Source organism: Chanodichthys erythropterus, chromosome 20 (genome assembly GCF_024489055.1).
Source record: "Chanodichthys erythropterus isolate Z2021 chromosome 20, ASM2448905v1, whole genome shotgun sequence".
In the NCBI taxonomy this organism is placed as follows: Eukaryota; Metazoa; Chordata; class Actinopteri; order Cypriniformes; family Xenocyprididae; genus Chanodichthys; species Chanodichthys erythropterus.
This window is the reverse complement of record NC_090240.1, coordinates 28,833,216-28,905,304: the sequence shown is the minus strand read 5'-3', so window position 1 is coordinate 28,905,304 and position 72,089 is coordinate 28,833,216. Positions and strand designations below refer to the sequence as shown.

The 72,089-nt window shown below is 36.7% G+C and overlaps 1 protein-coding gene and 1 long non-coding RNA gene across 2 annotated transcripts; both read left to right on the top strand.

Annotated features, from left to right (window-relative positions):
* Window positions 1-17,663: 17,663 nt before the first annotated feature.
* On the top strand, window positions 17,664-36,833 carry cd34 (CD34 molecule). The gene is made up of 5 exons (XM_067371965.1): window positions 17,664-17,837; window positions 28,534-28,713; window positions 28,804-28,967; window positions 33,931-34,083; window positions 35,145-36,833. Exons 1-5 carry the CDS (start codon window positions 17,762-17,764, stop codon window positions 35,334-35,336), a joined length of 765 nt encoding a protein of 254 aa, XP_067228066.1. The 5' UTR covers window positions 17,664-17,761; the 3' UTR covers window positions 35,337-36,833.
* A 14,127-nt stretch (window positions 36,834-50,960) lies between these two features.
* Window positions 50,961-69,918, top strand: LOC137009197 (uncharacterized). The gene is made up of 3 exons (XR_010892855.1): window positions 50,961-51,096; window positions 53,175-53,211; window positions 69,724-69,918. It is a non-coding gene; the product is annotated as an uncharacterized lncRNA (long non-coding RNA).
* The last annotated feature ends 2,171 nt before the right edge of the window (window positions 69,919-72,089 follow it).

The window sequence follows — 72,089 nt, the reverse complement described above, 5'->3', positions numbered from 1 at the left end:
AGTTCCGGGTCAAAATGACCCAAGGGAAGGAAGGGGGTCATGTATTCCAGCCTTAAATTTTTGCAAGAGTACAGTCCAATGTTGATCAACCAATATTGAACCTATGTAATAGTTCATAATTATTGAAAAACAAATCAGCATATTATAATGATTTTTAAAGGATCACGTGACACTGAAGCATGGAGTAATGACTAATTATAATTATTAGTAATTATACATATATATATATATATATGTATAATTATCCCATGTGGAGCACTTTTGTGGTGCTTTTTGTCATTTTTGGAGCCTGACAGTCCTTGTTCATTATATACGTTCTCTTTATCTGTAAGAGCAGCGTGAACATTCTGCAAAATATCTGCTTTTCTGTTTCACAAAACAAAAAAGGTCAATCTGCTACATGTAAAAGATTTAGAATTTTATTAACTTTGCCAGAGAAGTGTTGAACCCAAAATGAACCTAAAGCTTGTACTGCCTGGAGAGTTTAGTTTAGCTAAAGACATAGTGCTAAAGTTTAGCTAAACAAGGCTTATTCGTCTCTCAGTTCATGTCAGTTCTGGGTTTCCCCCCAATATTAGTTTTATTTTTTTGGTCTGTCCGTCTCTCCTCTGTTCCCTTGAATTCATTGTCCAGGTTGAAGCGTGTCTGGGTTTGTAAGGGCTTGCTTTTGCCGCAGTTCTTTGAGAATTATTTAAGGCATAAGAGTTACTGTGGGATAAATATTTGATGCCTAGAACCTGTGAGTCTGTGCTCAAGCCCGGAGCAAATACATCAGAGGCAAACAATACACACACTCACACACACACACACATGTAAAACAACACTATAAACTCTTTGTACATATATTTTCTACTAAAATAGATTTTTATCATAGAGCTCCGATAGAGAAATTTTAATAGTTGCAGAGGTTTTAGCGTCTCAGTCTAGCTCAACACTTTCAAAAAGTTGTCATGCATATAAAGCACATTTAATGTGACCACCTAATGGGCACAGTGTGAAACAAAGATATAGTTGAATGCAATATTTTTGAGTAGGTTTTTGCATTTTATTATCTCATTGGCCAATGCAGCTTAGTGATACATTTGAAGATGACGAATGTGGGGATCAAAGCAACCTGTTAAATGTTTTCCCAGCAGCTTTTGCTTTTTCTAGACTATGCTGTCTTATGAAATATGAGGTGCATGATAATTAGTATGTTCACAGACGATACTATGTTTGACCATTAGAGGGCATACTTGAACATGGTACAACTTCACTGTCTGCTGTAACGCTACAAAGATTTAACTGGTCTTATGTTGCCATCAAGTGGAGAAAGCTGGATTACTAATATAATAAACATCTAAACTAAATTATAACCAGGTTTGCATTTCCTGAAAGGAAAATAAGGGCTTCGAAGGAAGAAAAAGAAGGTACGCTTAGGTAGTGAAATCCCATCAAATCGTGTCAATTTACTATAGATGGTGAACAGTCACAATTCAGTATACAAATAAATCCAACAAGGAAGACCAGTCATAATTCATAAGTAAATTGTAAATGCTTTAAACTGCGAGTATAAGTCAATGGAAGATTTATTAGATTTTTTTCACCCTCAGAGACCCAAGCACTGATATACATGTTGTATTATTTTTCAACACTTAAACATGTCTTTGGAAGATATTTGTTTTGCATCAAGGTATAATTTGTGAAAACGTTCCAAAATTGCAACACTGGGCCTTCAGGGTTACAAAATTTCAACTCTTTTTTGAAACAGTGCATGAAAGTTTTGAAAAACAACATCTTAATACTTTAATAAATATGGTATATTTAAAATATATATTCATTTTAAAAACTTAGATATCATTTAATTAATTTTAATATATACAGTGGGTACAGAAAGTATTCAGACCCCCTTACATTTTTCACTCTTTGTTATATTGCAGCCATTTGCTAAAATCATTTAAGTTCATTTTTTTCCTCATTAATGTACACACAGCACCCCATATTGACAGAAAAACACAGAATTGTTGACCTTTTTGCAGATTTATTAAAAAAGAAAAACTGAAATATCACATGGTCCTAAGTATTCAGACCCTTTGCTCAGTATTTAGTAGAAGCACCCTTTTGATCTAATACAGCCATGAGTCTTTTTGGGAAAGATGCAATAAGTTTTTCACATCTGGATTTTGGGATCTTCTGCCATTCCTCCTTGCAGATCCTCTCCAGATCTGTCAGGTTGGATGGTAAATGTTGGTGGACAGCCATTTTTAGGTCTCTCCAGAGATGCTCAATTGGGTTTAAGTCAGGGCTCTGGCTGGGCCATTCAAGAACAGTCACGGAGTTGTTGTGAAGCCACTCCTTCGTTATTTTAGCTGTGTGCTCAGGGTCATTGTCTTGTTGGAAGGTAAACCTTTCTGCCCAGTCTGAGGTCCTGAGCACTCTGGAGAAGGTTTTCGTCCAGGATATCCCTGTACTTGGCCGCATTCATCTTTTCCTCGATGGCAACCAGTCGTCCTGTCCCTGCAGCTGAAAAACACCCCCACAGCATGATGCTGCCCCCACCATGCTTCACTGTTGGGACTCTATTGGACAGGGGATGAGCAGTGCCTGGTTTTCTCCACACATACCACTTAGAATTAAGGACAAAAAGTTCTATCTTGGTCTCATCAGACCAGAGAATCTTATTTCTTACCATTTTAGCAAACTCCATGCAGGCTTTCATGTGTCTTGAACTGAGGAGAAGCTTCCGTAGGGCCACTCTGCCATAAAGCCCCGACTGGTGGAGGACAGAGGTCTCCAGGGTGGGTCCAGGCGTTCAGGCCGCCATGGCAGTTCTGAAGCCGTGGGCAGCCATGGTGGGTCTGGAGGATTGAGTCCACAAGGAGTGAAGGGAGTGAGTCCATTATGATCAGGAACAGGTCCAGGTAATCTGTGTTGATGGGGAGATGACGAGGAAGTAAGTGCAGGTGTGGAAACAGGAGGATCTTGGGAAATGGAGTCCGGGAACAGAGGGAACTGTGACACACTAGACATATAGAAATAAAATTATATATATATATATATATATATATATATTAGATGTCAAATACTTGCTTTGTAAATAGAAAAAAAAATGTTCCAAGAATTGTCAGCTGGCTTGTGACTTTAGTGAACTGTCACATTTGTGCTTTGTCCCATATTAACTTATATAAATTCTAAACTATAAAGTATAAACTACTACAAGTATACTTGTAAAAGATTATCAAAATGACATATATATGTTTAAAATGTTCTTTATCTTTACAGCACTGATAATACATCTATAACAAATTCAGTATGCAAACATTCCAGTGACCTTATTGCTGTTGATGGTGAATACCATCAAATATCAAAAAGAAAGGTAACCACAAGTTATTTTCATGAGTTCATATGAGATTCTGAACTCTATTATTTACTGTATTGAATAACCTTAAGGCATATATCACAGGCAAAATGCTTGTGTGAGAAATCTGTCAAATGAAAACATGACAGTCCAACGGTATGATCTCAGTTCAGATATGATTCTGATAGCAGATATAATGAGAACCATGTGCGTGCCCTCCATAATGGATCAATCTCACAAGCCCTTTCTGGCAAAACCGTTTCACTCTGTTCCAGCTTTCTCTCTCTCACACACACACACACATACACACACACACACACTTCTAAAGATTTACAGTAAAAAATAGACTCCATAACCCAGACATGCTTTACAACTGCATGTCATTTCAGGCTTGCACAAAAACGATTGAATTTACAATGCAAAATCCCTGTTTGCTTTTTCTCATTTCTCTTCCAAGTATTGTCTCGCACTCATTTTGCAGTCAGGCCTCAATCTGATTTATTGTAACAGACCATACAGGGAGAGAGAGAATGAGAGAGATCTGAGTGAAAACCACCCAGACGAAGAATAACATCCGTGTGTGCAAGAACGGCATTGTGGGAAGTGGGTTTGGGTGAGAAGTAATATGCTATGAAATGACAGCACTTAAAGGGTTAGGAATTACTCTTTATTTTTCTTGATATCTCCCCTTGGTCTCACTTTAACGGTTGTCTCAAGAAGTTTTCGAGAATTTCACAAGGATTAAACATCCACAATCACTTATAAAAGCTGCCAAGCCGCCCAATCAGCACCAATTAGGGCTGGTCATGTGGTGTGTTCTGTCCTCTTCAATCAGCTAAAGACAGTGAGACACAGTTATAGGAATGAGCTTGGAGAGAGTGAGATGAGAAGATGATGAAAAGAAGGATGTGGTTAAAGCCACATCAGAGGCAGAACATGACAGATAAATGGAGTGCTTGGCTCCCAGAACCACGTCAGTACAGAGAGAATCACAGAGATCAGTGATGAGAGAATTTGTATGTTTGATGAGCAAACTTTGGTGTGTTTGTATTTTTATCTGCAGTTTTATACAATTACAATTCGGATTAAGCACATCTCTCATATGTAAATGTACCTTGAAAGTAGTCCATAGTGCACTATATTCCAAGTCTTCTAATACCTGTTAATTTGACAACAGCTCACCGGATCATTGAGTCAGTGATTTGAACTTGAGAACTGGATCGGTCCAATTTGTGAACAAATTCTTTTGAACCAATTCTTTTTCTTCTTCTTTCTTTCTTTTGAACAGGTTCTCTTTTTTACAAATTCTTTTGAATCAGTTCAGCTTTGAGCAAATTATTCTTTTGTACCTGTTCATATTTTTTAAACAATTTATTTATTTGAACCAGTTCTCTTTTGAACAAAGTATTCTTTTGAATCAGAACTTTTTTTGTACAAATGACTCTTGAATCAGTTCTCTTTTTTTCCATTTTCTTTCTTTTTTTTTCAAATAGTTTTTCTACAAACCTTTCTTTTTAGCTGGTTCTTCTTTCAGGTCTTGTTTTTTTCTTTTCTTACAAATTACTCATTTGAATCAGTTCTTTAAAACAGGACTTTTGAACTGGTTCTTTTTTGTTTCTTCTTTTAAATCAGATCTTTTTTGTACAAATCGCTCTATTGTTTTCTTCTTATTTTTTTTTCAAATGATTTTAATTTTTTTTTTTATCAAATCGTTGTTTTGAATCGCTTTTTTCCCCCCTTTTTTTCAAATAGCTCTTTTGAATTATTTTTGAACTATTTTGAACTGGTTATTTTTGACTAGATGTTTTCTGAACAAATACTCTTTTAAATCAGATCTTTTTTGTGCAAATTGTGCAAATTGAGTAGTTCTTTGGAACTGGATCTTTTTTAAACAAATTATTCTTTTGAATCAAATCTCTATCTCTCTCTTTTTTCTTTTTTCTTTTTTTACAAATTGCATTGAATTTTGTTCCTAACTGGTACTTTTTTGACCAGATCTTCTTTTGAACAAGTTCTTTTCTTTTAAAGGGGACCTATTATGCCCCTTTTCACAAGATGTACTGTAATATAAGTCTCTGGTGTCCCCAGAATGTGTCACTTATTATAGCTTGCCAAATTTGCCCCTATTTGGGTGTGAGCAAAAACACGTTGTTTGTTGTGTGCCTTTAAATGCAAATGAGCTGCTACTCCCGCCCCCCTTTCCTAAAGACAGCGGCGCTTTAACAGCTCGCGCTTCGGTTGCTCAACAACAACAAAGCTGGAGAATCTCATGTAGCCAAAATGACGATTGTCAGTAACAGTGTTCAGCCTTACATTGATCAAACCGGAGTCGGACACTGATAGAGAGACTCAGGAAGAAGTTACAACTTTTAAAATGAAACTGGACATTTCTGAACGGTTAGTGGATAAATTTATGTAGTTGATTCAACTCATCGACTAGCATGTGCCGTCATGTTAATCTTTTGTGCAAACCCAGTGTTGAATTGAATGAAAAATGACGGCATGGTAACAACACTCTACTACAAAAACTCTTCCTCTTCTCTAAAGTAGCCCAACATGGCCTCGCCCCCTTTGTTGTGTTCTTGGGGGTGGGGTTTATGTAATTTTTAGGGTTAGTGATGTCACTAACCCGGGAAGAAGCTTGTTGTAGTCCCTACCAGCCATTTGTTGTAGCTCTTAAACAGAGAATTCTTTAAAAGAAAATATCTCCTTTGCATAAAACTTTGAGCGTTGCTTTGAGCGTGCAGACGTTGTTTATGCTCAAACAGCAACATTACACACTAACTAAAGTAAAAAATGTGAAATCATAATCAAGGACCCCTTTAAATCAGATCTTTTTTAAACAAAAGCTGCTTTTCCACCATCGGGCCGAACGGTTCTCATTGCATAACCGTTCCATTCTGTGCCGATCCGGGCCAGCTGGTACGGTTACAGTTTCATTTTCCACTGTGGGGCTGATAACAGCTGCTTTTTGGAATGCAGGGGCGTCACTAGGCCCTTTTTAGGGGGGCTTCAGCCCCCCTAAACTTCTGCCCAGCCCCCCTAAAAAAATAATTTGATTAATAAATTTTTGATCGCTTCAGTCCCCTTTAAAAAAACTCATTTGAAACAGCGGCAAGCTGCGTCAAGTTTCGGCTCCTCCCCTTATCTGAGTCTGCTTGGATTTAGCGCATTTTTTAATCTGCAGGGGCGCCGAGCAGAGCGAACATCAGAAAGCACAAGGTGTGTGTCGTGTGTGCGTGCATTTATTGATAGATTGCTAATGCTATGATATTACATCTGCATCGGTGCAGTTTTTTGTCATAAATGCATTGCAGTTTACATAATGTAATGTTACTGGAGCATTGGGAGCACACGGGACGGCTCGGTTTCTCATCCAATACAAATACGTTTCGCTGCGTTCACCTTCAGCCCTTATGTGATAATTTTGTAGGAATAAAAAAACAACTAAGTGATTAACACCCATGAAAACATACTTTAGATTCAGAAAACGATCATGATTTATTTTAATTTACTTTTTACAACTACAGACATATTATAATGTATTTTGACATTACATTATGCAGCCATGCACAGAAATGACACATCATTGTCTGAAAGCACTAGATGGCCCACAGAGAGAATGTAGAGTTATTTTGTTTTGTATTATTAAATATAGTTTTGTATTAAGTAATAATGAATCAGGAGGAGTGTCATGATACATAAATTAGAGTAAGCATAGAGTAAAGGGATTTTTGATTTTCTTGATTTATACTATTTATACTGGATTTGTACTTAATTTATAGAAGTGGCAAATTTATAATTCATGTTGTTATTTTTAAAAAATAGAAATAAATATAGAACAGATTAATCATATTGCCAATAGACAATTACATTAATACATGGTTTGTCTATATTCTTAATGAACATTAGCTGGTTAGTTAAAATACTTAAAATGACATCAATTTTCATGGGGTGACTTTATGAATATCCAACCGTATTGTTGATTATAAAGGCTAAAAAGCTAAAAAACTAAAATAATTTATATTTCATTGTAGATGGATACAACATTTTTTCTTGTCGTGCGGGAGTAGGTCTGCAAATGAGCAACAGTCAGTCAAATAATATTTTTGTAATCATACCCTTATTGGGGGCTGAGCCCCCCTAAAATCAAAATCCTAGAATCGCCCCTGTTGGAATGTAATATAAAAGCGTCAGTTGTTGCCTTGGTAACGCAACAGTTTACTTATGATATGCGATGTAATAACAACTGCGTTATGGTGGATGATTAGATATTTCTTTTAATTCTATTTTTAATTTGTGTTTACGTCGCTCAGATAGAGCGCTTAGCCAGCTATGGAGAAACTGGTAGCCAGGCAACAAGTGACCAATCCTGCATGTGTCGACGTCAATTCACGGATTCTACGAGATGGTCTTCACTACAGAACACCAGATCCAGAGGGCCACTTTACATATCCCTAAACCTACCCATCTCCACTCCCTGGATCTGGATCCAACTCCTCCCACTTTACATATCCCTTAACCTACCCGTCTCTGCCCCCTGGATCTCGAGTGTTCTGCAGTGAGGGACTACTGGATTCTGCCAGCACGATTCAGCAGAGTTAGACAACCGTCCGGGCCGAGAACGGTTTGTAATCGTGCCGTGCCGTACCAGGCTTCAGTGGAAACACAACTGGAATTGTTCCTTACCATTCTAAGAACCGTTCGGCCCGACGGTGGAAGAAGCGGCTAATTTGTTCTTTTGAACCGGTTATTTTTTTTGACCAAATAATTATTTTGAACCAGTTCCTTTCTTAACAAATTACTCTTTTAAATCAGCTTTTTTTTTTAAATGAAAAATATTTAAACTAATTGTTCTTTTACAAATTGTGTTAACTTTATTTAAAATAAATACCACTTGATTTAATATTTTGTTTTAATGCAATCAAGTTCCTCTGAACTTGATACAGTATGTAGTATTGACAAACATACAGTATGTAGTATTGTGTGTTTTTTTGCATTCTTGTTTCTGTACTCCATTGAATGTCATTCGTATGCTTTGTTTCCCATACTGCTGAGGTTACGCTTTCTGTTGGGTGTGGTGAGGATGTTTTATTAGCACATGGAGAGTCCTTCCTCCTGAGACAACTGCTAAAGTCAAACATCTGCACATGCTCAGCTTAGACAACAGGCTATAAAGAAAGAAAAGAGCGAAGAAACAAATGGAGGGGATTTTGGACAGAGTGCAAGAAACACAGAGATTTGTGTTCTGAAGTTTTCACTGCATTTCATGAACAATTTAACCCGATTACTTAAAAATGATTAGAGACAAACCAACCGGCTACTCATTACGTCTGTAAGTGGTCTGTGTTTTCTATTGGTTGCTAGTGACAATTTCAGTTTCAACCACAATCACTATAAAAATCAATTCAGGCCGTGTTCTTGTTCTCATGAGAGATTAAAAGGTACGTGTTGTTACTCAAAGCACACGTCTCTCTGATTTCATACAGTTGTCCATTTCCTCATGGAGCAGCACTGGCCTGAAGTGATTTAATTGGCCCAGACAAAATTTTGGAAAGCCAAACTACCTTGAAAATAGTCTCTTATGTTCACCAAAGCTGCATGTATTTATTTAAAAATCCAGTAAAAACGTTACTATTGTGAAGTACTACTTTTATTTTGAGGATCAACCTACGAATAGCTTTAGACCGGGACAGGGATTAAAAAAAAAAACACAACATATTTCAACTTTAAGAATTTGTTTGAGCCAGGCTGTCTTGTTGTAAATGATCTATGAATGAAAAGCCTCATTTTCCCAGAATATATGATACAATCAATTCCGAAGTGGATGGCAGGAAGTAATAATTGATTCCATCTGGATGCCCTCTCAACATCTTAAAAGACTCCAGAAATAAAACCAGTACAGATGCACCATAAACGACTGTATCTTAATCTGCCATGGCACTTTCTACTAGAATTCGTTTTCCTGTTATTCCCAATCGATTTTTCCCCACATGGAAAAGTGCCTTCTGTATGTTGTTTCAGGGTCTGTCTCCTTTTCCGTGTCTTGGAGTGAGCCAGAAGACAATTCCACTATAATAAAACATGGAAATTCAAAGAGGTATGTGGAAATTTCACTTAAAGGGATAGTTCACCTGACAAAAAAAAAAAAAAAAAATGTCTTTATTTATTCATCCTATGTAATTTCAAACCTGTATGACTTTCTTTCTTCTGTTAAACACATACACACACAGAACAAGAAACATGACTTAATATCTTGAGTCATATTTATATACTGGAAAACAAGAAAACATTCTAAGGAAGACAATTATTTTTTGCATTAGTCATCTTCATGTCATTCTGAATGGCTTTCTTTCTTCTGCGGAACACAAAAGGAGATATTTATAACATTGGGGTTCAGACTCCATTGACTTCATTGATATCTTCTTTTGTGTGCGTGTGTGTGTGTGTGTGTGTGTGTGTGTGTGTGTGTGTGTGTGTGTGTATGTTAGCATATTTGGTTTATGAGGACACAAATGTGTATAATGACATGTGTGGTTCAGGTATACCCTATACGTTATGGGGACAAAATGTCCCCACAAAGATGGCAATATCCAAAAACCTTGTCCTTGTGGGGACATTTTTGGGTCCCCATAAGGAAAACAGTTCATAAGTCATATTAAGTGATGTTTTTTGAAAATCTAAAAATGCATATTAGGATTCGGGGATATACAGTTTGTACATTATAAAAATCATTGTCTATGGAAAGTCCCCATAAAACGTGTGTCTTTAACAGAAGTACATTTCATAGGATGAATACATGATGGCAGAATTTTTTTATTTTTTTTTTTACTATCCCTTACACTATCCCTTAAAGTGAAAATAAAATACCTATTTTATTAGTGGAACTGTCTTCTGCTCACTCCACTGGAGTGAGTAAATGATTCAAATTTTCATTTTGGGTGAACTATCCCTTTAATACAGGACAAAAGAATAATGTCATCAGTGCAACAGAATGAGCGTGGGACAGTTTCTCTGACCTGGACCAGGATCCAGAGGGTCATCTCCCAGAGTGATGTCCACATTTAGTCTGATGACAGGGGGTCAAATGATGGGGGTTCACTATCTACACCCTCTCACACTCATAAATATACACATACCAAAGAAAGACAGGAAGCAGGCAATAGTTGGACAGGAAGAAGGGAGTGTTGGCTATCACACTGTGCAGAAAAGGGGCTCCGTGTATTGTTTCCTGCTTTCTCTGGCCAAAGTAACACCAATCTCATTCGTTCTACAGGAATGCAATCCAGATTCCTGTGAGCTTCTCGGCATCTGCCTATTTTCAGACGGGAACTCGATTTGCACCACCTGATTGTGCTTGATAGACACATTTAGCAGCTCGAGTAATCTCCCATAATTCCATGTATTACTCAACAGCTGCCTGTCACTGTGTTTCTTTTGGCTTGGCATTTGTTTGTTTGTTCCTTCTTTTAAGTCCCCATTGATGATATCAGTGTCACATTTGGCATCAGACGTGAACACAGGTCTGGTCTTGGTCATTTCGATCACTGCTTGTTTGAACAGGCCCTTCGTTTTTGTTTGGACAGACAAGGGAGGAATTTTGTGGCCGTTACACATTTGTCGTTTTAGCTTATTTATAGATTTCAGAAGCTTTTGTCATGACAGTTGTCGAGAAGAGGAGCCAATGTAAGTTATGTTGCCATTTAAATACAGTTTGGGAGTTTTGGATTCAGCTGCGCTCATTTATTTGCATTTAGCTTCACAAATTACTTGACAGTTATTTAATAACTCCTTAAAGATTTATATCTTTACAGGTGCTGGTCATATAATTAGAATATCGTGAAAAAGTAAATTTTTTTATTGTGAATTATTTAAAAAAATGAAACTTTCATTTATACTAGATTCCCTACATGTAAAGTAAAACATTTCAAAAGTTTTTTTTTTTTTTTAATTTGTTGATTAGAGCGTACAGCTAATGAAAGTCCAAAATCCAGTATCTCACAATATTAGAATATTTACATTTGAGTTTCATTAAATGACCATCCCTACAGTATAAATTCCAGGTATCTCTTGTTCTTTGAAACCACACTAATGGGGAAGACTGCTGACTTGGCAATGGTCCAGGAGACAATCATTGACACCCTCCATAAAGAGAGTAAGTGACAGAAGGTCATTACTGAATGGGGTGGCTGTTTACAGAGTGATGTATCAAAGCATATTAAATGCAAAAATGACTAGAAGGAAGAAATTGGGTAGGCAAAGGTGCATAAGCAACAGGGATGACCACAAGCTTGAGAATACTGTCAAGTAAAGCTGATTCAGACACTTGGGAGAGCTTCACAATGAGTCAAATGAAGCCGGAGTCAGCGCATCAAGAGTCACCACACTCAGACATCTTCAGGAAAAGGACTACCAAGCCACTTCTGAAATAGAAACAACATCAGAAGCAAGCTGGGCTAAGGAGAAAAAGAACTGGACAGTGAACAGTGGTCGAAAGTCCTCTTTTCAGATAAAAGTAAATTTTGCATTTCATGTTGAAATCATGGTCCCAGAGTCTGAAGGAAGACTGGAGAGGCACAGAATCCAAGCCGCTTGAAGTCTAGTGTGAAGTTTCTGAAGTTAGTAATGATTTGGGGTGCCATGACATCTGCTGCTGTATGCTCTAATCATCAAAATAAAAAAATAAAAAATTGAAACGTTTTACTTTACATGTAGGGAATCTAGAATATATGAAAGTTTAATTTTTAAAAATAATTTACAATTAAAAAAAATGAACCTTTTCACAATATTCTAATTATATGACCAGCACCTGTACATGCATTATTTATTACTGATGCTTCAATATGTAAAAACCTCTAATCCAAAGTATTAAACTTCAGTAAGTAACTCATCCCTCTACATTTGTGCTACAAACATGAATGATCAAATCGTGCTGCTTGTTGTCGAATTGTGGATTTACTTTTTTCTGGTAGACAATAAAACATGCAAAAAACATCCTGTAGAAGAAACCTGAGCCATATCTAGAGACCAGAATAATACTGATTCTTATGGGCCAGTAAGGAACCCTCCTATCAACCATCCAGGACACCTTAGCATCACCACAGCAATGCCCCAGCAACCACCCACTCCACTTATGTAAATCAGAGACTTGATCATATACAGTCACAGTTACGCTGCACCAGATCGCTAACATAATGTCATCGTGAATTATGAACACTGGACAGATGCACAACAGCTTAACAGAAGCTTCACTGCATCAAACCGCAGTCACAGCCACAGGTTTCTCCTCCCTTCCCCACTTCCTTACTGGAGTCAGGGGAAGCTTAATGCTCTCTTCAACTAGAGGTGAAAAACATCCAAAGCTAGAAACATGCACAACTAGTGCAGATGCTACATTAATTGAGTTCACACTTTTTGGCATTTAACATGAGAGAATTTGTTACTATAGGGCTGAGTGATGTATCAAATGCATATCTTGATATAATATTGGCCTATAACAATATATGTGACCCTGGACCACAAAACCTGTCATAAGTGAGTTTTATACGTCATCTAAATAAGCTTTCCATTGATGTATGGTTTGTTAGGATAGGACAATATTTGGCTGAGATACAACTATTTGAAAATCTGGAATCTGAGGGTGCAAAAAAAATATAAATATTGAGAAAATTGCCTTTAAACTTGTCCAAATTAAGTCCTTAGCAATGCATATCAACTCACAAAATAAATTTTTGATATATTTATGGTAGGAAATTTACAAAATATCTTCATGGAACATGATTTTTACTTAATATCCTAATGATTTTTGGAATAAAAGAAAAATCAATAATTTTGACCCATTAAATATATTGTTGGCTATTGCAACAAATATACCTGCGCAACTTATGACAGATTTCCAATCTGGTGATATTTACATGAACCATTCCAAATTTCAACGGTCATTTTCAATGAATCATGTGTTTTACATTCTGCATAAAACCTTTTGAATTTAATCTGTTTGGCCAAATGATGGATCAGCCTTTCCTGTCTTAAGTATAGGCAAATTATTATTAGTATGTTTGTAATATGTTATATGTTTAGGAACAGTTTTTTAACCCTAATTGATGGAGTGTGTAGCTTTTCATTTCTTAAACAGCCACGCATGAAGACACATCATGGCCGTATTCCAGGATGACAATGATAAGATTCATCAGAAAGAATGTTTGCATGGGAATTATTTCCACACAGGAATAGGCACCTCTGAGTCCAGACCTTAAATTCATTGAAAGCCTTTGGGATGTGCTGGAGTAGACTTTACAGAGTGCTCACCTCTTGCATTGACAATATTGCATTGTGCTTTTTGATGGAAATAACATTTAACTCTGAAATGCTTAAAGGGATAGTTCACCCAAAAATGAAAATTCTGTCATCATTTACTCACCCTCAAGTTGTTCTAAACCTGTATGAATTCCTTTCTTCTGTTGAACACAGAAGAAGATATTTTGATGAATATGGGAAGCAAAACAGTTGATGGACCCTACTGACTTCCATAGTATAGGAAAAAAAAATACTATGGAAGTCAACTACCGACATTCTTCAAAATATCTTCTTTTGTGTTCAACAGAAGGAAGGAATTCATACAGGTTTGGAACAACTTGAGGGTGAGTAAATAATTTTCATTTTTTGGATGAACTATCCTTTTAAAGGCCATTCACATTGAAAAAAGTGACATTTATAATCTTATAAAATATTTCCATTTCAAATAAGTGCTGTTCTTTCTCAACTGTTTTTTAAACTTTGACGATTATAAGAAATTAGCATATTAGAAAGATTTCTGAAGAATCATGTGAGACTGAAAACTGGAGTAATGTAAAAAATATATTGAAATGAAAAAAGTTATTTTAAAATAAAAGCAGTCTTGATAAGCATAAGAGACTTTTGAACGGTAGTGTATATATACAATATCACTATATTTAGATAAAATGATTTTAGCTATCAGCCCCATTTATCATTTATATGCATGAACAGAGCTCTTAAGCATTCCATGTGGAAGTCATCCTCCTTCCCAGTGGAATGCTAGTAACATTGTGGCAGTTTGTGTAAACCATCCCCCCGCTTGCCCCCATGGACTGAAAAATAACAAGGTCATGAAAGGTCAAGTGCCTCTGACCATTTACCCGCCACCCCTGAGCCTCATGATGCCGGAACGGTGCCCAAGCCATGGCCCACGGCCACAGAGACAGTCTCTTTGTGCTGAGTGACGGAACATTTTCATGTTCTTTTCTGTGTTCTCACAGGCGTGGCTGTGGAAGGAGGAGGCAGAACATACACGCTATGAGGCAATCCCTTCTCAAAACCCCTGAGATTCTGAAAGAAAGAGAAGAGAAGGAAGAAAAAGATGATTAGCCTTCTTGATGGTAATTTAAAACAGGTGTGTGAAAGTGGTTGCGTGTGCCTCTGTGTGGTGTGAATGTACAAGAATGCTGTATGTTTTAGTGTTCCATGTTATGATAACCAAAACGATAAATTCCACAAACAGGAAATGGCAGGGAGCAGGAAATATCACAAACAGGAAATGAGAGCACTTGTAGTTTATATCTGCCCAACAAGTTCTTTATGTAACGCTGGTGTTTTATAGTGGCTAAAGGGCTGTTGAATAGAAGGTTGCTGGTTCAAGCCCCATGAGGAAAGAGTCATGAAATATGATTATGATTAAGATGCGTAAACTCAGGTTGCTCCAGGATGAAAGAGAGAACAATCTTATTGCTCAGATGTTGCTTTTTCATAGCTCAGTTATATCTCATTAAACAATCAACTTTGTCTTTTCTCAGATGATAAATAAAAATAGCCAAACATGAGGCTATTAACTCTTTCCCCGCCAGCATTTATTTTTTTAAGTTGCCAGTCAGCACCAGAATTTTTGATTATTTTCACAAAACTCTGAATATTTTGTTGTATGAATATCTGAACATACAATATATCAAAAGAAAGAACATCACATAATTATCAACACTCAAATGTGGGTGTTTCATGTCAAAGCAACATTTTGAACAAAAACCTATGAAAATCAAGTTTTTGTCTGGATCGCATTCAGAACGTTGATCGAAACAGATCAAGTAGATTGAGTCCATTAACGCCTCCAAATCCTGCACAGTCCTATACCTCTTCCTGGGTTGACATTTCATTCGGTAACATTCATTCGGTTTCATGTTTGATAATCGCGTTATTTTACATAAGCATTAAGCAGTGCTTCTATTGCTTGTTTCTGCTGCTTCTTTGCTTGTTTTTTGATTCCAGAGATTCTGTGCCTTTTCAGAAAAAGTGTAATAGCGCCCCCTACCGTATAACCGTATTGACGGAAAATTCCATCAATGGTGGGGAAGCGCTTTGTCATATGACAGAAAATTCAGTCAATAGCAGGAAAAGAGTTAAGCATAGAGATATAAAATTAACTTGTCTATATTTTATAGCAAGATCATTTCCGTTTGCACTCATTTAATCTCATAGCAGTCTTGAAAAAACGATTAGGATATTTGATTTGTGTTTTGTCTTTTACTACGGGGATTGCAATGAGTACTTTAGAATGCTTTTGATAAATGCATGTGCTAAATGGCTACTTGCATACTAAACGGCCCTCAAAAGCACACACTTATTGATTCATTTCTCTGTCTGCGTAAGAATATAAAAAAAATCACTCACTCTGAAGTAGAAAACAGATGAGTTTTCCTTTGAGTTATAGTCACGCTAAGTGCCTGGAGTATCTTGTGTTACAAAACCACAGCCACCAGGAATTAATTTACAGATTTGTTCTTTTCATTTGATGCATCAATGCTACATTCAAGAGACGCATTGGCCATTTGTAACTGGAGTGTCTTGTACCGTTCTTAAACAGCTCAGGTTACGTGTGGTTCCATATGTGGAGCCTTGGCCGTGCCGGCGGACTCTCCTCACACCGTAGTGCTAGCAGTCACACTCCTCCCAGCGCTGCTGCTGGCAAAAACTGGACAGCCCAGGTGGATGTTGTGAGCTTAAGCCTATCAATCATTTCACTTCCAAACTCCCCACACCTCAAAAAGGGAGGGAAATGAAAAAAAATCAGGCTTGTGGGAGGGGGACACATGTTCTCTGCTCTCTCCCCCATCTGGCCGAAATGTTTGACAAGTAATTTTGCGAGTAGTCCCCAAGAACACACAAAGCTGCTCACACTGCACTGTTTCCAGATGTTCTCCGCGCGGCGCCAAAACACAGATACATGTGAACGATTCCCGCCCAGTCACACCGAGGGGAAATGAAAGTTTTTTTAGGAGAAATGGGATTGCGTGAGGGTGTGTGCGTGTTTAGATGCACTGGTGCATGTGCGTGTCGGCTTGCTCAGCTTCCCCTTCCATTCTTTCCTTCGATGTGAGTGTGTGTGTTGGTATTTTTGGGTGATTGAGGGTTAAAGATGACTCACTGTATTACTCATTGGTCCAGGGACACACAAATTCAGCGTACATGACGGCATGTGCTTTCACAAGCTGATCAGCGGTGAACACATAGTCTGCAGAGATGAAAGAAGAAAGGACACTGTGATTTATATATCATAGTTAAAATACCAAAATGGAAATGGCAATGGAATGCAAATCAGAGAAGGAAAATGTATTTATTTATTTACCTTTTCAGATCCAGGGAACTCACATACAAACTCTAAGACGGCCCATATTTAATGCAAATTATTAAAAAACAATTAGCTATGGAAACTTGTTTCCACCTCAGCGTAAAAATAAACATGACTGTGAGATTAAAATAAGAAATCGTAACATTGTGAGATATAAGTCATATTATGAGCTGCAATTGTAAGATATAATGTCAAAATGACCGTTTTTATTTGTTTCCTTAGTGGCAGAATGCAACTTGCGTGATAATGTACAACAACAAAATATAAAATATGCATATATTTTTTAAAGGAAATCCTAAATGATTTATATAGAACTCCTGTGAACCAACAGATGAAATGTTTGAAATTATATTATTAATGAATCAATCAATCAATAAAAATTAATTAGATTAATTTCTCTGAATCTATTTGGAGGTTTAGTTGGTGGCCACCTTTGTAGAGTTTGAATTTTCCAGGTGCTAAAAGACTTAGTAATAAATACAAAATCACTATAATAAATATACAGCAACACATACATGTTTCAACTCTTCTCATACTATCAAATGCACACAACATGAAGGAGGTGGTCTTGCCTGCAAGAAGAGAAGGATGACGGTTGAGAGAGAGCGAGAGAGAGAGATGTGGGGGGAGTGTAGTGAGGCCATATAAAACCCCTGGAGCACAAGCCATGCTTTATCTTGTGACCCGCTCATTTCTGTTTCAGGCACAGGAAACCCCTAAACTCTTTCAGCCCTGCCCCAGCGCCTGCATACACACTCTCACACACCTCAGCGTGCTCAGAGACCAGAATGGCTGTACGAAGAATGAATGAACTCTGGAAAACCATGGCTCTGGCTTTAATGTTTGGCTTTCTTCTGCTTCACAGTAAGTTTATTTAAAGTCTTTTTTATAAGTTGTAAGTTAAATACTGCGTACTACATGCAGCATTTTATCATTGTTTAATCGTTTACATCCTTTTCATGTTCTTATTTTACATTTTGTATCATTGTTTGTTTTTTTGTACAGATTTATAGGAACATAACCTTATAATTTGTCAGGATTCATCATATTTGAAGCTGTATAAAAACATTACTGATTTTGAGCTCTAATATTTGGTTTTGCTCAGGGTTTTTTTTTTTTTTTTTTTTAATAGTCTCATCTTGATTGATGTGACAGCCAGCAGTTTGTAGTGTTTACTCATGGGAGACGAAGTTAAAAATCTAGCGGGAAACTAAAACAAAGGGCTCTGGCTTAGAGTGGAAACATGCCGTTGATCGTAATTGTGGGCTATATACTGCTTTCCGTCTGGGTGGAGCTGGCCGAAACATAGGCGTATATGTGTGTTTTAGGGACTGAAGAGTTTGGAAAAGCCTGGAAACTGTCTGAGGAGTCTGTTCAGCATCTTTATCCTGATCTCTGTGACTGCATGTGGTGAAATTGTCCTTTTGAAAAGCAGACGTACGAATGGATTTATTGTAAACTGAAATGTGGCCCGCAGTGTTTGGTTCATGTACTCCTGAAAATAGATGGATGTTTACATTATCAGCCACAGGGATGAAGACTGTCGTGTGTAAACGGCACTCTCTTCTCAGGGAGGATACCAAAGGTCCGTTATTTCAAATAGGAGTAAAAAGAGCTGGTTTGTAAGTGACGCCCATGTGGGCAGGGCAGAGCTCTACGCCCCATTCCCTTTTCCCAAGAGGTGAGTTTAGTTTAATGGTGGGAAGTCTAGTTTAAACACAGTGCAACTTCTCAAAAGCGTGGTGGTTGAACCAAACAGACTTTTACCAGGAAACCAGTTGTTAAAATGTAAAAGAAAACAAATATTAGAAAAGAGAAAACTATGATTTTGGTTAGCTGAACTACAAAAATGCAAACAAACACTCACACAGCACATAATCAGTTTTCAAGCTAAATGAAAAATTGAATTATGCAGCCTGCCCCCCTTTTTAAAGGGAAACCTGTGTAGTTTGCAAAAGCTAGCGTGTAATACGAAATCTGAAGTTAACATACCCTATATTCCTATAGTTCTCCTCAAATGTCCTGCTCAATGAAGGCTTTAATAAAGAGTAATGTGAAACTGTAAACCAGCTGAATTCATTAGGCTGTAACAGCCATGCTGCCGTTAAGACTTTGGAGGTTGCAAGAAGACATTGTTAAAATGAAGCCTCTTCCTCTCCCCACCAAGAGACCGAAAAGCACTACACGTTTCCATTCCCACCAGTCTGTTAAATGCTTGGCACTTTAGTGCAATTGGCACCCTTGTGAGACTTTGCCAATGGACGGTCAGAACATAGCAGCACTTTTCTGCCAACCATGGAAATATGTGTGCATCAGGTCCAGATGTCGGTACGCCATTAAAGTTCATCATATTCAACAGAAAATCTTAAATGCTTGTTATAGCGATTCAAACTGATCTGTGTAGACATTAAACATAATTAGGCCTCTAGGACAATGTTTCTTCTTCTTTGATGCAGAGTCTCTTATAAATATTTGCTACAAGCATCTATGGCTATTTTCGTGACAAGATCTATGTATTTTAACAGAAATAAATAGTGGTACATTTCTAATGAAATTAACAACTGACTCTTATAAAGAAACATCACTCTGGTGACAGAAATGCCACTTTTGTACCGTATTCATTTGATATATTAATGTTGCTCTGCTGCCATATTCAGCTCATTTCACAAGATGCCATGCTTCACTCAAAGCTAAATTTTTAATGCTGAAATTAAGAAATTTCTGTAAGCATTTACTCATACCCTCATGACATTTGAAACCCATTTCCATTTCTCTGTATGCATGAGAATGCATGAACTGACAAACAGCATCTGCTAAATACATAAATGTAAATGTAAATTTACAAAATGGGAAAAACTGATCTGAAAAACTTTCAAATTACGATAACCGAATCAGTGGTTTCAGCATGTGGACACTTAACCACACGCTACAGTTGCTGCAGAATTAAATTAACTGAAGCTAAGTGGCTAAAAAGGGTCAAATTACATGGTATTTGAATAAGGCCTCAGAGGAAAGACTCAGAAGATAGAAGTACTACATTCCAACTGGCCACCCACTGTTCAAATGTGACAGTGACCTCCCATTGCAAGTATAGCTCTTTTTGAGGTGTAACCTTCCTCCTCTGATGGATGGAAAAGAGCAAGGAATGATTCGCTATGACAGCCTGTTGGCAAATGTGTTTAGCTGAGCTCACATTCACCCCATAGTTACGTTAGCCACCCAAATGACATGCTAAATTTCAGTTACCACCTTTTCCCATGTTGTGAGTTCAGCCATTATACAACCTGGCAGCTATGTGGCATTTCAGTGGACAAGTGCCAAGATGATGGTTGGTGCCGCCCAATCACCATGGAATATTATTAAATCGGGCTGCATTTTAAGCTCAGCGGCGAGTGAGAAAACACCTTCACGCGTCTTTAGCTCCCTGGCAGACCTAGCGTCCCTGAAGCAGGTCTTTTCCCAGTCCTAACTGCTACTGTGGTGTATTACAGTTAGATATCTGGTTAAAATCCAAGGCCTATATCAACTGTACCAACAGAAGCCAATTCATCCATCCTGATCTGAACCAACACATGGGAACTTCCAAATTACACAATACAGGATGTTAAAAGGCACTATTATCACTCACATTTTTATTGCGTCGGTCAGTATGAGCAAAGCTATTTAGTGGAGAACAGATGCATATTTTTATGGGTTTAGTCACACAAAGACACATAGTCAAGGCACAGAGGAAGAGGAAGTTAATGCATGCCAGTGCATCATGCATGATAAAATAAAATGGATGGAAGGGGTCACTACAAGGCAAGGAGGGAAATGATAAGCTTATATCTGCATACCTTAGTTCTGTAATATTCTCCTTGGCTGACAATGTGCTGTTTGGCCAACAAAAACATGCAGCTGCCAGTTTCTCATGGCCTTTAGCTATTGCCTGGCATTCCTGCAGTCCCAGGCCACTTCGGTGAGGTTCACGTCATGTACCCAGGGGTGGGGAGCCTACACACAAATCCCATAAGATACCTTACATCATTACGATTTGGGTGTGCTCGGTCTTACTGGGCTTTTCACCGATGCATATTGATTGAAACTGAAAGGGTGGAAAAATAAGCAGTTCATTCTCTGAGTATGTGAAAAGATCATCTGAGCAAACAGTAATTACAGCAAGTTGCATGTTTAGACATTTATGTCCATCACCCCACTTATAATTAGGAAAAAGATACAAAACAACTATTACGTATTATATTATGAACAAATGCATATCAACTAACAGTCATGTTTAATTAGCTAAACATCATCTTAAATGAGAAAAACAAGACAATCCGGATTCATATCAGGGTTTGTTGTTGTTGCTCTTGTGAGTCTGTTACTCTGTGGTTCCCCTGGCACTCCAATGCAGTTTTGCAGTTATTGCGTCTTCACAGCTGGCATGCAGCTTCCAACTGCTCTCACTCTGACATAGTGGTCTGGTAATACGAGAACCCAAAAACCTGGGTCCAAACATTAGTGTGTAATTAGCCTGTGGTTCAACAAAATCTGTAACAAGTGGAAACTCCAAGACACTTGTTTGGACCAGTCTGCTGGTTGGATCATCGTATTAGTCAAATAACAACTTATAAAGTGATGGCACAGTTTCAATTTCACAGAAACTCTAGCTGTAACTTTCAGGATAAAAACTTTGATGAGAAAATTGTGCAACATCCTGTAACTAGCCATACAGTATATTTGTGCTTTTTCCATGATTAAGGTTTTCCTATAGAAAAGTTTTTATAGAGAGAGATTTTTATAGAAAGATTTTTTTATATAAGCATATATACCTATGTATAGAAATATATTTTGTAATGAACATCTAAATTAAACAAACACAATAAATCAAATTAAATAAAATAGTATCTAACATAACTATTAGTTATCGCAAAATACCTATTATTTATCCGAACAACAAACACTGTTTGAGCATTTCATGCACAAAAAATTTCAACCCTATCCATGGACAGTGTCTTTTCATTAAAGGTACAGTTGGTGATCTGGGAAATGCTAACGTTAGCCTGCTAGCATTGAAAGCATACAATCCCACCCTCCGCGCACAAACACAGCTGCTCTCGGCAAAGCGTTAAACCACATCATGTTTCAAGGCACATAATATTACAATAATAATGAACATAAACAACTTAAAAGAGCTTGTACCTGACTGCTGCAGATTCATTTCAGTGTTGATACTGTTGACATGGATATGCATGATTCCAAGTCTGAGGATGTGAAACAGCTCTGGTTAGAATATCACAGGTTGCCATCTCGTAACTACGGTAGTTATGTCATGAACGCAGCATAAGCTCGTTGTTTTGGAGGACCTGTAAAAGGTGGCCGTGCTCATGACTGAGGTCTGTCTGTAATCTGTATAAACTGCAACGCGCTGATAATGTATGATGTGACAGGGTGCGCCAGGGAATGTAAAAACATACGTTGACAGGCAGTTAGGACATTGTATTATTTCATTCAGACCGAATATAATAATTGGATGAACATTATATGGTTCTACACCTTCAACAGATGATATAAAAATACATTTAGACCATTTAACATTGTGATTGCTATCAGGATCTGAGGAGACTTTCAACCAGTATAACAAAACATGTTTCTGTAGAGAATTGCTTATTACGTACAAAGATTTTTTGTAATACTTGTTACATGCATGTAACTTTATGGAGAAGTTTGCAGTTCTATGGTGGTTTTTGCCATTTTGCCTGAGGAATAAACAGAGTTAATGTGGCTTGGCTGAGCCTCTTTAACCAGTGGGGTAATTAATGTTCAGCAAGCAGCACAACACTGGGGCAATTCTACCTAATGTTCCCTAATTGAAAACATAAGATTTTATCCTTTCCCTGCCATCAAAAGCACGAGGACTTTCTCACAGCAGTCTTTCCTCCTTAACCACACTGTTACAGAGCCCATGGGATTTGTTACGGTTAGCCAGAAAGTAAGAGAGGGGGCAAAACCCAACCCCAGTTTTTCTTTTGTGTGATGAAAAGTAAAAAAAAAAGAGAGAGAGAGAGAGAGAGGGAGAGAGATAGACACTTCAATACCCCCACACTCATCTTTCTGTTGTGGCCTTTTCTCCAGCCATTGTATAAGCTGAGCATGGCAGCGGATCAAACATTTAGATATCCAATTACATTGTCTGAATCAATCTGCATGATGTCGTCAAAGAACAAGAGGTTGGAAATGGTCCATGGACATCTGCAGACACGCAATGCTTTTGGTGCTGACAGTGAGCTGCAAAAAGAGGAGGCAGCTGGCAGCTAGAGGGGGGTGACAAGATGATGCCCGTTTTGGAAAGTAGGGGGTGCTCTTTAAAAAAATGAGGTTTGATGTATTAAAAACACCAAAATCTTCAACATTCATTAACCAAACCATCAATTAAAATCTTATAATATCTGTACTGTATAGATCTAGATGGTTCTTATGGAAATTAACACAGCAAAAACAGCAAATGAGACACTATTGTAAAAGAATAGTAGAGGAATCTATTAGTAGGTGGTCTATGTATTAAATATACATCTCGAATTGGGTCCAAAGGGGCCAGCAATGGGATCATTACTGTGTGCATTGTTAAAGCACTGTCTATAGTTTCTATCTGAGATACCTACATCCTGTCTGGCTTGGGGAACATTCCACACTTGACACTAATTTGATTAATTCCTTCACCCCGTTTTTGTTTTGTCAGAAAACAACTGGGCTGCAGGCTCAATGCTAAGTAAACTCTCAGGATCAGCTTGCTCCCTAATAGTTCTGCCGTACTTGGGGTGGATAGAGTGACCACTGGATTTTTTGTGTGTTCGTTAAAAGAGCCCATGACGTTCTTTGACCTTTTGAGAAATAATATTTTGTGATCGCACCAACAGTGCATCACAGGGGCTTCCGCTTTAAGATTTTTTAAATAAGCCGACAAAAAAGACTACTACTTTTTTTTTTTTTTTTTTTAAAAAGGGAAAGTTAAATGTTAAATGAAAAAGTCAAGTTTGTCAGAACAAATTTTAAATGTTGGCTTGACAAAGAAAGTTTTATAACTTAAAACATCTCTCCCAACAGAGAAAATTAATGACACGATAGATGGAAACATAGATAGGGAAGGAATACGGCGGCAGCTGACTGTGATCACCAAGAGATGCTCTCTACAGTTTGGGTGGAGAAGCAATGATTCCCAGGCCGCCGTCCAGCTTAGCCGACTGCAGACGTCAGAGCCTGACGTTTCAGCACAAAGTACACTGGGAGGAGAGTGGTTCCCTTGAGATCTGTGCATCTGGTGATGGAGAAAGATGGACTCCACCCTGCTGGACAACACTTTAGGGATTGTTAGAGTGATTACCAACCCTTTTGAGTCACCTACATCTGTCATTACACTCTTTCCTCTTTCACTGAGCTGTTTATTTAAGTTTCTCCTGTTTCAACCAGACCCAGAGATAGGTGAGAGATAGGAGATCTTGAGATGGCATTCTTTCCCGCAAGATAATCACGTCACAGATCTGAGTGAGGAAGGGAGAAGAGGATGTCTTTGTTAGGAAGCTATAGAGAGTGCCCCAGAGTTCAACAAGCTTGTGATTTAAGCATTAATGTGGGTATTTTAGAGATTAAAGAAGCTCCCTTAAGAGCCGTGAAAAGGCAGATTGCTTATCGCTGCATTCCTCCTGGGGATTGAGTTGAGGATACAAACCAGAAATCTTCTAGTCACAATGAAAGCAGACATGCCTTTAGATTCCCAGAAATAAATGTCTCTGGGAAAATTACAGTGACATCATTTTTAGTCTTATGAGTAGACCCATGGGACATTTAAAGAGACAATGATCAAAACATGACTTAAATGCTTTGAAATCCAAAGAAAAGGGGTTATTTGGAGTTCATCTGCCACCTTTCTAGCTCAGCATAACTCCATATAGATAAAAACAAAATCAATTCTTGAAATCTGAAGCCTACAACCAAGACCTAAAGGAACAGTTCACCCAAAAATGAAAACTCTGTCATCTGCATAACTGTCCATTTAATGAGGTACGTACTTTAAAATAACCTAAGCATTTTGTAGGCATCGCTCATGTTTTTAGGGAATGTGGAAGAAGGAGGCTTTAGCTCGCAGGTTTATATCAGAGCTGTCAAGACGTGTCTGGTTAAGCTTACTGCCATACGTCCATTCAGGCACAACTGGGGATTTGGGGAGTCTTTGCCTGAGATTGTCTCATTACATCAGACCAGACATGCCAGAACACCATGGAATGGATTAGAGTGATTCCAAGATCTGAAGAGCACATTTAGTCCCTGTTGTGTCACTTTCCTTAGGAAAACAATGATTCCGGTCATATTTCTGTTGTATTGGTGGATGAAAAACATGCACTGAAGCGGTTAGGTGGAGCCACAATATCACTCTTCCAGACCTCTGTTTATGCTTGCTGTCGGGGCATCCAGATGTCAGTTTGATGGCCAGATCTCACTGCCACACAAATTGTGAAATATTAAATATGTCAAGAAGAACATCTCATTTGGGATGAAAATTTGATGGGATGAGTTGTATGCTTTTTGGGGTTGAATTAAAACAACTGACCAAATTCACTGAACTGAAATGTGCATTCTCCAATCACTAATTTGTCCACTAATTTTATGTGCATATTTGAGGGTGTGTGCAAGTGTATGTGTGATGAATGTATCTATAAGTTCCCAGTTGAAAAAAAAGTATATTTCTATAATGTACTTAAAGTGTTCTATTTTCATGCACTAATTTTGTACTTAATATACTAAAAATTATTCTTTGGTACTTCTTAAGATAATCTTAAGAACATCTAAGTGTACTCAACTGTGTTATTTTGAGACACCATGAAAAATGAAGTTGAAAATATTTAGTTATCACTTGAACCCATAGTGTACTACAAGTGGTAACTAATATTTTGCATATTATACATAAACAAATGTATATAGAAAATGTATGCCTAAGATCTACATAAAACTTATGGATAAAATATATGTGTTTTATGCATAAATAAATTCATGCATAAAATTTAAGCATACGTTCAGACAGCATGCTCCCTGACCGCCCACTTAAAAACTGGAAAGTACTTTCCCAATCTGGCGAACTCAGATTTGACTGGCTGACTTTGCGCAACACAAGGTTTTCATCAGTCCCACTGGAAACAAAGTTGTGTGTTCACAAGGTTTAATCAGAGGTCTGGCTATGAGAAACAATATTTACATGGAAATTCACGGGTTAGCCAAGACTAACTCCCAAATTGTCTAGGATGACCTCATTCACCTCAAAGATCAGTGTTCCCTGCTATATGGATCATGATGATGATGTACCACAACACAATCATGTCTGTGCACAGTAACATACCAAGGAAGCACACCTTTTGGATACTATTTGCATTTGCGTTTTTACATCTAGCTATAAAACCCCAAAGTTATGATTTTTGGGATGCACTCATTCTAATCTCACAAACCAATACCATTTTAAGTCAGAAAGTATGAAAAACAGGATGTTGCTACTGTGTCAGCATGTGTTGCTTTTAAAAGTAAGAGGGGTATTTTGTTCTGTGCACAATTATAGACATTCATTATCATACATGTTAAAATTAATATTGTGGTGCTTCTCATTTGTAGTAAACACACAAATACAGAAGTGTACAAAGGAGTTCTCGTATACTGGTTTTGTTTATATGATGTTGGGAGAAGAGGGAACATTCTTCCTAACAGTTATTATATCAATAAACATGTCTGGTTTTGGCTTGAGTAAGTCAGTGCTTAGTTTTATTAACATTTTTAAGAGCTGTAGGATACATGCCCAGTTCAGCCAATTAAAATATATGGCCAGCCACTCACAGTATGAAGCACGATAGACCCGCTTACAAGATAGTCATCTGTAAGTATCTGAAATGAGGGAGGGAGCTTCACACTGTAAACACAGACCAGTGCTATCATGGTGGCCATGCGACCTTAAAATCACAAAATGCTAAGAATCACAAACAGAAAGCGAGGTATCATGGCAATTGATGAGATCTCAGCTTGACCAATCATTTCTTTTGATGTTTTAACTAAAAAGATTCATCAAGGTTCATTGTTCCAGCATTGCTGCCATACAGTACAGTGGCCTTGTTACAGTCACACCTGTTGAGACAAATGTAGAATTAGTTTATGATCAGGGTGTGGCAGATATCTTAGTATTACTAGTTAGAAAAACACAAGGCCACACAGCATGAGCTCCAGATGGCATTCTGAAGCCTGCGTGACAATCAGTTTGACGGCAAGACGAGTGGTGTCCTAAATGACACCAGAAATTGTTCTAAATATAGAGCTCAGCTGCTCAAATACCAAATGCCCCCCAAAAATCTAATCTACTCTTTGCTAAAAAAAAAAAAAAAAAACACTTAAAAGAGTATTCTGGGATTAATAGAAGTTGTGCTCAATCAGCAGCATTTGTGGCATGTTAACTACCACAAAAAAAAAAAAAGCATTTCCACTTGTCCTCTGTTTCCTTAAAACAGAGGAAAATTCTGGGTTACAAATTTAATGTGATGGAAGAGAATGGGGCTAATCAAAAAATGTAAAAATATTCACTGTTTCGATAGTTTAGCCACAAGATGTAAACAATAAGCATAACTAGTTTGAAAAAAAATTGCTTACAAACCTTTTATGTGTAAATTTGTCCAATTACTCAACTACTCAAATGCACCAGTTTTAGCAACAGAATTAATGTGTAAGTGTTACAATTACAATAATTTATGCTTTTTTATATCCACCAAAAATGTACTTCAATCGTATTTCACAGCAACCTCAAATTTTTGCTTTTGAGTTGATTGAGTGAAAAGTGAAAAATCTATCTTGTAATGTTACTTTTTAGCAAGAACACAAGTTCAATGACTTTCGGATATGGCGTAGTCAGTTGAGGATGCAACACCTAAAACAAATGAGAAAATGAATTCACCCATACTACGCCCAGCCACACGCTTCCTGCATTCCACGCCTCTAGACAAAACTCTTTCTTAAGGAGTGTGATAATGTACAGCAAAGCCAAAGGTCTTGACTTTTCGAGGGTGATGTTTATTTGCTCAGTCAGTGTCGGCAGCATTACCCTCCTGCTTAAGTTATTAATAATGTAGAGTGGCTGTGCAAACAAGACACATTTTTGGAGAGGGTGGAGACAGAAGGGCATTAAATAACAGTCAGGAGGGGCCAAGCCTTTTTAACCTCTTCTCAACCTCAGGGTTCACCTACCACCCACATGCTAGCAAACACTGTGTGGCAATCGCTGGATGAGGAGCATCTGACACTCAGGGCCAATCCTGCAAGCCCTTTGTGATTGCATAGTAATATGCATGAATGGGTGGCATGGAAACCTTGATTAAAATCCAAACTTTTAAAATTTGATTTTTAAATTAATATTAGGGTTGCCTGTATCAGTGCTATGTATGCAGAATTAATTGAATGTGAGTTATGAGATGGTTCCCATGATATGTAAAATGGAGCCAACATAATTAAGCAAGGTGAGGTGGAAGTCTAACTTAAAAGCATTTTCTGTTTTTCCGTGTAGGTTGTCAGGGACAGACCACAACATCTTCAACTAATACTTCTCCAAGCACAGAACCAGCCACAGGGGTATCAACAATCTCAGGAATAAACCCAAACACACATTCGCCAACATTCTCCACCACTGAGATCCCTGCTCAAGGAACACTTGAACCAAGGATACTTGACACTACTGACCACATTGGTATGAGGCATCAAGAATGTCCAAGAAAATAATTTCAAAAGTGTTTTTAGTTGATGAAACTACTATTACCTGATTCTTTGTTTTTATTAGCTCCATCAGAAACCCCCGCCTCTGACAACAGCAAAGATGCCAGCCAGACTGACCTACCAATACAAACAGAAACCACAGCTTCCAACGACCTTGTTGATAATGCGGTACAGGAAACAGTGAACCCAAACAATCCAGCCTCAAATCAAGAATCCATAAAAAATAAAGTAAGTAATTTTGGGTCACTGATTTCATGGATTAGAATTCTGGGTGGAAAAAAAACAATGGTGCAAAAAGAATGTGATTTGACAGTTTAATTAAGAAATGTAAGAGTTTTCTTTCAATTTATTATTGATCACTGATTTTCAATGGTCAACTACGGAAGCCCATTTCCGCCAAAAAAAAAAAAAAAAAAGATTAATTGCGACTTTTTATCTCAGAATTCTGACTTTTTAACTCACAATTGCGAGTTATAAAGTCAGAATTCTGAGATATAAAGTCGCAATTGTGTGATAAAAAGTCAGAATTCTGACATATAAAGTCGCAATTGCGTGATAAAAAGTCATAACAAAGCAGCAAACCTAATGGTCAGTCGCAATGAAAGGAAACGCAAGCAAAGTAAGAACTGTGAGAAATAACGTTTCACACAGTAGTGAGAAAAAAAAGTTTTATCACGCAATTGCGACTTTATATCTCAAAATTCTGACTTTATACCTCGCAGTTGCGACTTTATATCTTAGAATTCTGACTTTTTATCATGCAATTGCAACTTTATTTCTCATAATTCTGACTTTATAACTCGCAATTGTGAGATATAAGCACGTAATTGCTATTAAAAAGTCAGAATTCTGAAATAAAAACTCGCAATTAATCTTTTTTTTTTTTAGTGGCTTTTTTTTTTTGTGGCGGAAACAGGCTTCCATAGTCAAGAGCTTTCATGAAGAATACACAGAAAGTTTTTATGAAATACATATTATTTGTATGTGTATTTTTATTTAATTTCATTTAATTTGACCAATGTTAATTCAGCTGACATTTTCCTAAACTCAACATTTAGGATTCGCATTATTCACGTTTCATTATTAGTCAAAAAAAAAAAAAAAAAAAAAAAAAGTAACATTTTGGAATAGAACACCAGTGCTGTGGTGTTTGTCACATGTCCCTTACAAAAACAAGTATGGTAAAGGTACAGTGATGGTAACAGATGGTAATACCATGGCACTGATATTCATTTATATGGTACTCCAAGGTAGTTCTAATAATACCATGGTACTTCTCCAAAACACATGGTTGTTTCTGTTTTAGTCTTTTTGGAACTCCTAATGATTTACTTACAAAAAAGTGCAATGGTACTACCATATACCATTTTGAAAATTTACCAAAGTATAGTATTATGGTAATTCTGAAAGGAAAGTACATTAATTTTAGTGCCATGGTATATTTCAAAGTACCTTATATTATATTACCATCATAATACCATGGTACTACCGTAGTAGGGGAGCAAAAAGTATCAAAGTACAAGAGTATTACCATCTAATACCACCAATGTACACCTCCAAAAATGCATTTTTTTTTATTTTTTTTTGCAAGGGAACACTGCATTTACACTGCATTTACATACTTTTATGTTACAGTGAGGCCATAACAGCATCATATGTACAAAAAAGGTCATCAGAACAGATTAACAATTATCTAAACGCCACTATACACTTTTCTCTACAACAGTTGAAGACTCTTTGCCAACCCAACCCATGTGGACAGAATGATTTCAGATGTTTTCAGTCGCTGTCATCTGTGTCCGTGTACATTAGAAAGGAAGGAAGCTTCGTGTCTGAGAGGATAAAGTTTAGCAAGGCAGTTTGAGCTGTTGATGCCCGTGAGCTCAGATTAGGGAGATCCTGTTTTGTCATTCGCTATAAATAATCCCTGCACACAAAAGATGAATGAGTGGGAGAGAAGAGGGGCTTCCTCTCGCTTCTGCCATGTGGTTATGAACCCAGGAAAGAGGTTAGACAGAAGAAGTGGGGGGAGATGAGTGTCTATTGTTGGCAAGGACTGATCTGAGACCAGTGAAATTATAGTGAGTGAGATGATAGCTTTGATAGGCCAGTCTGATGCAGGATCAGTAATTTTTTCCCCATCATGATAGGCGTTGTTCGTTCTGACACAATGGCACGACACATCATAACCTAAATGCTTTGTGAAAGGCAGGGAGAGGTACTAAACTACAAAGACTCCTTCCTGTTAATTTCCTCTTTTTGTTTTCTACATCAACAGATAAGTTTCATATGGGGAATGCATGTCAGGAAGAGTGGAAAATGTCTAAAATGGGAGAGCTTAGGAATGCTATATCAAAGGTGTAAGTAGGGATGCTAGGGACATAATCCCTACCAATATTCAGCAATACTGAATTGTATAGCAATAATTTTGATTTTTAAAAAAAAAAAAAAAACAATTATATATGTAACCAGTACTGTTGTAATTTTGGACATATCTGAAATGGGTCTACTGGCATTCCCAGAGAAGTCAAATATGTAAAAAAAAAAACTACACTCTTTTAAGGACATGCATTTAGTGCATGGACAAGCATTGGCAATAGGCAAGGCAAGGCAATTTTATTTGTATAGCAAATTTCATACACAATGGTAATTCAAAGTGCTTTACATAAAGAAGAAGAATAAAAATAGAACATAAGGAATAGAAATAACAATAAAAACAGAGAATATTGCTCATAAAAACAGAGAATATTGTGACCCAATTATCTGGATGAATGAGCTAGGAAGTCTTAGGGAGTTTTTTGTTGTTGCTGTTGTTGTCCATCAGAGTGGATCTAAATGGATCTTCCTCACACAATAGGACTGCTATCTGTTACGCTGCATTCACGTGGGGCGTCAGCGTCAACGCTTGATGGAGGGTGTGTCTGAAGCTTGTGTTGTGTTGTGTTGTTATAGTGATAACACCCAATCACATTACTTTACGGTGTTGCACGAATGCAATATGCTAGCGACTGCTCTAGGGCAGCACTTCTCAAAGTCCGGACTCCGCTCCGGATCCGGACCCGGAGGGAATTCAATCCGGACCCGCCTCAATTTCGTATTTCAACAGCAGTAATTGTGTTAAGGGATTAAAAGTCTGGATTCCCTACTTTGATAAACGCATGCCAGAATCATTTGTTTAGTGTTTTATGTCTTTTTGGAGATGGTCAGAAATTAAAGCGAAGGCGAGATATTTAAAGTTTTCCTCGATGATTCAGTTGCCATGACATCCAGTGAGTGTAATTGGGCGCGAGTCGCGCAACGCGACACTTCACTGCAGCAAGCGTTTGAATGGGTGTGGAGCAGTGGTTCTCAACCTGCGGCCCGTCACGAATGTAAATGCGGCTCGCGATATGCCGATCACAATTTTAAAAAAAAATAAAAAAACTATAGCATACAATTTATTTTTGTTTTAAAATTTAAATTAAAGTCAATTAAATAAATATAAATGAGCTATAATGCTTTATTTGTCATATAAAATCATTTTGGTGAGCATTTATTATTTTCAGACATCAGGCAATGTAGGCTAATGACGCAATCACTCAGTTAACGAAACAAACACAAGTGCGCGCTTAGGAAGAATTCAAACAGTAGCCATTAATTTTGTAAATTTAAGCCTGGTCAAAAATGGTCAAATTTGTTATTAGAGGAGAAAAAAAAAGAGGAACATACAATGAAGGAACACAATGCAAACAAGAAGAGTCAGCATCGAAGGTAAGAAGAATGGAAGAATCAGTTGAGCGAGATGGACGGCCTTCCTGTTTGCTCTGTAGTAGTAAACTAGGCTACTTGACAAGCAAAACCTACAATTTCAAAAGACTGAACTGTGAAATCGATGTGTTTGTCTGATGTATTTTAAATCAGTAAAAATAACCGCATCAGTGCACCTGCGGCTGGAATGAGTCCAACTCTGCGCGCGCTCGCGGATCCGATGCTGCGCGAGGGATTGCGACATGACAGAATGCTTGATATCGTCAGAGATTGTAATTAGCCTACAATGCGCTCAGTGTTGTTTGTAAAAAGAGCTGAGTAACATTTGCCTATTAAGGTGTTTATGTGATTGTTTGGTGACTATTGCGATGCTGTTGAAGAAAGTCATAAAGTCATACAGAATTAAATGGCAACTTAAAGTGATTTATACAGTTTGTGTGTTCATTGAGCATTACTATTAATTAATTGTAAAGCTAATGTCAGTAAGTTAGTTTTTATTTGTTATTTATTGTGTGCAACATCTAGGTATAATAGTATTTGCTAATACGATAACATTAAATCTGATTGGTTTGTATTGGTGACGTCATATGTAAATTATATGCGGACCGGCCCACTGGGAAAAAAGTTTGAGAACCACTGCTCTAGGGTATTTGCATAGGGCAATCTGATTGGATGACGCCTGCGTTGGCGCTTAAAAAGTTGAGAAATCTTCAACTTCTGCCTCTTGCAACACAGCGACGCGATGGAACCCACAATTCAGTTCGGCAACGCATGAAGTCACCCATTCAAAATAAATGAGAAGCGTTAACGCCAGCGCCCCCGTGTGAATGCACCTCAAATACATGCACAGTTCGGTTGAATGATAAAGTTTAAGCTTCTTTAACTTCAACTTGATGTTGTTAAACTGAATGTATGAGGCAAACTTTTAGCTCAAATATCCACAAAATTAAAAACAACCTCTTATTTTAGTGTTGTTTTTAATTTTGTGGATATTTGAGCTAAAAGTGTGGGTTATCTGTCAATCAGATGCACATGAAATTTGTGTTCATTTCTACAGCAACAGTAAACTCCCAGTCTAGTTTCCTTTCAGAATCATCAATAGGTCAGACAGTAATTTTTTTATATTAAAATAAAGTGATGTGCAGAGTCATCAAGAGCACTCTGAACATAGAGTATTACATATATATTATGTATAGGCCTATGTACTCTGATGCTGATGAGAGATGTTGATGTAAAATGTAAATGTAAAATCTGTTAAACTGCCTGTAACTTATAACATTACAGAATTGATTAATTTAAATCAGTATCAACCAAAAACCTTAATGTCAATCCCTAAATATAGTTTAGTTTTTTATTTTTTGATATTATGTCCTCACCAATGTCAAAATCAAACCTATGCCCTTGCTATAAATGATCATGATCATGTTTATGTTTTTCTCTACAGATGGATGATATTGAAGAAGAGAATGCCAACTCTGGGTCTTCTCCTGTGGTTTTCGTGTCTGTGCTGGTGACTGGCTTACTGCTTGCTGCCACAATAGTCGGCATATACTACTTCAAGTGCCATCGGCGAAGCAACGGCAAAGGCATGAAACTGGTGAGTACCAGCAAAGAGTCAGACTTAATGAACCCCAGAAAAACATCCTTAATCATTAACTGTAATATCCTTACTAATATCAACACCAAGCAAATCTTTAAAGCAAATTTACACATTCATTCATTTCCTACTTTTCCTGCTGTCTAAACCCCCAAATCGATGACTTCAACAACTGTATCTCCACCACCAAGTGTTCCCAATCAAATTCCCATTTTGAATGTGTTATGCACACATTTTAATTGCAAAGTTTAGCGTATTGGGTAAGGAAGTGCTGCCAAGCTTCTAATTAAGAAGGAAACAATTGGCAGCATATCAGTGCAGCGCAAAGTTCCTCAAGCACACGCCCAATCTAATGTTCAGAACCACAACACATGCTAGTGAAACACAAACTGTTTAATCTTCTTGCCAATAGTTCTAAGCTGTTTTCCTTCTCTGTTAAATGATGTCAAATTATGAAATTGAAACAAAGTGAACTCCATCGGACCTCAAAAAGAGGCTTACAATAAAAAAAAACATACATTTCATAAGCCATATGCTGCTCAATGAAAGCTTTAGCTTTGAAGATGCATCATGAAATATATTCTATCAAATAAAAACGATTTTATAGCAGTTTTCATATTCTGCTCAAAAAACACACTAACCTTATTTTGAGGGTCTTGCTCATTAAAGGGATAGTTCACCCTCAAGTTGTTCCAAACCTGTATACATTTCTTTGTTCTGCTGTACCCAAAGGAAGATATTTGGAAGAATGTTTATAACCAAGCAGATCTCGCTCCCTGAGTGTATAAGTATTTTGTTATTGTTTTTGGTCTTTTTTTTTTTTTTTTTTTGGTACTTTGGTTGTTGGACTAAGAACTTTCTGAATACATCTTATCAATGTCAGATCTCAATATAAACTCAATATGAACTCCAACATTTTTCAACAAAGAAATATCTCAGACTTATTCCATAAGTCTTCCAAGCTAGCATCTGATGATGATGATAATAATAATAAAAAATAGGAGAAATAATAAAAAGCAAAATAAAAAAGTAAAATCAGGTTGTATCTTGTTTTCCTACAGGCTGAGGAGTCATACATGGCTGACGAGGAGAACCAGGGCAACACTCTGGTGTCCGTGGCCCCTCTGAACCAACCCGAGCCCCAGGAGAAGCCAAGTCTTAATGGAGAGTCACAAGAGGCAGTGAAGCCCCAAACTCCCCCTGCCGCCACCAATGGCCACTCTACCACCAAGACGGCAGATACAGAGCTGTGAATGAGCCGTTCTGCCAACAAGGGTGTTGGTGAAACACTCAGCCCCTGTTTCTTAAATCCAACTCAATCTACTGCATACTGACCTTGGCCATCAGAAGGCACGAGGGAGACAAAGACTCAAATTCCCACATTTACATGTAAATATGATGCAAAATGTTCAACTTTAAGTCATACGGAACAATTAAAAACACATCTGAATCAAAGTTACAGCTATGGGAAACAAATATACAGGATAAAAAATGGGATAAAAAAATTGGTCAAGTAATCATCCTCCTTATCTAGCAAAATAAATATCAATGTTTGAATGCTATATGAAAGATTTTTGCGATGTTATGAAAGTTGTAAAATGCCAGTTATGACAGTGATGATTTATAATGAGAACATCATATAAACTCAATCATATGATGCAACAAAAATCGTTTTAGTCCAAGAGGTGCATCCCTTGAGTATAATACAACTGTGGGGTGGGGAACCTTTCCCATGAGTCACTGCTAGCTTCCATTAGTACAGCCAGGACTGGAACATAACACTGCTGGGAGGATTCATGCTCCAGTCCCAGCGCTCCACAGCTGAGTGTAAATCCCATCACATCATAAAGAAACACTCAGAATCCACTGGGTGCGAGTTCTGGATTTGTTTGCGTTGTTTGTAGACTGTATGAAATGTTCTATATGTTCGTCTCTGTGTACAGTATGATTTGACTAGTTAATAGTCTTGTATAATTTTGTTAATATCACTGCATGACAAAGTAATGATTTCTGGAGTTGGCGAGCATGAAAAATCAGTTAAAGCGTTAACATGACCTCCATTTCATTGCTGCGAACAACCCTTAACATAAAATCCAACAAATTAGGTATGCTGCCCATTAGCCCTCAGGGTGACAGCTAAATATTATCTGACATTTCTGGATTGAGTTACACCGTACTTTGTAAACCAGTATTATGCTCTTTTTGTAATATTTTTATTCTAGACATCTAGATGTAGTGTTTATGGACTGAATGACTGACTAAATCGTTTGAATAACCTGCCTTAATTATTAGAACTTTCTTGGGTGGGTGTGTTCTATTTTGTATCTACATTTGCTACTACACTGTACATAAATCATTAGGCAAAGAAAGTATGTAATTGTGCAGCCACGAAACCCTGGACCATTGCCTTTATTTTTAGTAAATTTACCACAATACAAAAAGAAACAGTGCAGAACATTTCTACACCCATATCTTGTTCACACTTCTTCACAAGATTTCTGACACAAGACCTTGGGGTCAAAATTTGGTGCTAGTGACTGTATCTCTTGAAATAAACCAACAGAAAATGAAATTGTATGTTTTGAGGTTTAATATGAATATATGAACATATATACATATGAATATCATGTCTTTTATTTCAACTATGACATTTTGTTTTAACATTCCGGTGTTCTGTTATATTTTGGATCGGTGTACTAGCATTGTGTTAAACTGATGTATGTTTGTGATAGGAATAAAGTTTTGGAAAATAAATCAGTACATGTTCACTATTCATTTCTACTTTACCCCAGTGAGACCTCGTCTTTGTGTGCCTTGGATCTATATTATGCAGTTTTTCATTTATTTGGCTGCTTGGCTGTTTACTCAAGAGCTTTTTGTTTGATATGATATGCACACATATGTTCTCTCTTCATCTATCTCTCTCATTCCTCTACACACGTGCAAAAATTTGGCTGCTATCTAAAGGCCATTTAAGCAAACAGCTGGTTTGTATAAGAGACTGTGATGACATCATAGTGCAGGGATTCGGGTGGGGCACAGTGGTCCCTAATCAGTTTAAGAGAAAGCAAGTCAGCGTTTATGTGTTACTGACTGCTGAGTCCTGCAACTAATCACCCTAAAACTAAAAGCTGTTAATGATATCACAAATATAATCTAGAAATTAAGCTATGAATTTATTCTAAACTTTATAAGCCAGTGCAAATATTTATAAAAACAGCAACATTCCAAAGATGAAGACCAGAACCTCAAAAACCTAGATCCAGACCAATATCAGACACCAGTACTGCAAAAACTTGCTTTTGAGATAAAATATCCTTACAAATCCTTAAAGGTGCCAAAGAACATGTTTTCAAAAGATGTAATATAAGTCTTAAGTGTCCCCTGAATGTGTCTGTGAAGTTTCAGCTCAAAATACCCCATAGTTTTTTTTTCATTAATTTTTTTAACTGCCTATCATTATAAATGCGCCGATTCAGGGTACGCGGCCCCTTTAAATCTCGTGCTCCACGCCCCAAGAGCTCGCGCTTGCCTTAAACACCATAAACAAAGTTCACACAGCTAATATAACCCTCAAAATGGATCTTTACAAAGTGTTCGTCATGCAACATGTCTAATTACGTAAGTATTTGGATGTTTACATTTGATTCTGAATGAGTTTGATAGTACTCCGTGGCTAAAGCTAAAGCTAACATTACACACTGTTGGAGAGATTTATAAAGAATGAAGTTGTGTTTATGAATTATACAGACTGCAAGTGTTTAATGAAAATAACGACGGCTCTTGTCTCCATGAATACAGTAAGAAACGATGGTAACTTTAACCACATTTAACAGTACATTAGCAACATGCTAACGAAACATTTAGAAAGACAATTTACAAACATCACTAAAAATATCATGATGTCATGGATCATGTCAGTTATTATTGCTCCATCTGCCATTTTTCGCTGTTGTCCTTGCTTGCTTACCTAGTCTGTTGATTCAGCTGTGCACATCCAGACGTTAATACTGGCTGTCCTTGTGTAATGCCTTGAACATGGGCTGGCATATGTAAATATTGGGGGCGTACACCCCGACTGTTACGTAACAGTTATGTAGTCGGTGTTTTGTTGAGATTCGCCTGTTCCTCGGAGGTCGTTTAAACAAATGAGATTTATATAAGTAGGAGGAAACAATGGCGTTTAAGACTCACTGTATGTCATTTCCATATACTGAACTCTTGTTATTCAACTATGCCGAGGTAAATTCAATTTTTGAATCTAGGGCACCTTTAAAACAGGATGAATTCATCAAATTCATCAAGAAACAACATTTATTTTGTTGCTGATTTGAAATATGTTATTTAATTGTGAGTTCAGGAAGTAGTTTTCTTAGAGTTCATGATTTCTCCATTCAAATACATAGGACTTGGTCTTGGATGCCCGAAATAGGTGCCTGGAGGCTTAGCAAATATGGTTGCCGAGTGAACAGACTTTCCTTGAAAGGGACTTTGATATATGTTACAATAGGGAAGAAAAGAATATTGCAAGTTTGCAACTTCCTTTTCAATGAATGCCTGTGGGGTTTTCAATAGATACCACACAGACTAGTGACTGAGGTCATTAAAATCTTAATTACACTGGAAGTCAGACTGCGGTCTTGTCTGAAACTGTAAACCAGGCCCAGTTCCAGACCAAACTTTTTGCTAAATATTGCTAAAAACATCATTATACCAACGTGAAAGAAAACTCCTACTGTCCTCTTTGGAGTCTGGAGCCAGTTCACATCATCTTACATATTTTGACTATGTCTTATGTCATACATAATCTCCTCTGATAATCACAGGGTTAGGGTTAGGCTACTCTTGTTCCACACAAACCCATTCCTATTACCCCAATGCAGCTCACCTTCATGATAAATATGTTCTACAAATCAGGAATTAACCACAATAACCTCACAGCACTGCCCACCAAAACAAACAGAACAAGGACAAATGAGTCTGGTACAAATAAACAACAGACTGAGGAACAACCTTTCTATAGGACAGAAATAAATGCATATATATCATTGCTTATCTGACAAGAACGACTAGAACAGTTAACCTCAAAATAACCGTACATGGGACGTTTTTGTTATTTTGTTTTCATGTATGCTACTAAATACTATTTTTACCTGCAGTAAGGTTACACAGTTTCTCTGCACGTGCAGGTGATCTTCACAAAGACCTTCTCGTCTTTGGCGATTGGATGGATTTGTAGGTTAGTCCAGTTTATAAGTAACAGTTATAGTTCACTGTGTTCTAAACGGTTTGTTGTTCTACAGTTTATCAGAAAACCGCCCTAAACGATTCAGTGTGCGAGTGAGTTGTTCAATGATTAAGACCGATTCATGAAAAATTATTCATGTTCATTCTTGAACAGCAGACAGAAAATACGGGCATTGATTAAAAACAAAATGTCAGGAAAACAGTGTTTTTCAACTAGGTATTCGGTAATCTCACTCGTCAGAGGATTTATCAGCAAAATTTTACTAATGCTCGTGACATAACGAGGAACAGGTAACGTTATATGGCACACACAGAAATTTAGCGCCGCCAAGAGGTGGCGCCCTTGGCTATCGCCAATGTCACTACTCACTATTAAGGGGTTATTTCACCCAAAAATGAAAATAATGTCATTAATTACTCACCCTCATGTCACCCCTAAGATTTTCGTTCATCTTCGGAACACAAATTAAGATATCTTTGATTAAATCTGATGGCTCAGTGAGGCCTGCATAGACAGCAATGGTAGGCTACTTCCTCTCTCAAGATCCATAAAGGTACTAAAAACATATTTAAATCATGTCATGTGAGTACATTGGTTCTACCTTAATATTATAAAGCAATGGGAATGTTTTTTTGTGCAAAATAACGACTTTTTAAACAATATCTAGGATCTAATATCTAATATCAATATCTGGATCGGAGCGCCAAAGTCACGTGATTTCAGCAGTTTGGCGGTTTGATACGCGATCCGAATCACTGATTCGACTCAAAAGATTCATAACGCTCTGAAGCAGTGTTTTGAAATCGGCCATTACTAGATATTTTTAAAAAGTCGTTTTTGTTTTTTGGGGGTTTTTTTGGAGCACAAAAAAATATTCTCGTCGCTTTATAATATTAAGATAGAACCAATGAACTGATTTAAATATGTTTTTAGTACCTTTATGGATCTTGAGAGATGAAGTAGCCTGCTGTCTATGCAGGCCTCGCTGAGCCATCGGATTTAATCAAAAATATCTTAATTTGTGTTCTGAAGATGAATGAAAGTCTTACGGGTGTAGAACGACAATGAATTATTTTCATTTTTGGGTGAACTAACCCTTTAATATTTTTTCAAGTTTTAATCATTGCTGTGTTTTTCATGCATGGTAAAAATGCAATTGTTTGATTCAAAATAAAGTGTTTCCAGCCAGGAATAAATTCTCTAATTGTCACTAGACTTCAATAAAGCAATATTTACGACAGTGATTGGGCTTTAAAAATATGACTTGCATGTTACACATATTATTTAGCATGTACAATTATGGTATATGATCCAAAAAAAAATAAAATAATAAATAAATATATATATATATATATATATATATATTTTTTTTTTTTTTTTTTTTTTTTTTCCTGCGTGTGTGATTGTGACATGGGGTGTCAGAGATTAAACTCACACACATATATCCACATTCCCACCCAAGGCAGCAGGGTGTTTTCTCTTCTCAGCCCTGTGAAGGTGTGTGTTGTTGCAGCTGTGAGGTTTGTCGAGTTTTCGTTCTCCTCACTCTGATGGTTAGATAGCCTCGCTGAGGGAGTGAAGAGAAGTCCAAGAATGTTATGTGTCAGGGTTCAGGCCACACCAGCCATGGGAGGAGAGGTCAGAGAATCCCAGGAGTCTCTGTTGTCGTCACTGAGAGAGAAAGGCCGATGAAGGGAGAGAAAGATAGAGGACAGATGAAGGGTGCAAAGTGTACTTCTACTTCATATGTTTAGGCTAGTACACATGAAATGAACATAAATATCACCAAAGGAACCTTTGGTTCATGTTATGTTTGGTACAGCTTTCTGTTATGATTTAAGACCACCTCACATTTTAACTCTAGCTCTTTAATAGTTTTGGAATGGATATGATTTAATTCAAGTAATGATGATGAATAATAATTTAATCAAATTTTATTAATAAATTATCTCTAATGGATATAATAGCAGGCAAATCCTGTTTTAATTATCCATTCATCCATCCATAGACACACACAATATATATATATATATATATATATATATATATATATATATATATATATAAATATACTAATATATACACACACATATATTATGTAAACACAAACGTTTATGTTAGATTATGTTAATCGCAATTATTGTTTTATAAAATACAGTGATCCACTATGAATATCTTTATGACAGAGGCATTTGCAGGTGAATTGTAAGTCAATGCGTTCTAATCAAAGTAAACATTGGTTAAATGTCCTGAGTGATCACATGCTCTTATATACAGAAGGTCATTTCATGTGACCATTCTTTCCCCATTATAGAAGCTGAACCCTCAGGAGGTTTCTATTAGGAATAAATGAGCTTAAGAATGTTTACCTACTTCCTGCTTCTTGCGAGCATTTTGACTGCTTCATGTTGACATGGTTCTTATCTCTCGGGGTAGGAAAACATATGGCCGTTACAGATTTGTGCAGGAAATGTATCGAATTGATGGCTTCCCCCTTTCTAAAGGGACCACTGCTATTGAATAGCAGCATCTTTATTTCTACTACACACAAAATCACACACTTGTATGCAAAAGAAACTGATTTCATCAACACCTTTTCACTTCAAGGACAATAAAGTATATGATTCAAATTGCTTCAATCTAATCTATTCTGTGACCAATTTGATCTGGAGATGGTTCAGTGTGTGTCAGAGGCATTCAGACAATAAAGCTGAACAGAATTTCATTCAGATTGGTCACTCTATCAGAAGAAGAAAAGGGAAAACATACAATAAGGGTGTGGGCACTCAAAATTTCTCACTTTCAGTGGTTGTGTGTGATGAATGATGAATGCATATAAAATGATGTAAAGGAAAAAAGTTGATAATCTGTATAAGATCAACGCTTGGGACATAAATGTGCCCATAAGAATCACCTACGCTGTACATTGTTCATGCATGATTTATGGATCACATTCTGCTCTCTGCAGCCTTGAGTGTTTAGCTGTCAAAAAGCATGACATAACATGAAAATTATAACTTCTCAAAGAATTGTTTAACAAAAACATGTTTATGTTATTCATGCTCTTAAAGGAGAGGTCCAAGAAGAGCAGCTGAATTTTCAGCACTGGTTGGTAAAGGAAAGAATATCAGGATTATGTCACCGAATATGAGCAACTGAATAGACTATTGTGGATTTTATTAATGCAGGGCTTTCAATACAGTCAACTCCATGACTGTTTAGCCTTTCAGAGTAATCCATCCCTCCATCTCAAAGTCCTCGCTTCATTCCATTGTCCCTCCCTACACCTCCAGTTACAAACCAGACAGTTATTAATACACACAGACTGTCATCAATGTCCTATGGCAGTGAGAGGGTGTGCTCAGATACTATAGAGGACACATAATCCACTGCTATCCACGGCAGTCAGCGAGTGTCCTTATGGGAGGGGCAGAGGAGGCTGCTAGACGTGGGCTGACTTCCAGATTTCACTGTAAGTATTTGGATGGAGGAGAGAGAATAAGACAAACATTATAGCAGTAAAGTTTTTTAACTTTAGTTAGTGATTAATGTTACTGTTTGAGCATAAACAACTTCTGCAAAGTTACAACAATCAAAGTTAAGTGCAAAGGGAGATATTTTTTAAAGTATTCGATGTTTAAGGACTACAGCAAACGGCTGGTAGGGACTACAACGAGCGTCTTCCTGGGTTAGTGACATCACTAACCCTAAAATTTACATAAACCCTGCCCCCGAAAACACACAACAAAGGGGGCGAGGCCACGTTGAGCTGTTTTAGAGAAGAGGAAGAGTTGTTGCAGTAGAGTGTTGTTACCATGCCGTCATTTTACGCCGGACTGCTTCACAAACGAGGGTCAATTCAATGCTGGATTTGCACAAAAGATTATCATGACGGCACATGCTAGTGGATGAGTTGAATCAACTTCACAGCAACTACATAAATTTATCCACTAACCATTCAGAAACGTCCAGATGCATTCTATAAGTTGTAACTTCTTCCTGAGTCTCTCCATCAGTGTCCGACTCTGTTTGAACAATGTAAGGCTGAACACCATTACTGACAATCGACCTTTTGGCTGCGGGAGATTCTCCAGCTTTGTTGTTGTTGAGCAACCGAAGCCTGGACTAATTTATACGAATATTATAGAACTATTGAGTATTTTAGCATTTACAAATTTGTCCTATTCACTTCCAATATACAGTACAGTCCAAAAGTTTGGAACCACAAAGATTTTTAATGTTTTTAAAAGAAGTTTCGTCTGCTCACCAAGGCTACATTTATTTAATTAAAAATACTGTAAAAAACAGTAATATTGTGAAATGTTATTACAATTTAAAATAACTGTGTACTATTTAAATATATTTTACAAAGTAATTTATTCCTGTGATGGCAAAGCTGAATTTTCAGCATCATTACTCCAGTCTTCAGTGTCACATGATCCTTCAGAAATCATTCTAATATGCTGATCTGCTGCTCAAGAAACATTTAATGTGTACAATTGTACAAAATATTTGTGTACAATATTTTTTTTCAGGATTATTTGATGAATAGAAAGTTCAAAAGAACAGTGTTTATCTGAAATCTGATCTTTTGTAACATTATAAATGTCTTTACTGCCACTTTTGATTGATTTAATGCATCCTTGCTGAATAAAAGTATAATTTCTTTAATTTCTTTTCAAAAAAATAAAATTCTTACTGACCCCAAACTTTTGAACGGTAGTGTATAATGCTACAGAAGCTTTGTATTTCAGATAAATGCTGTTCTTTTGAACTTTCTATTCATCAAGGAATCCTGAAAAAAAAAGTACACAACTGTTTTCAACATTGAAAATAATCATAAATGTTTATTGAGCAGCAGATCAGCATATTAGAATGATTTCTGAAGGATCACGTGACACTGAAGACTGGAGTAACGATGCTGAAAATTCAGCTTTGCATCACAGGAATAGATTACTTTGTAAAATATATTTAAATAGTACACAGTTATTTTAAATTGTAATAATATTTCACAATATTACTGTTTTTTACTGTATTTTTAATTAAATAAATGTAGCCTTGGTGAGCAGATGAAACTTCTTTTAAAAACATTAAAAATCTTAGTGGTTCCAAACCTTTGGACTGTACTGTACATGTCTTGCTGTAACCAATTTTTTGCTTTTTAAGAAAATGAGGGAATAAAGCGGAGATACATTTTTACTGTAATCAACAATACGCCACAACTGCTGTCAATTGAGCTTATCTTGTACTCAACTCTGTATATTTCTTTAAGCGATGAAAGAGCAACTTCTGAGCAATAAAATGTTCTTCTGGGTGAGTATACATGACATAAATACACAAAGACAAAGTGGCATGAAGGATATCATTGCTGACGCATGTAAGGTGTGTGCACATTTCCATCCATCTTTACATGAGAGTTTGACACAGTCGTGTGCTGCTCCTAAGTCTGACCTAGAGGGTGTGTCCATAACTACACACATACCAAGCCATCCAAGCCAGTGATCTCTCAACAGACACACACTCTCTGACACCTGGTGGCCACGCCTGGGGGGTTTAATTTCATTGTGTGTAAAATATGATACTGCTAAGTTTTATTAGCGACGCTAACACATGCACACATATACAAAAACAACACATACTCACTGTGGACAATCACAGTGTCAAATTGCCATTGCTGGAAGCCACACTTTCACAAGCATTCATTTATTTCTAAGTATGCAATCAGCAGCTTTACAGTAAGTGCCTTGTAAAGTTCCCATGTCTGATTGAGGTCATTTGAAAGAGCCTGTGACGAGGTTTTTTTGTGAGACTTGGTGTGGACAGGCCTGTATAACCCAGGCATATGACAGTGTGATAGTCCTCTGGTTTAAGAATATTATTGGATCATAAGTTTTTACTGCAGCTCGGAGGGTCAAGTATGCTATCACATTTTCCCACATGTGCAAAGTTTGCACCTGTTGTTTGGAACATGTATGATGGATCAACACAGAACACTGTACTTTTTAAGCTGTACTTATTAAAGCTGATGTTTGTCGTTTTATATATATATATATACGACAAACGACAAAACTGATAGTTCAGTTTTTCTTTTTTAATAAATCTGCAAAAATGTCAACAATTCTGTGTTTTTCTGTCAATATGGGGTGCTGTGTGTACATTAATGAGGAAAAAAAAGAACTTAAATGGCTGCAATATAATAAAGAGTGAAAAATGTAAGGGGGTCTGAATACTTTCCGTACCCACTGTGTATATATATATATATATATATATATATATCATTGCAACGTTAGCCCCGCCCACTCTGTTGTGTTAGTGAGATGAGGAGGAGAGAAGAGCAATACAGGACTAAAAATAACCTTACCTTTAAAGGATCCTAATGCTGAGAATATGGTTATTTATTTTCGACAATGTGAATATCTCAGTTAAGCTTTATTTATTTGTATACTGTAGTGTTGTAGTCAAGACCACCTAATCCGAAACCAAGACAAGACCAAGACTTTGGGGGGTTGAGACCAAAAACGAAACCACGGCAAGTCGAGACCGAGTCAAGACCAAGACCAGACCAGCACTCCTCAAATTCTCAAATCTCTGAAAGATCCACATTTACCTGAGAAATATCTTATTTTTAATCAATAATTGCAATTAGAATAATAAGACACTGAAGAGCTGTTACCAATCAATAGAAATCACTAACAAAAAAGTTAATCTTTATACTGCAGAGGTGGAACAGAAGTTGAATCTGAATTGAATTACAAATGGATAGTGTTTAAAAATAAAATTGTTTATTGAACATAAAAAAAAAAATCTATATTACATTTGCAGTTGTGCTCATATTTGTGAAAACAACCCTCTTTCTTGTGATATTGCTTAATTATATGATGTTATATAATATATATATCAAGATCTTATACAAGTACTTTTTTGCAATCGTATCTTGAATTTTGTGGGCATTTGTTTTAATTTTGGTGACATTTTTGACACAATCCCTTGTTGATTTCTGACCCGGCACAATATAATAAATGAAATTAGAAATAAGTTACTGTTTGCATTTGAAGCAGGAAGTTTTACAAATCAAATTAATGATGTTAACAAAGAAATCAGACAATGCAACGGCAATTTAGCGATATCCCTGCAGCTGTGGTCTTGACTTTTCTTGAAATAAAATCCTGAGTCCTTTTAGTCTGAGACCAAGACAAGACCGAGACAAGACCGAAACCTTCAAAAATGGTCTTGAGACCAAGACCGGTATTAAGTACTAAAACACTAGTATGCTGTACATTTCACTGTGGATTCTTTGTTAAATCAATCGCATTTTGGCGCTGGCTTTGCAAACAGACTTTTACAATATGTACTCAACAGTACTGCAACAACATGTAAGTAATTGTTTATTCTACCAGAAAGACTCGGGAGGCAAGATAACGTAACAGTGATATTTATTAACAATCAGCAAGCAAAATATTGTAAGATAAAGTTCTTTGGCGTAGACCCTGTCCGTAGCTCACATCCTAAAGTGTTGCGGCCTCTGCATTTCCTGCTTGAAGATGAAGGCAGGGGCGTAGCCGACCCCTTGGGAGGTATGGACAGGGACCATCCTGGTGGTGGTGGGGAGGATGGAGGTGAAGGTTGGCGTCAGCATCTGCGAACTCAGACATGTGTAAGTAACAATCTTTTGTACTCCAAGTAAGATAATGATTGGTTGGATTTAAACTAATAGGTGACATAACTTTGAGTCTTCCTGGCAGAAGTTACGCTAGAGCTTTCATTTCTAACGCCTGATCTGATATGTAATGTTTCATGTACAGTCAAATGTTCTTTGTCTACATGTCAGTAAATCAAACCAGTGACTAAACGATCAACTTCACGTTGTTTCTCTTAGTAGGATGAAAATAATCTGTTATTTAAATGGTGATTAAATTATAGAAAGCGTTCAAATAACGCTCCCTTTACAATCGCTGGAGCTGTCAATCAAACAGAGTGAGTTTATCAGTGACTAAGTTCTGGACTCGTGCCAAAACTCTAGTTTTATTCAACGAATATCTTAGTTACATTGAGTTTGCACTGTTAGATATGATGAAAGCATTTGCTATTGTGCAGAAATTGAGTTGCAGTGATGAGATCACTGCTTTCATAGACTCAACAACATGTCTGTGATCGGCTACAATGTTCATCACTGCAACCTTTCATGCCACAATCTAAATACAGGTGCAAAAAGTTGATTTATTTCATTAATTCCATTCAAAAAGTGAAACTTGTAAATTATATTCATTCATTACACACAGACTGATATATTTCTTTTAATTTTGATGATTATAACTGACAACTAAGGAAAATCCCAAATTCAGTATCTCAGAAAATTAGAATATTACTTAAGACCAATACAAAGAAAGGATTTTTAGAAATCTTGGCCAACTGAAAAGTATGAACATGAAAAGTATGAGCATGTACAGCACTCAATACTTAGTTGGGGCTCCTTTTGCCTGAATTACTGCAGCAATGCGGCGTGGCATGGATTCGATTAGTCTGTAGCACTGCTCAGGTGTTATGAGAGCCCAGGTTGCTCTGATAGTGGCCTTCAGCTCTTCTGCATTGTTGGGTCTGGCATATCGCATCTTCCTCTTCACAATACCCCATAGATTTTCTATGGGGTTAAGGTCAGACGAGTTTGCTGACCAATTACGAACAGGGGCACCCCAAACCATCACTGACTGTGGAAACTTTACACTGGACCTCAAGCAACGTGGATTGTGCGCCTCTCCTCTCTTCCTCCAGACTCTGGGACCCTGATTTCCAAAGGAAATGCAAAATTTACTTTCATCAGAGAACATAACTTTGGACCACTCAACAGCAGTCCAGTCCTTTTTGTTTTTAGACGCTTCTGACGCTGTCTGTTGTTCAAGAGTGGCTTGACACAAGGAATGCGACAGCTGAAACCCATGTCTTGCATACATCTGTGCGTAGTGGTTCTTGAAGCACTGACTCCAGCTGCAGTCCACTATTTGTGAATCACCCCCACATTTTTGAATGGGTTTTATTTCACAATCCCCTCCAGCGTGCGATTATCCTTATTGCTTGTACACTTTTTTCTACCACATCTTTTCCTTCTCTTCGCCTCTCTATTAATGTGCTTGGACACAGAGCTCTGTGAACAGCAAGCCTCTTTTGCAATGACTTTTTGTGTTTTGCCCTCCTTGTGCAAGGTGTCAGTGGTCGTCTTTTGGACAACTGTCAAGTCAGCAGTCTTCCCCATGATTGTGTAGCCTATAGAACTAGACTGAGAGACCATTTAAAGGCCTTTGCAGGTGTTTTGAGTTAATTAGCTTATTAGAGTGTGGCACCAGGTGTCTTCAATATTGAACCTTTTCACAATATTCTAATTTTCTGAGATACTGAATTTGGGATTTTCCTTAGTTGTCAGTTATAATCATCAAAATTAAAAGAAATAAACATTTGAAATATATCAGTCTGTGTGTAATGAATGAATATAATATACAAGTTTCACTTTCTGAATGGAATTATTGAAATAAATCAACTTTTGATGATATTCTAATTATATGACCAGCACCTGTATAATGCCATAGATTTAAGTGTAATGCTATAATCAACACTTTTCATGATTAGTTAACTTTGAGAGCTGTAATAGTAAAACCGTGCTAAAAGTTTTTGAGACTAATACTTAGCGCTATTTCATATTGCAAAGATGTACAGTTCATGACCCCTTTAAGTGTCCCCACACTTGCCCCCATCAAATGAATGAACTTTTTATTAGGTTCCTGGATAAATTAATATGCACCCAAGATACTATTGTACTGAAAGCAAAGAAGAAACATTAGAAAAAAAATGTCACCATTGCATAAAAAAAATGGTTTCATAAGAGGGATCAGGACAGCATATGAAAATACAATGAATAAAACTATTGTTCTCTGAGAGATGTTTAACTCTCTTCACAGGGGAGTCTTCAGTTGTCTTTTCAAGGCCACAACGTCTGATGAAGACCATGCGGAATCTGGAAAACATGTCTCTTTCTTTCCACTGTGATGCAATGCACACTTAAACGATTTCATTTCCTGTTCTCCACAACGCTCCCAAGTCAAGCGTCATCTCAGCTCAACTCTGAACATTCCAGTCTATTATAATTATATAACTGTTTGTTTCTCTATATATTGGCACTAGATTTATTATTAAATGTGTGTGTGTGTGTGTGTGTGTGTGTGTGTGTGTGTGTGCGTGTGCCTGCGCGTGCGCGTGTGTGTGTGTGTGTGTGTGTGTGTGTGTGTGTGTGTGTGCGTGCGTGCGTGTGTGTGTTTTGTAATTAAGTTGCTTATGTTTTAAAATGTTTAATGCTATAAAATGTTTGATAATCCATCTCGGCTCAACAACAACAAAAAAAATCTCCGGAGGCATACTAGGTATAAAAAAGATACAAAAAGCAAAATATGTTAAGTCCAACTTGGACATGAGTCTAAATTTCTTCTCATGTTGTGTACAGCACCCAGCATAGTGTAAAATCATCACACTTGCATCATGCTTAAAGAATGTTAATTGATCCATGTGATGTTTTTCTTGGACAAATGTCGCCCCCTGGTGTAATAATGATGACTATACGCTGTAAGGCAACATAAATATTTTGACACGTTCATTTACTATTAAGAGGGAAAATGCAGCAGGAAAGACAGTGAAGATTTCTTATTTTATTTATTATTATTTTTTATATTAAAAGTTGTATAAGCCTGTTATTTTGTCATTATAGTCCTAGTCCATATACATTAAATATATCATATTAATAAATAATATTAATTATTTCCGATGTAAAGGTAATTTTGAGACATTTGACAGGAAAAGCACAAAACAGAAAGGGACCCATGACTGTCAAAACTGTTTTTGTTCTTAAATATATTTTAATATTTTTATGAAAATGCATGTGCTAATCATGTTCACACTAACATAACAATAGAATTTTTTTAAATGTTAATATATTTTATATTATATATATATATATATATATATATATATATATATATATATATATATATATATATATATATATATATATATATATATATGTTATATTATATATATATATATATATATATATATATATAATATAAAATATATATATATATATATATATATATATATATATATATATATATATATATTATATATATATATTATTATTTTTTAATGTTTTGACACAGTCTAACGGGGCCACTTCTGTTTTGTGCTTTTCCTGTCAGATGAGAAAAAATATATATCAAAATGACATTTACATCAGAAATGAAAAACATCTTCATCATGTTTGCAGCCAGTAGGCCTATGACTTTCACCTACAGAGTGGAAACGCCTTTTTTCTTGCAGGGGGCATTGTGTGGTCACGTTCGATGACAGGACACTCAAATTGGTAGCACGATTTTAACAGCACGTCTCACACCAAAACGAAACGCCAAGGGAAATGCCTCTTCTAACAAGCCTAATAGCACAGCAGTCGCGAAACATGTCAATACGGCTCTGCGACATGTGATTCGCTCGAGTGTTTGTAAACATGCGTCAAAAGCATGTGATTCTGCTGACGACATACTGCGTTCTAGAAGGACAGCCAATCAGAAAACGGGGGTGTGTGAGCTGGGCGGGGCCTCGCTGTAGCGCTGTGGAACATTCTACGCGCTCGGCAACAAGACGCTTCTGATTGAAAAATGCAGTTCAAGCCAATATCATCCATCGTTTGACGCCTCCAAGAGACAGAATAACTCGACGACACTTTTGTTCAGGTTAGTGAGCTATTTTCTATCTAGTAAAGTTGTGAAGTACTGTACATTGGGCGTTGCGTTGTTCTAAATAATCCACCTTCAGGGAAAAAAACAGGCTATTTCGTCATGTGTGACAAGTTGATGAACTTTCGTTTCACTGTGCAGACAAACTAATGTATTTAGTATTTGAAAAATGTCATATATGTTGGTATTGAGCTCATTAAGTCAGTCTGTGCTGCATTATAAGGATGCTGTCAATCATGTTTATTGAGATGCTTTAGGAATACCTTTACTAGTTTCCATGGAAATATGCTTAGTTAAATATACAGGTGATTCTTAGAAAGAAACAAATCAAGGAGGGGTTTGCAGGGAAGAGGAGGGTCTGCTGCGACAAAGGTGTGTGTGTGTGTGTGTGTGTGTGTGGCCTAGCCTACTTGGTGTGGCAAAGATAGGATGTTACGCAGTTATTTACAACCCAGTGTGCTTTGCCCTGACCCATGCAATATGTTTTCATCACGAACAGACAGTCAGAAATATCATCTAACAGGTGAGCTCGGTTGTTTTTGTTCCACTAATTAAAACATATAAAGTTTCCGAATAGACATCAGTCGATTAACTAAATAGTTTGGTGCTGTCCTGAGCATATAAATAACCTCAGATTTGCATGAATGGCTTGTTCAATCTTAGCTGATAATACTTGTTCGTTACATGACTTGGGTTTATGTAACCTATTGATTCTGTGGTCAGAATTTGTTTCTGTTCCGTGAGGTAAATATATGAGGTTTACCTTCACTATCAGCCTCTTATTTCTCAACTAATGATGTTTTTAGTCAAGTGCGCACCTTTTATTTCTGATGTAAACAAAGCAGGGATGTTTTTTCCTCAGCCACTGGGTGCGCTGTTTTGCGATTGGACTGACTGCACAGATTAGGTTATTTCAACCAGTTGTCTTGAGTGGAAATACATTTATTTACTTAATTTAAATTTAATTTAAAATGATTTATTTTAAAAAATTAAAAAACATTTGGTTATTTTAATATTTATTCATTATTTTATTTTTAATTAATATGTTTACATAACTAAATGAATTTTATCTTTACAATAATTAAAAAAAAAACATTTCTTTTGCACTAAAAAAGTTTTTTATTTAATAATATTTTATAATTTGACATTTACAGTTCACAATGAAAAGCATTGACTAGGGATCTGGACAGGTAACTGAAACTTTGTAGGTTCAAACCCCATAAGAAATGATTTATAAACTTTCATTATTGTGCCACTGAATTAAAGGGTTAGTTCACACAAAAATGAAAATAACATCATTAATTACTCACCCTCATGTCGTTCCACACCCGTAAGACTTTCATTAATCTTTGGAACGCAAATCAAGATATTTTTGTTGAAATCCGATGGCTCAGTGAGGCCTGCATAGCCAGCAATGACACTTCCTCTCTCAAGATCCATAAAGGTACTAAAAACATATTTAAATAAGTTAATGTGAGTACAGTGGTTCAATATTAATATTATAAAGCGACGAGAATACTTTTTGTGCGCCAAAAAAACAAAATAACCCGATTTCAAAACACTGCTTCATGAAGCTTTGGAGCGTTATGAATCAGCTCATCGACTCATGATTCGGAAAATATACACCAAAAATATTCTCATTGCTTTATAATATTAATATTGAACCACTGTACTCACATAAACTGATTTAAATATGTTTTTAGTACATTAAGAGAGGAAATGTCATTGCTGGTTATGCAGGCCTCACTGAGCCATCGGATTTCAACAAAAATATCATAATTCGCGTTCCGAAGATTAATGAAGGTCTTACGGGTGTGGAACAGCATGAGGGTGAGTAATAAATGACATTATTTTTGGGTGAACTAACTTAACCTTAGGTTGCTTTATGGGGACTGTCGCTGTACCTAGAGCATCAGCTAAAATGACAAGTTAGTTTAATAATTAGAGTTACTATTCAAGAAAGATATTTTGAATGTTTATTCATCAGACTCAAATATGTCATGTCATGTTGTGTGTGTGTGTGTGTATAAAATGCAATTTATAACAATTTGTACATATTTATTTTTGTTTTGTAGTGATTTCAGGATGAAGAGCGACTGCAACATTTTAAAGGTATGTATTCACGTATGAGCAAACATCTTTAGATTATTTTTGTATAGATTTTCGACAAAAAAAAAACAAAAAAAAAACCAGATCCTGTCTGTCGCTTATATTCTCTTCTTGGGTGTGGCGTCATTGCTGTGTTCAGAGTGGCAATTTGCCGTTTCATCCACCCAAGCCAAACAAGCACTATAAGATTAGCCATATCACTGTTTCCCTCCAACAAATTTAAATAATGTGAATTCACCCTTTCCATATATTAAATGCATGAGAAGAATGAGAGAATCTGCATGATCATGGCATTTTGCTAAGATCTTAATTTCTCTATTTTGCCAAGGTTTTATTTGAGCAGACACAAGCTGTATTAAAAAGTGCATCAATCAGGGTCAATGTGTAGTCAGTTGGCCAGACTCCCCTACTGATAGAGATTAAGCCAACAGGAACTACTATGTAAAGATGACGCTGCTAAAATTAACTCACCTGCTGCTTGCTGCTAATGTTGACTGCATTAATAGCAGACAGGAAGGACGCTAATTAGCATGCACTGCTGTATATCCTGTGTGAAATGGCAAGGAGACAAACATAGTACGTCCTGTTGAATTGATAAAGAGATAATGTTCTGTCTTGTATCCAAAGCATCTTGATAAAAAAGGGCCTTTGTTTGATGTGGGTGGCCAATTCTGTCTGATATTACTACATTGTAATCCTTCATTGGTTGGAATGAAGTTAGAAGGGTTCAAAGAGAAGAAAGTAAGTTCAGTTACAAACCTCAAAGGTGTTTGGATTTGGATGAACTATTAGTAAACTAGTACTAAAATTTAAAGTTTGTTAAAATAATCAAACAAATTCCAGTTCTTGTTCAGTTCTGTTGGTTGTCTTTAATGAAGTTTCTAGTAACGAACAATTTGTGTGTTCAGACTGAATGCAACTTGACAGTCTATTCTCAGCATAAAGGTGGAGTCAAATTAGTGAAATTTTATGGGCAAAATTCAATTGTCTATAATGTAGCGACGTACAAAGCACAGCTAACACAGAAGTCGCTTTCAACACAAGCAGGTTTCCATTGGTCAGTGTGGTGAAATCATGTGATCAACTTGAAAATGAGAGAAATCTGCACAGGGAACTTTTTCAGCCTCATGAAACTCCAAATCACATGGATTCCTATTGGAATGGCTGGATTTTGCCCAAGAAATTTTGCAGAGCAACGGTAAATGTGACCGCACCTTAACTGGTGTTGAATATGCAGTTATGCAGAGTGGAATATTAACAGATTCATTTAATATTTTATCAGAATTTAGCAATTTACCAATCAATTTGACTTCCTGTTTCTTTTGTATTTTTTTATATGATATATTTCACATATATATTTAATGTATTTAATTTATATATATATATATATATATATATATATATATATATCACTTGTAGGTCTCAGAAGGCAGGAACTTACGGAAGAGGATTAGGGCCAAGCAATAATAAAAAAAGAAAACCATCTCTAGATTAAAGTTGTTCAATTTTGAGAAAAAAGTCAAAATAAAATGTTGAGAATAAACTCATTAAATTACGAGAAAAAACTCGTTAAATTTCGAGAAAAAAAATCGAGATAAAATGTTGAGAATAAAGTCATTAAATTACGAGAAAAAAGTTGTTAAATTACGAGAACAAATTTGTTAAATTATGAGAAAAATGTTGTTCAATTTCGAGAAAAAAGTTGAGATAAAATGTTGAGAATAAAGTCATTAAATTACAAGAAAAAAGTCGTTAAATTACGAGAACAAATTTGTTAAATTATGAGAAAAATTGTTAAATTTCGAGAAAAAAGTTGAGATAAAATGTTGCGAATAAAGTAATTAAATTATGAGAAAAAAGTTGTTAAATTACGAGAACAAATTCGTTAAATTATGAATTTGTTCTCATAATTTAACGACTTTTTTCTCGTAATTTAATGACTTTATTCTCGTAATTTAATGACTTTATTCTCAACATTTTTTCTCGACTTTTTTCTCAAAATTTAATGACATTTTTCTCATAATTTAACGAATTTGTTCTTGTTCAACATTTTATCTCGACTTTTTTCTCAATTTAACGAGTTTATTCTCAACATTTTATCTCGACTTTTTTCTCGAAATTTAATGAGTTTTGAGATGGTTTTATTTTTTTATTATTGCTTGGCCCTAATCCTCTTCCGTAGGAACAGATTAGGAAAGCTGTAGTTACTTTTATTGATTCTGACACAAAAAAAATCCCATATTCTGGTATTATTTACTGCACAAACTACAATGCATCTTTGTATTTATTGCTTCGTGTTAATTACAATTAGGGTTGCAAATGGGCGGCACATTTCCAGAAACTTTCCATGGGAAGTTAAGCTGGGGAATTTTGGAAATATTCAGAGTTGGAAACTTAACAGGAATTTATGGGAATTAAAGGTAATTAATTGGAAATTTGGCATAATTTATATAAACGGTATCATATACAAACATAAATATAAACTTTTTTTATCATAAGCAGACATAAGCAGAATTTGTTTCCAACTACATTTAAGTTCCCTGTTATAGGCTAACCTGCAATTTAGCAAATTTCCAGTTTATTCCTATTACTTCCCATAAATTATTAATTAATTAATTAATCCCTATTATTCCCGTTAATTCCCATGGAAAGTTTCCAACTTTGAAAATTCCCAGAATTTTGCAACCCTACTTACAACGGTGCACATCAAATTGATACATGTTGAGGAAGTCATACCAGCCATCAGCTTAACAGATGCCCTCATAACTGTAATGTTACATAATAGCTGTCCTGATATACCCAGACACAAATAGATTGAAACACAGCTTGGGTAGAAATGCAATGTGAATTGTGACTAGGTTTAATTTGTGTTCAGAAAAGCAGCCCAACATATAGATGAGTGAACGTTTATTTTTGTCTCAAACAACCAGTTGGTTCTAGTTCATTGTAGAGTCTATTGTCCATACGTCTGTATCTTCTTGCATACTTAGTATGCCTTAATCAATACACAGTTGACATTGTTCTAGTGCCAAGTTGTAATGCAATGAGAGGTGGTTCAAAAAGCCATTAGGGAGACATAGAAGCTCCTCCTTAGGCGTGAAGCAGATATTTGATTACTTAAAGATAAATGTTATTAAAGAAGATATGCGTTATAGTGTAGCGATTCATACTGTGTTGATCCCTCAGTCTAACATATATATTGGAGCACATCATTCTCTGGTGGTGTGTCAGTAGTCTGCGGGCAGCCATGCACCCTGCCAGCTGACCTGCCTCACTTCCACACTGAGATTGAGATGTCATAAGTAGGAGAATGCTGGGAACTGTGGTCTGTATTAAAGTTTGTCAGGCTGCTCTGAGCATGGAGCAATTTTAGCCATGTTCTGTTATGTTATCATTATAGTATGTGTACAAATATTTGCTCTTTGATGGATTTTCAGTGTACAGTGTAATGTTTTCTGTACCATTAATAAAATAATTATTTAATATGTTTATCAGGATTTAAAAACGTTTTAATCATTTTGACCTCCTGTTATTTAAAGGCCTTATTTTATTTTATTTTTTTATTATTATTAATAATAATTAATTCTAACATTAATACTACTAATAAAACAAGTATTATTATTACAATTATTATTAATTGTAAATTAGTTATACAGCTAATATTTTATGCAACATAATTTAATTAAATGTATATTTTAATTTCAAAAGCGATAATCAAAGTCTACCCTCCCCTTATCCTCATACGTGCAACACTTCTGTTTTGAATATGGTGACATAATCCATGTTGTTCTGCTGTCTGTCTCCATGGTTACAGATCTGTAGTCATAAAACAGGAAGAGGAAGTCTATGATGTCTACTGATGTGCCTACCCATGATTCTACCTTTTCCCTTGTTTTCTTTTAATCCCGTAGTCATTTATCACATCTTACACGTCTATTCTTCTAATCTCTCCGAGCGATGGAATGGTGTTACCTTATTAGATGTCACTTGTGATGTTCATAGATTCAAGATTCTTTCCGTCCCTGCCCATATTATCTGAATTAGCCGTTCCCTCGACAGCCTGGATATTTTAAACAGGCCGAGCAAATAGGCTGAGATTAAAAACACGAGAAACAAAACAGCCCAGTTGTTACATAACTGAAACAGAGCTCTGCGATGTGCCTTTAAAAGCTGCAGGCTGTCAGGTGATCACAGGGGCACCGTCATCTCAGTTCACCGAGACACCAGCACGTCTCTCAGATACGCAGTTGAGACGCTAAAGATATGGGGGGGGGGGGGGGCAGATGGGTAGAGAAACAGTTATAGGAGGACAGAGGGGAGAGGAGGACACCAGATAGACAGGAAAAGAGAGAAGCCAACTGTAATCAAAGTGCCTCTCTCGCTCTCCGTCTCTCACTTTCCCTCTCGTTTATGTGGATTTTTCGAGATGCTGCGTTTGTGTGGTCATAACACAGAGCGAAAAAGACCCAAGAATTAAGTGCTGCGTCACAATGAGCGAGAGAGACAAACTGAGGGAGAAGGAGACAGAAGGATTGTGGGAGCGTTTGCGGCAACTATCTGTCTCGGCGATCACAATGAGCGCGTTTGTATGCGTCTATTAGCGATCTATTTATGTAGACATGTGTCTGTCTGAAAAAACAGCAGCGATTCTGCTGTTGCAACAAGATGAAAATAGAGCGAGCAGGAGAGGGTGGAGGTCTGGTGGAGAGAGAGGGAGGGAGGGAGGGAGGGAGGGTTGAGAGAGAGAGAGAGATTTTGGATTAGTTGCTACGTCACTTTTTCACGTCGAGAGGAAAACAGCAGCTAGGAGGAGAGGATTCGGACATGTGTGCTTTTCTCCTACCTGTGAGTGTATCCCAGCCCTTTCGCCTGCTCGTTCGCCTTTCATCCTCGTCTTCTCCATCTCTTTTTCTCTCCCACTCTCTCTGATTTCACATTTTAGTTCATTTCTCCACAATCGCAGCTCCAACATGGATGCTGAGAACGTGATAGTTTCTCGAATTGTGTGCGCAGAGGTTCGGTGTGTGTCGACGTTTGCTGGGCGTGTGATGGCGTCGCGAGGTGTGTACGGGGCAAAAAAAAAAACGCTTAACAATACAAAAGCGCTAACAAAACAAATACTGATATCTGAGAGATACAAAAATAGTTGTAGATGTTGACATAAATATAGCGGTTTACCTTGTATTCAAGCCAACGCGTCGGATACCGCAAGCGTCAGTACCGTAATCGCAATACGCATATTTACGGTTGATACTGATACGATATACGTTACAACATCTTTTCTGGCTCCTCTTAACAGGTAAGTGATACATAACAGGCTATTCACTATTAGGCTGACCTGAGATCAGTCTCTGGCTTTGTAAGACATTATGACAGGCAACTTACTTTATGGTATTTTACACCCCATATATTGGGTAGGATGATAGGAGAGCAGGTGGAAGTGGTGCTTCGGCTAATTTGTGATCTATAGGCAGGGAAGAGGGCAGACGTCACACCTCCATCAACATCATTTGTTTTTGCTGTTACAAGAAACACAAGTGGTGACGCAGTCATATTTGCTGCACTTTCTTTTCAGTGCGTGAATGTCTTAAACCTCTGGTTCTGCATCTCACCTTCAATTTGGGGGTTAAATTGTGTCCTGAGGAGGGTCACGTTGATGAAAAGGATCTAAATGTCATGGGAGGGATCCAGGGAAAGAACTAGAATGAGAGGGAGAGAGAAAGGGAGAGAGAGAGAGAAATTGTTTACCTTGCTCTCTTGGTGACTGTGCACTGGCAGGCATCCAGTTCACATGCGCTAGACTTCCTAACACAGCCGCATCAGAGAGATGAGTGACAGAGCTCTGCTCCTATCAGGTGCCAGTTAGTGCTTCCCACTTTTTCGCAGCTTCAGATCCCATTGGATTAACCCTGGAAAGCAGCTGGAGGGAATAATCTGATTGGCTGCAAGGTAATGTTATCATTTGTGAGTACTCAAACAACCAGTTGGTTGTTATTCATTGTTACGCTAGAGTGTTGTTATTTTAGGGAGCTGTTACTTAGTAGAACCTCACTATGGAAAAATGTGCAAAAGTGTGTTATTTAAAGGAATAGTCCACCCAAAAATGAACAATCTGTGAACCTGTGTGACTTTTTTTGCTTTTTTGTGGAACACAAAAGGAGATATTTTGAAGAATGTCTATGTTTTTTGTCCATACAATGAAAGTCAATGGGGTCCAATGTTGAAACCTTCTTCAAAATATCTTTGTTATGACGTAAGGGGGAGTAAATTATTTTTCAATGCAGTTTAAACGAATAGTCACCCTCATGTCTTTTCAAAACCCGTATGTTAATTATTTTTTTTCTCTGGAACACAAAAGAAGATATTTTGATCAATGTTGGTAATCAAACAGTTTTGGTTCCCATTCACTTACATTGTAAAAGCTACCGAAACTGTTTGGTTACCAACATTCTTCAAAATATCTTCTTTTGTGTTCCACAGGAGAAGAAATTCATACAGGTTTGGAACGACATGTAGGTGAATAAATGATGACAGAATTTTCATTTTAGGGTGGACTATTCCTCGTAAAAAGTAAAATGGGTTGCTTTTGCTTTTTTATTTCAAGCAATAGTTAAGATTATCATACAAATTGTAACCCAAGTGTTCAGTACATTATCATGTACACATTATGGTAGAGTTAAGCACATGCTGTTTCGTTATCGAATGATTGTATGATTCTAATTGACTTTCTTTTTAGTCCCTCCTGATTGGTCACAGTTGGTCATTTGCCTTCTTTCTTTGCTGATTGACCACTGATCTTCATGTTTAGACAGGCAGTATCAAAACAGTTTCTCGCCATGGCAAGTTTGTCTATGCGTATGCGATTTGTCCTATTAGAGAGACAGTCCTGTCCTAAAACCTGTTGCGTGTCAAGCGGCGCTGTCCCCAAGATACGTCCAACTGTGTGTGTGTCTCTCTGTGTGTGTGAGGCAGAGGCCTGCACTGCAGCTGTTAATGCTGCATTAGACGCCACAGACCGGAGTTCTGGCAAACGTTGGTGGCACCAGAGGGCCAGAGGGGATTGCATCTTCGTCTACCTCATCCTCCCTATCACGTGGGAGGGGCGTTTTTATGGATAAATCTCGCCACATGACGGAGTTAACCCATGGGCGTCTGGGCAGAGGATCGGGCTGTGACGCAGATTGTAACTTGTGCTGTTTTCCCCTGATGTTTAGCCTGGTATTGTTGCACCCTGTGATATCGGTGACAGTGTAGACTATTTCTTCTAAGAACTCATCTTTTCTTTTTTATAATATATATATATATATATAAGTTTGTTTGTTTTGGTCATATTGTGATGGAAAACAAACATGTTTTCAAGTGAATGCATATAAGAAACTGCTCAGTAAATTGTAATTCAGCTTTAATTTTTTTTTTTTTTTTAAAGCTGTATGTGTTTATCTTGATTCAATAGTTTACTTTTAAATTGCATATTGAAAGTATACCTGCATTTTTTTTATATTTATCGGCAATTTATAGAATTGTGGACCACAAAAAGCATTTGGACGTTTTAAGACGTATAAAAATAAATGTAGAAAGTATGAATTTACTTGCATTAAAGGATTAGTTCACTTTAAAATGAAAATTATCCCATGATTTACTCCTCCTCAAGCCATCCTAGGTTTATATGACTTTCTTATTTCAGACTAATATAATCAGAGTTATATTAATAATCATCCTGATACTCCCAAGCTTTATAATGGCAGTGCATGGAAACCACCTGTTTGAAGCTCAAAAATTCCATCATAAACCATCATAAACATACTCCACACAGCCTTCTGAAGCGAAGCAATGTGTTTGTGTAAGAAAAATAACCATATTTAACACGTTATAAAGTAAAATAACTAGCTTCCGCCAGACCGCCTTCCATATTCAACTTATGCAACAAGCGTTCTATTATTATTTTTGCAATGATACTCATTATTTTTAAATGCACTTTGTGTCCAAATATTTCAGTGGACATATATTTATTTATTTTTTAAATTTATAAAATTTATAAAGTTTAAAGATCACACATTAGGGTCCAATTCTCACTATTAACTACACTATTGCCTCATTAAACCCATAATTACTGCTTATTAATAGTAAGGTAGTTAAGTTTAGGTGGGTAGGATTAAGGGATGTAGAATATGTTCATGGAGAATAAGGCAATAATATGTGCTTCATAAGTACTAATAAACAGCCAAAATACTAGTAATATGCATGCTAATAAGCAACTAGTAGTGAAAATTGGACCCTAAACTAAAGTGTTACCACTTTAAATGTGATAGATAGATAGATAGATAGATAGATAGATAGATAGATAGATAGATAGATGGATAGATAGATAGATAGATAGATAGATAGATAGATAGATAGATAGATAGATAGATAGATAGATAGATAGATAAAAAGTTTAAATTTCTCTTTTTTTCATTATTTATTCATTTGTTTACTCATTTATTTCTTTTTTAATTTATCAGAAAAACAAAGCTGCCCCCCTCCCCTCGAGTCTTTTATAAATATTGCACAACAGGTCGAAGGCAAACAAACAGGCAGAAGAAAGTGAGAGGGGCAATCAGATACCTCTAAACAGCAACTGTCGCCATGCTCTCCTCTCGGCCGGGAAACTCCCACGAGTTCTGTCCTATCAGTCAGATAAGGGTTACTGAGCTCCTGGGGCATGTTTCAGCCCTCTGCCATACGGCTTAAAGCAAACAGGGACTGCAGGCTTTGAGCAAACTAAAGAAGGCAGAAAAAATATTTTGACATCCATGAATTGCTTTACTGAATCTCTCTTAATCAGTCTATAGAAATGGACACTTTAAAAGAATTAGAACTTAAAACAAGATTTAGGAGGAAGTTATAATAATGTTTAGGGATATATCGGATGAGTTGGATGTTTATCTGCCAAAGGGTTTGGCTCTGAGGACGCCGATACATAAACGCAGATACAAAAAACATTGGCAAAGCGTCAGTCTACAGGGCAGTACCTGTCGCCACACCCTCGCTGAGTGCTGGCTTCAGGAATCTCCCTTCCAGATTGCTCCATTTCCTGCGCTCACTTCATTTTGAAGAGACTGCGGTGGTGTAGGCTGCGTAACAACCTAAATGAACATCTCCGTTATAGAGAAGCTCGATCCTCTATGCCACAGGTCTAGTGAGTACTTGTCGTTTGAGGTTTAAAACCATTTTTTTTATATTATTCGATCTGTCTTTCTATCACTTTTAAAAGCCAAGCAAATGACTTTTTGACATGGTTGAATGCATATATGCTGACCTGCTTTTGCTCTTAAATCTTTCCTGGTTTGCCTGCGTAGGCGCTGCCTCACATTCCCAGCCTGTGTGCTTGTGCCATTGAGTGACAGATGAAACTCCTCGAAGCATAGAAGGCATTCTCTAGAGCCGTGGTGCTCTACTGGTTTTGCATCAGGACCTAAAGTTTACAACCTAACACAGCTCATATTGTTCATGTAAAAGTTTGAAACATTCAGTCTCTTTTATATTGTTGGACCTATGCAGAATAAAATGAAAATATAGGTAACACTTCACAACAATAAGGTTTCATTTGTTAACATTAGTTAGCTGCATTAGTTAACATTAACTAATAGTGAACAATAGGGATGCACTAAAATTTCGGCTACTTTTGGCTGAAACTGCTATTTTCCGTTTAGAGCAGAAATGGTTTTGGAGGGCAGAAATCAGTGACCGAAACAGATTTTTAATTAGCACTTCTCCTATGGCACGTTTTGACTGTGTTCAGTGTCTGTTTCGTGCACACACCATGTTACAACAGTTAAACATATCAGCTGTGTGGACACTAGTTCTGGATTGATAATATTAATTTCTTTCGTTTTCTGTTGATGCGTGAACAAAACGTCCCTAAATATTTGTAGCCTGCCATCGAATAATCATCTTTGCCATCTTTGTGCTTTGTTACTTTTAATATGAAGCAAGTCTCAACTTTAAAATGCTTTCAATTTTATTTACGAAATTCAAACAATAAATTACATATTGGTGCTTTTTAATACGGCGTGACGGATCACTTTAGCTGCGGCAGCATGGATCGAGTGTACATAAAAGAAAAGAAAAATAAACATGGGTGAACACCAGAAGATATGTTACAGCTAACCGAACATTAGGGAAATGAATCCTATCTCATGTAATCACACAATCAGTGTTATACAATATCACTTAAAGTTACATTTACCTCAAGAAAGCTATTCAATGTCCATAAAGTTGAAACAATTCTGGAATTGAACAATTCTGTTATTAAAAAGTTGATATAAAAACTGTCTTATGTGCAATTTAAATGTTTGTACAAACTCAGTTTTAGCTATTTGAGTGCAGATTATTAAATAAGTTTGATTAATTAATTATTTTATTTATTTTTTTTTTTTTTTCGGTTTTGGTTTTAGGCCAAGTGCATCCTGACTTTTCGGTTTCAGCCCAGAATTTTCATCTTGGTGCATCCCTAAACAACACTTCTAAAGCCTTTATTAATCTTAGTAAATGTTAATTTTTAGTAATGTTAACATTTACTAATACTGTCAACATTAGTTAATGCACAGTGAACTACATTAATATTTGTATTAACTAACATTAACAAAGGCGATAACACTTTACAATAAGGTTTCATTTGTTAACATTAGTTAAAGGGGGGGTTACATGTTTTTTTTCTAGGCTTGATTGTGTTTTGGGGGCACAGTTTAACATGTCTTAATGCTTCGTTTTTTTTTTAAATGCTGTATTTTTCATCATTCTACACCTCTGTTTCCACTGTCATATGAACGGCTCGTTTGACTTCCTGCTTCTATGAAGCCACTCCTTCCGACATACGCAATGTGCTCAGATTGGTCAGCAGGTTGGCTACTGGCCCAGTCTGTCGTGATTCGCTGAAGCGTCCGGAAACGCCACGCCCCTTACCATTCGTAGTTACGCGCTTAGGTGGAAAGTAAATAATAGCGCCTACATTGCTTTATCAAATTGAGCCGAATCAGACCCAGATGAAGAGGAAAAAGTAGAACCTCTGCAATCGCGGCTTTTGAAGGATGTTTATGAATGGTATTTCATTTAGTATTTGTGTCAAAGTGTTTAGATAAGCTGTCACTGCTGTTTGTTAGCTTTCAATATACAGTTTTATCCTGATTAAAGCTTTACTGTAGTAAATACATGCCTGAGTAGTCGCATATTTGTAAAGGTAGCGTTTAATTTATAGCATGAACAACTGTTTGTCTATGAACATAGAAGTTTGTTGGTGTTTGTTGCACTAGAATTTAGCTAACTGGCTAGCAAAAACGAGTTGCTCTTTGTATACGTCCTAGATGCATTAAAAATAGCAACAGAACTATAACATTACATTTAAAAGACAAACAATAAAACGTACTTACAGTTTGAAGACAATAAACAGCAGCTTCTGCTTTTAAAGTAGGAACTGCTTCATCTTTCAGTAAAAGCCTTTGTGTAAATCCAGCATTGAACTCGTGTAATGTTAGATTCTGGAAACTGTCTTCAGCACCGCATCCAGTGTAGAAAATATCACAGATAATAATGGGTTCTATATCTTTTGATGCGTCGCGCAGCTCGCGTTCGGTGTAAACAACTCTTCCGCTTTCATTATGCTGCGCCACATGGCCTCGCCCACTTTGTTGCGTGTTCCCGGGGGCGTGTTTATGTTAATAGCAAGGGTTTATGAGGTCACCAACCCGGGAAGAAGCTCGTTGTAGTCCAAACCACCCGTTTTTGTAGGCTTTAAACTGCCATAACTTTAAAAGACAATATCTCCGTGTGCATTGAACTTTCAGCGCTGTAACTTTGCAGATACTGTTTATGCTCAAGCAGCAACATTACACACTAACTAAAGTTAAAAAAGTGAAATCGCATGCAACCACCCCTTTAATGTATTAACTAACATGAACTAACAATGAGCAATACATTTGTTAGTGTTTAGTAAACTTTGTTAACATTAGTTAATAAAAAAAATACTGTTGTTCATTGTTTGTTCATGTTAGCTCACAGTGCATTAACTAATGTTAACAAGTACAACTTTTGATTTTAATAATGTATTAGTAATTGTTGAAATTAACATTAATAAGTAAGCAATAAGGTACGAGAGGCTGTGCTGTATGGTGAATAAGTATTTTTATAAAACGGTTGCCACACAATACAAATATTAAAGCCAAAAATATGTATCAATGCAACTTACATGAAATAAACTTTCACTAAAAGCCTTCCTTCCGCCGGAAAAAATAGTCCTTGACTGTAAACAGCAACAGAAGTTTTCATTATTACACCATTAGATGGCGGCAAAGACTATCTTTATGAATGTGTCAGTCAGTAGCGAAGACTTTTAAGTTGAATTGTTGTGAACACAGAACAAGACGCAACTGATAAGTGCTTTGACTAGCACTGTCAGTCACGGGAAAACCCCTTAAATGTTAAAAGGACAAGATAATACATCGGACATTTAAACAGATTTTTTATTATGAACATAGGACTGACCTGAAGGAAAATGCTAAATCTGAATGCAGGTAATAAACTCTTCTCACAGGTAATAAAATCTCTTTCTCACAATACTCTTGTACATAATACAGCAAGCTTCAATGAACAATATCAATTGAGAACAAACAGTTTACGTTGCTAAGAGTGGTTGCTAAGGGTGTTGTGTAGTGATACACAGAATAAAACACAGTTATTGACCAATCAGAATTAAGGACAGGAACCAACTGTTTTATAAAAATGAATAAGTGCTGTAGAAGTTGTTCATTATTAGTTCATGTTATCAAATGAAACCTTATTTTAAAGTGTTGCCAAAATATTAGTAAATTTATGAATAAATGCATTGTTACTATTATACTGGTATACAACAATTATTATTATATGTATAATATTTAATTATTTGCATTTAGCTTTGTTTTTTTCCTCTCTGCCCTCGAACCACTGTACTACAGCATTGGTTAGTAAATGTCTGATATCAGTATTCAAGTCAGTATCCTCATTTGCTGAGAGAAGTTACAGATTACCTTGAGAAATACAATAGGTTTCAGTTTATAAAGTAGCTGTAGCTATGGAGACGGAGGCGGGGATTGATCTCTTATGGGTATGAAGCTATACTGCACATACTTTCTGTATGCTTGCAATTTTCCACTTAAAGCCCACAAACACCAGGCTGTTCACAGTTCTTCATCCATGCCAAATTTGCTTAGTCAGATTGCAAATCAGCATTGTCTCTTGTATAATTATTCACTGGCATTATGCCACTGCATTTGCTTGTTATGAGCGCCGTATCCAGCGCTTATGAAACCACGTTATCTTTTATCCTCAGATCGATATTTCTTCAAATCATATCGCTTAGCGCTACGTAACATTTCCTTCTGCGCATTTAATATTTAAAGCGAGTGACCAAGTGGAAGAAGATTAAAGTAGCCCTCTGTGCTCTTCCTGATTGTCTTTATAGTAGGCTCTTCAGAGCAGTTCTGCAAACTAATAATCTTGATTATCCCCTGTGAAACGAGTCTAACAGTGTTGGGTTTCCTGCCAGAACTGGAGGTGTGGGCTTTCTTGTCTTGTTTTGTTTTCTCTGTGGTTTGAGGTGTGAATCTGTCAGTGAGAAGTGAGTTTTGAGTTTCTGCTCTTTAATAAAAGCTCAGAGAAGAGAGTAAATGGAGGTTTGGCTGGTTAGCTTTGGCAGTTAGCTCCTGGAAATATTTAAATATATTATTGTAGATGTTTAACCAATGCTTATTTTAATGTAATAAATATAAAGCTCTGTCACGAAACTGTAGATGATGCAGGCTGATAGGTCCTTAACTCGATCTGTTTGCAATCACTGATCATTCTCTATAGGGAACAGCTGATTGTTTCCTGCTGTATCAGCAGCCAATGAGCAAAAATTGTTTTATTGCTTTGTTTTATTTTATTTTTTTGCAAGTGAACCCATAGTCTTGCATGGTTTTGTTTATGGTTTGACATCTACCTAAATATTATTACATTTTATATTATAAATATTATTCATAGTACATAGTATTTTATTTTATTTCATATTATTATATTATAAACATTATTAAAATTACAAAGGTTAATATTTTATTGTGTTTTAAATGTTTATTTAAATGTTATTAAATGTATTATAAATAATACTGAGGTTATTTTGTTAAATAGTATTGATTTTATATAAATAATATTAATAAATACTATTTTTGAAGGCTCTTAGCAGTATAGTCACCAGTGAAGGGCTTGTCCTTGTGATGATGCCTTCATCGTAAGGATGTTTTGTTTTTCCTGCAGCTTCAGAGGGATTCATCACATTAGCTTTACAGATCAGAAAATCTTTACATTTTGTTGTTTTGGTTTCCAGGCACATGATCCATTGACAGCGCACCTAAATCCAAAAGCTGCAACTGCCAATTGTGTGATTTATTAATGGAGAAGTGGAAGAACATCTTTCAACATTGATTTTCGCACTGTGTAAAAATATTGCCTGTTTGTTTACCAGCAAGAGGTAGAAATTTTATATATATTGAATTTTTGTCTGTAGCCCTGAAGTCATGTTTCTGCACCTGACATTGAAGGAAGGCCTAAGAAGGAGGCTGACCATGTCTCCTCTTGGAAGCTGGTTTCAAGTGGTGTCTTAGAGTGCTGATGAAATGAATCTAGCACCATTTGAAATCAGTGTTCTTGGGGTGGGAAATGCATCACTTTTTATCTGGAAAACTGACAACATTCATGCTTTAAACTGTAAACCTCTTCTATCCTATTTGACTTCAAGACCTGTGTCCTCTACCCAAGGCTGACCGATTTCTTTTGGTGTTCAGAGTCTTTTGGGGTTTCTAGCACCATTTGAAATCGGTTACAATGAAGGACAGAAAACGTCGCTGGAGTCATTTTCAGCATCTCTATTATATTTAACAGAATGTTTCATGGTCTTACAGTGAGTATAATCATTCAAAATGAATCATCAAGGTAACAACAGCAAAAATAGTGAATTTTATTATATAGTATTCTGCAATTATATACAATACACATGATAAATAATACTATGCAACATAAACTTTACAGTCAAACACAAAAAGGTGACTTCAAAACAACTCCCTTTCAATCGTTTCAAAGCTTCAGTTATTGAATATCCATATCTTCCAGTGGTTTCAAAGTCTCTCTTTATCATCTGTGAACAGCAGTCCAAAAAGTGAATTCAGTCAGGCATGTGATAACTTGTCACAATACCATAAAGTACCACTAGGTGGCATGCTTGCTTATATATTGTGGTCAAACACGTGGTTATACTGAGAATGAAATGAAAATAGCATTTGAATAGGTGGTGCTAATTCATTTAAATCCAGTTTGCACTTTTTAGCATTTTTACACAGACCTAAACAGTTCTATTAGGGAAATGAACTCTCTTTCAAAGCAAAAAAATGCTATCTAAAATTTAAAATGGTACAACACACATAAAACATATAAAATAGATTTAAGTGTCAGGATACTCACAATATTATATACAGCTGTATGTCACTTCTAAGTACTTATGGACATCTGGACACAGATCAGGGTAGACAGAATTTGAAGCATTTAATTGACAAGACTTCTTCCCATTGCAACTGACGAGATAAAAAAATACATCTTTATTTTATGCTGATGTTTTATTATTTATTACATTATATTTGTTATTAATTATGTTTAGTTATGCTGATTGTTTATTGTTGTGGTAGTTTCATGTCTCTTTTATGTCTCTGCACGTAATTTAATCTCAAATGAATAATTTTACGTCTTATTTTTTTAGCTGTTTACATATTGTCTCAGATATAGCTGAATTGATGTGCATGTAATCGAGTGCGTCCAGTGACTCTAGATGAAGTTTTTCTGCTGTACCTGGAACGCAAGCTGCTGGTCTGAGGAGAGTAACAGTCTGCAGTTGCTAATTTATGAGGGCAGATTACAAGATCCCGCCGTCCGTAATTTGCATAATGAATCCAAATCACACCATTACCTTTATAGACATAAAAATATTGGTGGGTTATGCTAATGTACTCCTAAATTTGGACAAAATTCACTTAACATAGGACTTTAAGCAAACAGCCTGTTTTGGTCAGAAATGAACTATTCACAGTCACAAGTATAGCATCACAGAACCAATGTGGATAAAGCAGGCGCAAAGACTTGGAGAAAGAAAAAATGACCTTACCACAGTCAATGAGACTTTGGCTACCTTCACAAGTGACACTTCTTCCTTGAATTATGTTGGAGAAACAAAGGTCAGTAATACTTATCAGTAACTACCAATTAAAGATGAAAAAGTGACTTACTTAATGGGAGACACAAGTAGGACACATCCAGGTATTTGTAAGTCCCAACACAAGGGTCAGAGAAAACAGAGTTCACCGCAGGAACAGAACAGCTCTTTCTTCCATCACATCTATGATCACACACAGCATTTGAGAAGAATTGCAGTTGCATCTACTGTGTCATACAGTACTGTCATTTCTTTTGCTTTTAAAAAAGCAGGTACCGGATGGACATCATACGGACGGATGTTTCTTGGAAGCAGTCGACGTTTGAGAGCTGATCAAGTGATCTTCCTGTGGAGCATGTCATGTGGTCAGTTCGCCCATAGTTGGCTGTAACCACCTTTATGTATCCCCAATCTGACACATGAAACAACTTATAATGAGAACAACTGGGGAGTATTAAAGGGATAGTTCACCCAAAAATGAAAATTTGATGTTTATCTGCTTACCCCCAGTGCATCCAAGATGTAGGTGACTTTTTTTCTTCAGTCGAACGCAAATTATGATTTTTAACTGCAACCGCTGCCGTCTGTCAGTCAAATAATAGCAGTGATTGGGAACTTCAACTATAACAGTAAATAAAACTTGCTTAGACAAATCAAAATTAAAACCTGCGGCTAGTGACGACACATTAATGTCCTAAGAGACAAAACGATCGGTTTGTGCGAGAAACCGAACATTATTTATATAATTTTTACCTCTAATACACCACTATGTCCAACTTCGTTCAGCTTCCTGTTAGTGAGGTCAAAAAACGCGTTGTGATGACGGAAGTGATGTCTCGCCCATATACTTCAATGAGCACGAGACATCACTTCCGCTGTCAGAGCGCGATCAGACCTCACTAGCCGGAAGCTGAACGAAGTTGGACATAGTGGTGTATTAGAGGTAAAAAATGATATAAATACTGTTCGGTTTCTCGCACAAACCGATCGTTTTGTGTCTTAGGACATTAATGTGTCGTCACTAGCCGCAGGTTTTAATTTTGATTTGTCTATGGAAGTTTTTTCGACTCTTATTGTTCAAGTTCCCAATCACTGCTATTATTTGACTGACAGACGGCAGCGGTTGCAGTTAAAAATCATAATTTGCATTCGACTGAAGAAAAAAAGTCATCTACATCTTGGATGCCCTGGGGGTAAGCAGATAAACATCAAATTTTCATTTTTGGGTGAACTATCCCTTTAACACAGTGCAGTTGAATGTAGATTACTCACAGCAGTCAAGCTGAACAGAGCCTCCTTCACAAGTGAAATATCTTTTTGTTTCAACAACTGGAGAGAGAAAAGCTGTTTAGTATGTAGTAAAGTGCAATTACTGTCCTGTATTTCAGGGATTGTTTTGGATTGAACTGCATTACAAAACAGCTCAATAAGGCCTTACCTTGTTGGCACAGTAAAATTAGCACTGCAAAATCAAACAGAGAACATTGGATTCTAACATCCATCTATGTCATTTTCAAAAGTGTCAAATTTGCATTGCAAGTCAACGAAAATATAAGTACATTTAAATGATGCTTTCTTTAATGAATAAAGAAACGGACTTACAGGAGATCCAGGTCAGATTTTGTGGCAGCATGTTGATGTGTTTGAAAACAAGGAAGTAACCTGAATATTTATAAAGCATTATCTCTGAAGAATAAAGATTAACAGCATATTGTTACCGATATGTGTCAGGGTCACTGCCAAAGTCTAACTGCCCCCAAATCAAAACATGCAAAAAGAAAAGTGAGTGGTTGCTGACCTAGTAAGGATGCTAATTATTACCACATGGGACCTTTTCTTATTTACAGTATATTTTTGCATTCTATGATTGGTTGTTCATTTGAAATGTATTATGACCCAGTAACCTGAAATGTTATGTTCTTTGCATTATTCTATTTTAAGTCATTAAATAAGCAGGATATATTAAAATGGAGCGCATGGATTCGGCAGCCGTGTATTCATGTTACTAAGTGGGGAAGCCGGTGTGGTGAGAAATCAAGTTAACATAGAATCGTTAACTGATGGTAGAGAGCACTTCTGATAATCATTCACTCGTTTGGATTAAAACTAAATTGTGTATGCAAGTAAAAACTTGAACTGTTATGTGATTTATTTATAATAAACAAGAAGTTTACTGTGCGCAAACATCTGAAGCGCGTGTCCGGAAAGCCACTTTTCAGACAAACAGTGCTTGAATATTGAATTGAATTCTCTTTCACATCTTTTTCCACTTCAAATTCAGACTAAATTATTTTAAAACACTACGTCTTGGTGCGTAGCCTTGTAAATAGTTGGTAATGTCTTAAGTAAACATAAACAGGTGTGAAATAAAATGCATGTGTAACAGTAGCCTATACTTGATCCGTGCATTCTATCTTAAAGTGACAGCAGCTTAATAAACCTGCTGCTTTGTTTTTAATGTTAATAAAACAACAGAGAAATCACTCACTGCTCTTGACTGAATTACTTTTGTAACTTTAAAGTTGCCCTAGAATCAAAAATTGAATTTATATTTGCATAGTTGAATAACAAGAGTTCAGTACATGGAAAATACATACAGTGAGTTTCAAACCCCATTGCTTCCTCCTTCTTATAT

Coding starts and splice junctions, on each gene's coding strand:
- cd34 (XM_067371965.1), top strand. CDS start 17,762: ATGGCTGTACGAAGAATGAATGAACTCTGGAAAACCATGGCTCTGGCT. Junction 17,838..28,533: donor TGGCTTTCTTCTGCTTCACA/GTAAGTTTATTT, acceptor TTTTCCGTGTAG/GTTGTCAGGGACAGACCACA. Junction 28,968..33,930: donor AAGAATCCATAAAAAATAAA/GTAAGTAATTTT, acceptor TTTTCTCTACAG/ATGGATGATATTGAAGAAGA.